Raw genomic sequence first — 72,089 nt, 5'->3', positions numbered from 1 at the left:
AATTTGACATATATTGTGCAGAATCATGTCCTAAACAACATATTTGAAGAGCAGCAACCAGCTTGATGAAATTCATTAGTTGTTTCCACTCCGAATCAAAAACGCTTCAACTCGGTGAGAGAAGCAATGTTTGAACGAATGGCTATAACTTTTAAACTTGTTGCTGGATTACACTGAATTTGACATATATTGTGCAGAATCATGTCCTAAAATACATATTTCAACAGCAGAAACCTGCTTGATGAAATTCATTAGTTATTTCCACTCCGAATAAAAAACGCTTCAACTTGGTGGGATAAGCACTTTTTGAACGAATGGCTATAACTTTTAAATTTGTAGCTGGATTCAACTGAATTTGATAAATATTGTGCAGAATCGTGTCCTAAACAACATATTTCAACAGCAGAAACCAGCTTGATGAAATTCATTAGTTATTTCCACTCCGAATCAAAAACGCTTCAACTCGGTGAGATAAGCACTTTTTGAACGAATGGCTATAACTTTCAAAATTGTTGCTGGATTACACTGAATTTGACATATATTGTGCAAAATCATGTCCTAAACAACATATTTCAACAGCAGCAACCAGCTTGATGACATTCATTAGTTATTTACACTCCGAATCAAAAACGCTACAACTCGGTGAGATAAGCACTTTATGAACAAATGGCTTTATCTTTTGAACTTGAGGCTGGATTACACTGAATTTGACATATATTGTGGAGAATCATGTCCTAAACAACATATTTCAACAGATGAAACTGGCTAGATGAAATTCATTAGTTATTTTCATTCCGAATCAAAAACGCTTCAACTCGGTGAGATAAGCACTTTATGACCAAATGGCTATATCTTTTGAACTTGAGGCTGGATTACACTGAATTTGACATATATTGTGGAGAATCATGTCCTAAACAACATATTTCTACAGCAGAAACCTGCTTGATGAAATTCATTAGTTATTTCCACTCCGAATCAAAAACGCTTCAACTCGGTGAGATAAGCACTTTATGAACAAATGGCTATATATTTTGAACTTGTGGCTGGATTACACTGAATTTGATAAATATTGTGCAGACTCATGTCCTAAAAAACACATTTCAACAGCAGAAACCAGCTTGATGAAATTCATTAGTTATTTTAAATCCGAATCAAAAAAGCTTCAACTCGGTGAGATAAGCAATGTTTGAACAAATGGTTATAACTTTAAAACTTGTGGCTGGATTACACTGAATTTGACATATATTGTGCAGAATCATGTCCTAAACAACATATTTCAACAGCAGAAACCTGCTTGATGAAATTCATTAGTTATTTTCACTCCGAATCAAAAACGCTTCAACTCGGTGAGATAAGCACTTTTTGAACGAATGGCTATAACTTTCAAACTTGTGACTGGATTACACTGAATTTGACATATATAGTGCAGAATCATGACCTAAACAACATATTTTAACAGCAGAAACCGGCTTGATGAAATTCATTAGTTATTTTCACTCCGAATCAAAAACGCTTCAACTCGGTGAGATAAGCAATGTTTCAACGAATGGCTATAACTTTTAAACATGTTGCTGGATTACACTGAATTTGACATATATTGTGTAGAATCATGTCCTAAACAACATATTTCAAATGCAGAAACCTGCTTGATGAGATTCATTAGTTATTTCCACTCGATTCATAAACGCTTCAACTCGGTGAGATAAGCAGTTTTTGAACGAATGGCTATATCTTTTGAACTTGTGGCTGGATAACACTGAATTTGACATATATTGTGCAGAATCATGTCCTAAACAACATATTTCAACAGCAGAAACCTGCTTGATGAAATTCATTAGTTATTTCCACTCCGAATCAAAAACGCTTCAACTCGGTGAAAGGAGCAATGTTTGAACAAATGGCTATATCTTTTGAACTTGAGGCTGGATTACACTGAATTTGACATATATTGTGGAGAATCATGTCCTAAACAACATATTTCTACAGCAGAAACCTGCTTGATGAAATTCATTAGTTATTTCCACTCCGAATCAAAAACGCTTCAACTCGGTGAGATAAGCACTTTATGAACAAATGGCTATTTATTTTGAACTTGTGGCTGGATTACACTGAATTTGATAAATATTGTGCAGAATCATTTCCTAAAAAACATATTTCTACAGCAGAAACCAGCTAGATGAAATTCATTAGTTATTTCCACTCCGAATCAAAAACGCTTCAACTCGGTGAGATAAGTAATGTTTGAAAAAATGGTTATAACTTTAAAACTTGTGGCTGGATTACACTGAATTTGACATATATTGTGCAGAATCATGTCCTAAACAACATATTTCAACAACAGAAACCTGCTTGATGAAATTCGTTAGTTATTTTCACTCCGAATCAAAAACGCTTCAACTCTGTGAGATAAGCACTTTTTGAACGCATTGCTATATCTTTTGAACTTGGGACTTGATTACACTGAATTTGACATATATTGTGCAGAATCATGTCCTAAACAACATATTTCAACAGCAGAAACCTGCTTGATAAAATTCATTAGTTATTTCCACTCCGAATCAAAAACGCTTCAACTCGGTGAAAGAAGCAATGTTTGAACGAATGGCTATAACTTTTAAACTTTTTGCCTGATTACACTGAATTTGACATATATTGTTCAGAATCATGTCCTAAACAAGATATTTTTACAGCAGAAATCAGTTTGAATAAATTCATTAGTTATTTCCACTCCGAATCAAAAACGCTTCAACTCGGTGAGTTAAGCACATTTTTAACGAATGGCTATAACTTTTAAACTTGTGGCTGGATTACACTGAATTTGATATATATTGTGCAGAATCATGTCCTAAACAACATATTTCAACAGCAGAAACCAGCTTGATGAAATTCATTAGTTATTTTCACTTCGAATCAAAAACGCTTCAACTCGGTGAGAGAAGCAATGTTAGAACCAATGGCTATAACTTTTAAACTTGTGGCTGGATTACACTGAATTTGACATATATTGATGAGAATCATGTCCTAAACAACATATTTCAACAGCAGAAACCGGCTTGATGAAATTCATTAGTTATTTACACTCCGAATCAAAAACGCTTCAACTCGGTGAGATAAGCACTTTATGAACAAATGGCTATATCTTTTGAACTTGAGGCTGGATTACACTGAATTTGACATATATTGTGGAGAATCATGTCCTTAACAACATATTTCAACAGATGAAACCGGCTTGATGAAATTCATTAGTTATTTTCATTCCGAATCAAAAACACTTCAACTCGGTGAGATAAGCACTTTATGAACAAATGGCTATATCTTTTGAACTTGAGGCTGGATTACACTGAATTTGACATATATAGTGCAGAATCATGACCTAAACAACATATTTCAACAGCAGAAACCTGCTTGATGAAATTCATTAATTATTTCTACTCTGAATCAAAAACGCTTCAACTCTGTGAGATAAGCACTTTTTGAACGAATGGCTATAACTTTCAAAATTGTTGCTGGATTACACTGAATTTGACATATATTGTGCAAAATCATGTCCTAAACAACATATTTCAACAAAAGAAACCAGCTTGATGACATTGATTAGTTATTTTCACTCTATATAAAAAACGCTTCAACTAGGTGAGATAAGCACTTTTTGAATGAATCGCTATATCTTTTAAACTTGTGGCTGGATAACACTGAATTTGACATATATTGTGCAGAATCATATCCTAAACAACATATTTAAAGAGCAGCATCCACCTTGATGAAATTCATTAGTTATTTCCACTCCGTATCAAAAAAATTTCAACTAGGTGAGATAAGCAATTTATGAACGCATGGCTATATCTTTTGAACTTGAGGCTGGATTACACTGAATTTGAATTATATTGCGCAGAATCATGTCCTAAACAACATATTTTAACAGCAGAAACCGGCTTGATGAAATTCATTAGTTATTTCCACTCCGAATCAAAATCGCTTCAACTCGGTGAGATAAGCAATGTTTGAACGAATGGCTATAACTTTTAAACATGTTGCTGGATTATACTGAATTTGACCTATATTGTGTAGAATCATGTCCTAAACAACATATTTCAAAAGCAGAAACCTGCTTGATGAGATTCATTAGTTATTTCCACTCGATTCATAAACGCTTCAACTCGGTGAGTTAAGCACTTTATGAACGCATTGCTATATCATTTGAACTTGAGGCTGGACCACACTGAATTTGACATATATTGTGGAGAATCATGTCCTAAACAACACATTTCAACAGCAGAAACCAGCTTGATGAAATTCAATAGTTATTTCCACTCTGAATCAAAAACGCTTCAACTCGGTGAGATAAGCAATGTTTGAACGAATGTTTATAACTTTTAAACTTGTGGCTGGATTACACTGAATTTGACATATATTGTGCAGAATCATGTCCTAAACAACATATTTCAACAGCAGAAACCTGCTTGATGAAATTCATTAGTTATTTCCACTCCGAATCAAAAACGCTTCAACTCGGTGAGATAAGCACTTTTTGAACGAATGGCTATAACTTTCAAAATTGTTGCTGGATTACACTGAATTTGACATATATTGTGCAAAATCATGTCCTAAACAACATATTTCAACAGCAGAAACCAGCTTGATGACATTCATTAGTTATTTACACTCCGAATCAAAAACGCTTCAACTCGGTGAGATAAGCACTTTATGAACAAATGGCTTTATCTTTTGAACTTGAGGCTGGATTACACTGAATTTGACATATATTGTGGAGAATCATGTCCTAAACAACATATTTCAACAGATGAAACTGGCTAGATGAAATTCATTAGTTATTTTCATTCCGAATCAAAAACGCTTCAACTCGGTAAGATAAGCACTTTATGACCAAATGGCTATATCTTTTGAACTTGAGGCTGGATTACACTGAATTTGACATATATTGTGGAGAATCATGTCCTAAACAACATATTTCAAAAGCAGAAACCTGCTTGATGAAATTCATTAGTTATTTCCACTCCGAATCAAAAACGCTTCAACTCGGTGAGATAAGCACTTTATGAACAAATGGCTATATATTTTGAACTTGTGGCTGGATTACACTGAATTTGATAAATATTGTGCAGACTCATGTCCTAAAAAACACATTTCAACAGCAGAAACCAGCTTGATGAAATTCATTAGTTATTTTAAATCCGAATCAAAAAAGCTTCAACTCGGTGAGATAAGCAATGTTTGAACAAATGGTTATAACTTTAAAACTTGTGGCTGGATTACACTGAATTTGACATATAATGTGCAGAATCATGTCCTAAACAACATATTTCAACAGCAGAAACCTGCTTGATGAAATTCATTAGTTATTTTCACTCCGAATCAAAAACGCTTCAACTCTGTGAGATAAGCACTTTTTGAACGAATGGCTATAACTTTCAAACTTGTGACTGGATTACACTGAATTTGACATATATAGTGCAGAATCATGACCTAAACAACATATTTTAACAGCAGAAACCTGCTTGATGAAATTCATTAGTTATTTTCACTCCGAATCAAAAACGCTTCAACTCGGTGAGATAAGCAATGTTTGAACGAATGGCTATAACTTTTAAACATGTTGCTGGATTACACTGAATTTGACATATTTGTGCAGAATCATGTCCTAAACAACATATTTCAACAGCAGAAACCAGTTTGATGAAATTCATTAGTTATTTCCACTCCGAATAAAAAACGCTTCAACTTGGTGGGATAAGCTCTTTTTGAACGAATGGCTATAACTTTTAAATTTGTAGCTGGATTCTACTGAATTTGACATATATTGTGCAGAATCATGTCCTGAACAACATATTTCAACAGCAGAAACCTGCTTGATGAAATTAATCAGTTATTTCCACTCCGAATCAAAAACTCTTCAACTCGGTGAGTTAAGCACTTTATGAACGCATTGCTATAACTTTTGAACTTGTGACTGGATTACACTGAATTTGACATATATTGTGCAGAATCATGTCCTAAACAACATATTTCAACAGCAGAAACCTGCTTGATGAAATTCATTAGTTATTTCCACTCCGAATCAAAAACGCTTCAACTCGGTGAAAGAAGCAATGTTTGAACGAATGGCTATAACTTTTAAACTTTTTGCCAGATTACACTGAATTTGACATATATTGTTCAGAATCATGTCCTAAACAAGATATTTCTACAGCAGAAACCAGTTTGATGAAATTCATTAGTTATTTCCACTCGAATCAAAAACGCTTCAACTCGGTGAGTTCAGCACATTTTTAACGAATGGCTATATCTTTTAAACTTGTGGCTGGATTACACTGAATTTGATATATATTGTGCAGAATCATGTCCTAAACAACATATTTCAACAGCAGAAACCAGCTTGATGAAATTCATTAGTTATTTTCACTCCGAATCAAAAACGCTTCAACTCGGTGAGAAAAGCAATCTTTGAACCAATGGCTATAACTTTTAAACTTGTGGCTGGATTACACTGAATTTGACATATATTGTGGAGAATCATGAACAAAACAACATATTTCAACAGCAGAAACCGGCTTGATGAAATTCATTAGTAATTTACACTCCGAATCAAAAACGCTTCAACTCGTTGAGATAAGCACTTTATGAACAAATGGCTATATCTTTTGAACTTGAGGCTGGATTACACTGAATTTGACATATATTGTGGAAAATCATGTCCTAAAAAACATATTTCTACAGCAGAAACCTGCTTGATGAAATGCATTAGTTATTTCCACTCCGAATCAAAAACGCTTCAACTCGGTGAGATAAGCACTTTACGAACAAATTGCTATATATTTTGAACTTGTGGCTGGATTACACTGAATTTGATAAATATTGTGCAGAATCATGTCCTAAAAAACATATTTCAACAGCAGAAACCTGCTTGATGAAATTAATCAGTTATTTCCACTCCGAATCAAAAACGATTCAACTCGGTGAGTTAAGCACTTTATGAACGCATTGCTATATCTTTTGAACTTGTGGCTGGATAACACTGAATTTGACATATATTGTGCAGAATCATGTCCTAAACAACATATTTCAACAGCAGAAACCTGCTTGATGAAATTCATTAGTTATTTCCACTCCAAATCAAAAACGCTTCAACTCGGTGAAAGGAGCAATGTTTGAACAAATGTCTATATCTTTTGAACTTGAGGCTGGATTACACTGAATTTGACATATATTGTGGAAAATCATGTCCTAAACAACATATTTCTACAGCAGAAACCTGCTTGATGAAATTCATTAGTTATTTCCACTCCGAATCAAAAACGCTTCAACTCGGTGAGATAAGCACTTTATGAACAAATGGCTATTTATTTTGAACTTGTGGCTGGATTACACTGAATTTGATAAATATTGTGCAGAATCATTTCCTAAAAAACATATTTCTACAGCAGAAACCAGCTAGATGAAATTCATTAGTTATTTCCACTCCGAATCAAAAACGCTTCAACTCGGTGAGATAAGCAATGTTTGAAAAAATGGTTATAACTTTAAAACTTGTGGCTGGATTACACTGAATTTGACATATATTGTGCAGAATCATGTCCTAAACAACATATTTCAACAGCAGAAACCTGCTTGATGAAATTCGTTAGTTATTTTCACTCCGAATCAAAAACGCTTCAACTCTGTGAGATAAGCACTTTTTGAACGCATTGCTATATCTTTTGAACTTGGGACTTGATTACACTGAATTTGACATATATTGTGCAGAATCATGTCCTAAACAACATATTTCAACAGCAGAAACCTGCTTGATAAAATTCATTAGTTATTTCCACTCTGAATCAAAAACGCTTCAACTCGGTGAAAGAAGCAATGTTTGAACGAATGGCTATAACTTTTAAACTTTTTGCCTGATTACACTGAATTTGACATATATTGTTCATAATCATGTCCTAAACAAGATATTTTTACAGCAGAAACCAGTTTGAATAAATTCATTAGTTATTTCCACTCCGAATCAAAAACGCTTCAACTCGGTGAGTTAAGCACATTTTTAACGAATGGCTATAACTTTTAAACATGTGGCTGGATTACACTGAATTTGATATATATTGTGCAGAATCATGTCCTAAACAACATATTTCAACAGCAGAAACCAGCTTGATGAAATTCATTAGTTATTTTCACTTCGAATCAAAAACGCTTAAACTCGGTGAGAGAAGCAATGTTTGAACGAATGGCTATAACTTTTAAACTTGTTGCTGGATTACACTGAATTTGACATATATTGTGCAGAATCATGTCCTAAACAACATATTTCAACAGCAGAAACCGGCTTGATGAAATTCATTAGTTATTTCCACTCGAATCAAAAACGCTTCAACTCGGTGAGTTAAGCACATTTTGAACGAATGGCTATATCTTTTGAACTTGTGGCTGGATTACACGGAATTTGATATATATTGTGCAGAATCATGTCCTAAATAACATATTTCAACAGCAGAAACCTGCTTGATGAAATTCATTAGTTATTTCCACTCCAAATCAAAAAAGCTTCAACTCGGTGAGAGAAGCAATGGTTGAACCAATGGCTATAACTTTTAAACTTGTGGCTGGATGACACTGAATTTGACATATATTGTGCAAAATCATGTCCTAAACAACATATTTCAACAGCAGAAACCTGCTTGATGAAATTCATTAGTTATTTCCACTCGAATCAAAAACGCTTCAACTCGGTGAGTTAAGCACATTTTGAACGAATGGCTATATCTTTTGAACTTGTGGCTGGATTACACTGAATTTGATATATATTGTGCAGAATCATGTCCTAAACAACATATTTCAACAGCAGAAACCAGCTTGATGAAATTCATTAGTTATTTCCACTCCGAATCAAAAACGCTTCAACTCGGTGAGATAAGCAGTTTTTGAACGAATGGCTATAACTTTTAAACTTGTGGCTGGATTACACTGAATTTGACATATATTGTGCAGAATCATGTCCTAAACAACATATTTGAAGAGCAGCAACCAGCTTGATGAAATTCATTAGTTGTTTCCACTCCGAATCAAAAACGCTTCAACTCGGTGAGAGAAGCAATGTTTGAACGAATGGCTATAACTTTTAAACTTGTTGCTGGATTACACTGAATTTGACATATATTGTGCAGAATCATGTCCTAAACAACATATTTGAAGAGCAGCAACCAGCTTGATGAAATTCATCAGTTATTTCCACTCCGAATCAAAAAATTTTCAACTAGGTCAGATAAGCATTTTATGAACGCATGGCTCTATCTTTTGAACTTGAGGCTGAATTACACTGAATTTGAAAAATATTGTGCAGAATCATGTCCTAAACAACATATTTCAACAGCAGAAACCTGCTTCATGAGATTCATTAGTTATTTCCACTCGATTCATAAACGCTTCAACTCGGTGAGTTAAGCATATTTTGAACGAATGGCTATATCTTTTGAACTCGTGGCTGGATTACACTGAATTTGATATATATTGTGCAGAATCATGTCCTAAACAACATTTCAAAATCAGAAACCAGCTTGATGAAATTCATTAGTTATTTCCACTCCGAATCAAAAACGCTTCAACTCTGTGAGATAAGCACTTTTTGAACGAATGGCTATAACTTTTAAGCTTGTTGCTGGACTACACTGAATTTGACATATATAGTTCAGAATCATAGACTAAACAACATATTTCAACAGCAGAAACCTGCTTGATGAAATTCATTAGTTATTTCCACTCCGAATCAAAAACGCTTCAACTCGGTGAAAGAAGCAATGTTTGAACGAATGGCTATAACTTTTGAACTTTTTGCCTGATTACACTGAATTTGACATATATTGTTCAGAATCATGTCCTAAACAAGATATTTCTACAGCAGAAACCTGCTTGATGAAATTCATTAGTTATTTCCACTCGAATCAAAAACGCTTCAACTCGGTGAGTTAAGCACATTTTTAACGAATGGCTTTAACTTTTAAACTTGTGGCTGGATTACACTGAATTTGATATATATTGTGCAGAATCATGTCCTAAACAACATATTTCAACAGCAGAAACCAGCTTGATGAAATTCATTAGTTATTTTCACTACGAATCAAAAACGCTTCAACTCGGTGAGAGAAGCAATGTTTGAACCAATGGCTATAACTTTTAAACTTGTGGCTGGATTACACTGAATTTGACATATATTGTGCAGAATCATGTCCTAAACAACATATTTGAAGAGGAGCAACCAGCTTGATGAAATTCATTAGTTGTTTCCACTCCGAATCAAAAACGCTTCAACTCGGTTAGAGAAGCAATGTTTGAACGAATGGCTATAACTTTTAAACTTGTTGCTGGATTACACTGAATTTGACATATATTGTGCAGAATCATGTCCTAAACAACATATTTCAACAGCAGAAACTTGCTTGATGAAATTCATTAGTTATTTCCACTCCGAATAAAAAACGCTTCAACTTGGTGGGATAAGCACTTTTTGAACGAATGGCTATAACTTTTAAATTTGTAGCTGGATTCAACTGAATTTGATAAATATTGTGCAGAATCGTGTCCTGAACAACATATTTAAACAGCAGAAACCTGCTTGATGAAATTATTCAGTTATTTCCACTCCGAATCAAAAACGCTTCAACTCGATGAGTTAAGCACTTTATGAACGCATTGCTATATCTTTTGAACTCGGGACTGGATTACACTGAATTTGACATATATTGTGCAGAATCATGTCCTAAACAACATATTTCTACAGCAGAAACCTGCTTGATGAAATTCATTAGTTATTTCCACTCCGAATAAAAAACGCTTCAACTTGGTGGGAAAAGCACTTTTTGAACGAATGGCTATAACTTTTGAACTTGTTGCTGGATTACACTGAATTTGACATATATAGTACAGAATCATAGACTAAACAACATATTTCAACAGCAGAAACCTGCTTGATGAAATTCATTAGTTATTTCCACTCCGAATCAAAAACGCTTAAACTCGGTGAGAGAAGCAATGTTTGAACGAATGGCTATAACTTTTAAACTTGTTGCTGGATTACACTGAATTTGACATATATTGTGCAGAATCATGTCCTAAACAACATATTTCAACAGCAGAAACCGGCTTGATGAAATTCATTAGTTATTTCCACTCGAATCAAAAACGCTTCAACTCGGTGAGTTAAGCACATTTTGAACGAATGGCTATATCTTTTGAACTTGTGGCTGGATTACACGGAATTTGATATATATTGTGCAGAATCATGTCCTAAATAACATATTTCAACAGCAGAAACCTGCTTGATGAAATTCATTAGTTATTTCCACTCCAAATCAAAAAAGCTTCAACTCGGTGAGAGAAGCAATGGTTGAACCAATGGCTATAACTTTTAAACTTGTGGCTGGATGACACTGAATTTGACATATATTGTGCAAAATCATGTCCTAAACAACATATTTCAACAGCAGAAACCTGCTTGATGAAATTCATTAGTTATTTCCACTCGAATCAAAAACGCTTCAACTCGGTGAGTTAAGCACATTTTGAACGAATGGCTATATCTTTTGAACTTGTGGCTGGATTACACTGAATTTGATATATATTGTGCAGAATCATGTCCTAAACAACATATTTCAACAGCAGAAACCAGCTTGATGAAATTCATTAGTTATTTCCACTCCGAATCAAAAACGCTTCAACTCGGTGAGATAAGCAGTTTTTGAACGAATGGCTATAACTTTTAAACTTGTGGCTGGATTACACTGAATTTGACATATATTGTGCAGAATCATGTCCTAAACAACATATTTGAAGAGCAGCAACCAGCTTGATGAAATTCATTAGTTGTTTCCACTCCGAATCAAAAACGCTTCAACTCGGTGAGAGAAGCAATGTTTGAACGAATGGCTATAACTTTTAAACTTGTTGCTGGATTACACTGAATTTGACATATATTGTGCAGAATCATGTCCTAAACAACATATTTGAAGAGCAGCAACCAGCTTGATGAAATTCATCAGTTATTTCCACTCCGAATCAAAAAATTTTCAACTAGGTCAGATAAGCATTTTATGAACGCATGGCTATATCTTTTGAACTTGAGGCTGAATTACACTGAATTTGAAATATATTGTGCAGAATCATGTCCTAAACAACATATTTCAAAAGCAGAAACCTGCTTGATGAAATTCATTAGTTATTTCCACTCCGAATCAAAAACGCTTCAACTCGGTGAAAGAAGCAATGTTTGAACGAATGGCTATAACTTTTAAAAATGTTGCTGGATTACACTGAATTTGACATATATTGTGTAGAATCATGTCCTAAACAACATATTTCAAAAGCAGAAACCTGCTTGATGAGATTCATTAGTTATTTCCACTCGATTCATAAACGCTTCAACTCGGTGAGTTAAGCATATTTTGAACGAATGGCTATATCTTTTGAACTTGTGGCTGGATTACACTGAATTTGATATATATTGTGCAGAATCATGTCCTAAACAACATTTCAAAATCAGAAACCAGCTTGATGAAATTCATTAGTTATTTCCACTCCGAATCAAAAACGCTTCAACTCTGTGAGATAAGCACTTTTTGAACGAATGGCTATAACTTTTAAGCTTGTTGCTGGACTACACTGAATTTGACATATATAGTTCAGAATCATAGACTAAACAACATATTTCAACAACAGAAACCTTTTTGGTGAAATTCATTAGTTATTTCCACTCCGAATCAAAAACGCTTCAACTCGGTGAAAGAAGCAATGTTTGAACGAATGGCTATAACTTTTGAACTTTTTGCCTGATTACACTGAATTTGACATATATTGTTCAGAATCATGTCCTAAACAAGATATTTCTACAGCAGAAACCTGCTTGATGAAATTCATTAGTTATTTCCACTCGAATCAAAAACGCTTCAACTCGGTGAGTTAAGCACATTTTTAACGAATGGCTATAACTTTTAAACTTGTGGCTGGATTACACTGAATTTGATATATATTGTGCAGAATCATGTCCTAAACAACATATTTCAACAGCAGAAACCAGCTTGATGAAATTCATTAGTTATTTTCACTACGAATCAAAAACGCTTCAACTCGGTGAGAGAAGCAATGTTTGAACCAATGGCTATAACTTTTAAACTTGTGGCTGGATTACACTGAATTTGACATATATTGTGCAGAATCATGTCATAAACAACATATTTCAACAGCAGAAACCTGCTTGATGAAATTCATTAGTTATTTCCACTCGAATCAAAAACGCTTCAACTCGGTGAGTTAAGCACATTTTGAACGAATGGCTATATCTTTTGAACTTGTGGCTGGATTACACTGAATTTGATATATATTGTGCAGAATCATGTCCTAAACAACATATTTCAACAGCAGAAACCAGCTTGATGAAATTCATTAGTTATTTCCACTCCGAATCAAAAACGCTTCAACTCGGTGAGATAAGCAGTTTTTGAACGAATGGCTATAACTTTTAAACTTGTGGCTGGATTACACTGAATTTGACATATATTGTGCAGAATCATGTCCTAAACAACATATTTGAAGAGCAGCAACCAGCTTGATGAAATTCATTAGTTGTTTCCACTCCGAATCAAAAACGCTTCAACTCGGTGAGAGAAGCAATGTTTGAACGAATGGCTATAACTTTTAAACTTGTGGCTGGATTACACTGAATTTGACATATATTGTGCAGAATCATGTCCTAAAATACATATTTCAACAGCAGAAACCTGCTTGATGAAATTCATTAGTTATTTCCACTCCGAATAAAAAACGCTTCAACTTGGTGGGATAAGCACTTTTTGAACGAATGGCTATAACGTTTAAATTTGTAGCTGGATTCAACTGAATTTGATAAATATTGTGCAGAATCGTGTCCTAAACAACATATTTCAACAGCAGAAACCAGCTTGATGAAATTCATTAGTTATTTCCACTCCGAATCAAAAACGCTTCAACTCTGTGAGATAAGCACTTTTTGAACGAATGGCTATAACTTTCAAAATTGTTGCTGGATTACACTGAATTTGACATATATTGTGCAAAATCATGTCCTAAACAACATATTTCAACAGCAGCAACCAGCTTGATGACATTCATTAGTTATTTACACTCCGAATCAAAAACGCTACAACTCGGTGAGATAAGCACTTTATGAACAAATGGCTTTATCTTTTGAACTTGAGGCTGGATTACACTGAATTTGACATATATTGTGGAGAATCATGTCCTAAACAACATATTTCAACAGATGAAACTGGCTAGATGAAATTCATTAGTTATTTTCATTCCGAATCAAAAACGCTTCAACTCGGTGAGATAAGCACTTTATGACCAAATGGCTATATCTTTTGAACTTGAGGCTGGATTACACTGAATTTGACATATATTGTGGAGAATCATGTCCTAAACAACATATTTCTACAGCAGAAACCTGCTTGATGAAATTCATTAGTTATTTCCACTCCGAATCAAAAACGCTTCAACTCGGTGAGATAAGCACTTTATGAACAAATGGCTATATATTTTGAACTTGTGGCTGGATTACACTGAATTTGATAAATATTGTGCAGACTCATGTCCTAAAAAACACATTTCAACAGCAGAAACCAGCTTGATGAAATTCATTAGTTATTTTAAATCCGAATCAAAAAAGCTTCAACTCGGTGAGATAAGCAATGTTTGAACAAATGGTTATAACTTTAAAACTTGTGGCTGGATTACACTGAATTTGACATATATTGTGCAGAATCATGTCCTAAACAACATATTTCAACAGCAGAAACCTGCTTGATGAAATTCATTAGTTATTTTCACTCCGAATCAAAAACGCTTCAACTCGGTGAGATAAGCACTTTTTGAACGAATGGCTATAACTTTCAAACTTGTGACTGGATTACACTGAATTTGACATATATAGTGCAGAATCATGACCTAAACAACATATTTTAACAGCAGAAACCGGCTTGATGAAATTCATTAGTTATTTTCACTCCGAATCAAAAACGCTTCAACTCGGTGAGATAAGCAATGTTTCAACGAATGGCTATAACTTTTAAACATGTTGCTGGATTACACTGAATTTGACATATATTGTGTAGAATCATGTCCTAAACAACATATTTCAAAAGCAGAAACCTGCTTGATGAGATTCATTAGTTATTTCCACTCGATTCATAAACGCTTCAACTCGGTGAGATAAGCAGTTTTTGAACGAATGGCTATATCTTTTGAACTTGTGGCTGGATAACACTGAATTTGACATATATTGTGCAGAATCATGTCCTAAACAACATATTTCAACAGCAGAAACCTGCTTGATGAAATTCATTAGTTATTTCCACTCCGAATCAAAAACGCTTCAACTCGGTGAAAGGAGCAATGTTTGAACAAATGGCTATATCTTTTGAACTTGAGGCTGGATTACACTGAATTTGACATATATTGTGGAGAATCATGTCCTAAACAACATATTTCTACAGCAGAAACCTGCTTGATGAAATTCATTAGTTATTTCCACTCCGAATCAAAAACGCTTCAACTCGGTGAGATAAGCACTTTATGAACAAATGGCTATTTATTTTGAACTTGTGGCTGGATTACACTGAATTTGATAAATATTGTGCAGAATCATTTCCTAAAAAACATATTTCTACAGCAGAAACCAGCTAGATGAAATTCATTAGTTATTTCCACTCCGAATCAAAAACGCTTCAACTCGGTGAGATAAGTAATGTTTGAAAAAATGGTTATAACTTTAAAACTTGTGGCTGGATTACACTGAATTTGACATATATTTTGCAGAATCATGTCCTAAACAACATATTTCAACAGCAGAAACCTGCTTGATGAAATTCGTTAGTTATTTTCACTCCGAATCAAAAACGCTTCAACTCTGTGAGATAAGCACTTTTTGAACGCATTGCTATATCTTTTGAACTTGGGACTTGATTACACTGAATTTGACATATATTGTGCAGAATCATGTCCTAAACTACATATTTCAACAGCAGAAACCTGCTTGATAAAATTCATTAGTTATTTCCACTCCGAATCAAAAACGCTTCAACTCGGTGAAAGAAGCAATGTTTGAACGAATGGCTATAACTTTTAAACTTTTTGCCTGATTACACTGAATTTGACATATATTGTTCAGAATCATGTCCTAAACAAGATATTTTTACAGCAGAAATCAGTTTGAATAAATTCATTAGTTATTTCCACTCCGAATCAAAAACGCTTCAACTCGGTGAGTTAAGCACATTTTTAACGAATGGCTATAACTTTTAAACTTGTGGCTGGATTACACTGAATTTGATATATATTGTGCAGAATCATGTCCTAAACAACATATTTCAACAGCAGAAACCAGCTTGATGAAATTCATTAGTTATTTTCACTTCGAATCAAAAACGCTTCAACTCGGTGAGAGAAGCAATGTTAGAACCAATGGCTATAACTTTTAAACTTGTGGCTGGATTACACTGAATTTGACATATATTGATGAGAATCATGTCCTAAACAACATATTTCAACAGCAGAAACCGGCTTGATGAAATTCATTAGTTATTTACACTCCGAATCAAAAACGCTTCAACTCGGTGAGATAAGCACTTTATGAACAAATGGCTATATCTTTTGAACTTGAGGCTGGATTACACTGAATTTGACATATATTGTGGAGAATCATGTCCTTAACAACATATTTCAACAGATGAAACCGGCTTGATGAAATTCATTAGTTATTTTCATTCCGAATCAAAAACACTTCAACTCGGTGAGATAAGCACTTTATGAACAAATGGCTATATCTTTTGAACTTGAGGCTGGATTACACTGAATTTGACATATATAGTGCAGAATCATGACCTAAACAACATATTTCAACAGCAGAAACCTGCTTGATGAAATTCATTAATTATTTCTACTCTGAATCAAAAACGCTTCAACTCTGTGAGATAAGCACTTTTTGAACGAATGGCTATAACTTTCAAAATTGTTGCTGGATTACACTGAATTTGACATATATTGTGCAAAATCATGTCCTAAACAACATATTTCAACAAAAGAAACCAGCTTGATGACATTGATTAGTTATTTTCACTCCGTATCAAAAAAATTTCAACTAGGTGAGATAAGCAATTTATGAACGCATGGCTATATCTTTTGAACTTGAGGCTGGATTACACTGAATTTGAATTATATTGCGCAGAATCATGTCCTAAACAACATATTTTAACAGCAGAAACCGGCTTGATGAAATTCATTAGTTATTTCCACTCCGAATCAAAATCCCTTCAACTCGGTGAGATAAGCAATGTTTGAACGAATGGCTATAACTTTTAAACATGTTGCTGGATTATACTGAATTTGACCTATATTGTGTAGAATCATGTCCTAAACAACATATTTCAAAAGCAGAAACCTGCTTGATGAGATTCATTAGTTATTTCCACTCGATTCATAAACGCTTCAACTCGGTGAGTTAAGCACTTTATGAACGCATTGCTATATCATTTGAACTTGAGGCTGGACCACACTGAATTTGACATATATTGTGGAGAATCATGTCCTAAACAACACATTTCAACAGCAGAAACCAGCTTGATGAAATTCAATAGTTATTTCCACTCTGAATCAAAAACGCTTCAACTCGGTGAGATAAGCAATGTTTGAACGAATGTTTATAACTTTTAAACTTGTGGCTGGATTACACTGAATTTGACATATATTGTGCAGAATCATGTCCTAAACAACATATTTCAACAGCAGAAACCTGCTTGATGAAATTCATTAGTTATTTCCACTCCGAATCAAAAACGCTTCAACTCGGTGAGATAAGCACTTTTTGAACGAATGGCTATAACTTTCAAAATTGTTGCTGGATTACACTGAATTTGACATATATTGTGCAAAATCATGTCCTAAACAACATATTTCAACAGCAGAAACCAGCTTGATGACATTCATTAGTTATTTACACTCCGAATCAAAAACGCTTCAACTCGGTGAGATAAGCACTTTATGAACAAATGGCTTTATCTTTTGAACTTGAGGCTGGATTACACTGAATTTGACATATATTGTGGAGAATCATGTCCTAAACAACATATTTCAACAGATGAAACTGGCTAGATGAAATTCATTAGTTATTTTCATTCCGAATCAAAAACGCTTCAACTCGGTAAGATAAGCACTTTATGACCAAATGGCTATATCTTTTGAACTTGAGGCTGGATTACACTGAATTTGACATATATTGTGGAGAATCATGTCCTAAACAACATATTTCAAAAGCAGAAACCTGCTTGATGAAATTCATTAGTTATTTCCACTCCGAATCAAAAACGCTTCAACTCGGTGAGATAAGCACTTTATGAACAAATGGCTATATATTTTGAACTTGTGGCTGGATTACACTGAATTTGATAAATATTGTGCAGACTCATGTCCTAAAAAAACACATTTCAACAGCAGAAACCAGCTTGATGAAATTCATTAGTTATTTTAAATCCGAATCAAAAAAGCTTCAACTCGGTGAGATAAGCAATGTTTGAACAAATGGTTATAACTTTAAAACTTGTGGCTGGATTACACTGAATTTGACATATAATGTGCAGAATCATGTCCTAAACAACATATTTCAACAGCAGAAACCTGCTTGATGAAATTCATTAGTTATTTTCACTCCGAATCAAAAACGCTTCAACTCTGTGAGATAAGCACTTTTTGAACGAATGGCTATAACTTTCAAACTTGTGACTGGATTACACTGAATTTGACATATATAGTGCAGAATCATGACCTAAACAACATATTTTAACAGCAGAAACCTGCTTGATGAAATTCATTAGTTATTTTCACTCCGAATCAAAAACGCTTCAACTCGGTGAGATAAGCAATGTTTGAACGAATGGCTATAACTTTTAAACATGTTGCTGGATTACACTGAATTTGACATATTTGTGCAGAATCATGTCCTAAACAACATATTTCAACAGCAGAAACCAGTTTGATGAAATTCATTAGTTATTTCCACTCCGAATAAAAAACGCTTCAACTTGGTGGGATAAGCTCTTTTTGAACGAATGGCTATAACTTTTAAATTTGTAGCTGGATTCTACTGAATTTGACATATATTGTGCAGAATCATGTCCTGAACAACATATTTCAACAGCAGAAACCTGCTTGATGAAATTAATCAGTTATTTCCACTCCGAATCAAAAACTCTTCAACTCGGTGAGTTAAGCACTTTATGAACGCATTGCTATAACTTTTGAACTTGTGACTGGATTACACTGAATTTGACATATATTGTGCAGAATCATGTCCTAAACAACATATTTCAACAGCAGAAACCTGCTTGATGAAATTCATTAGTTATTTCCACTCCGAATCAAAAACGCTTCAACTCGGTGAAAGAAGCAATGTTTGAACGAATGGCTATAACTTTTAAACTTTTTGCCAGATTACACTGAATTTGACATATATTGTTCAGAATCATGTCCTAAACAAGATATTTCTACAGCAGAAACCAGTTTGATGAAATTCATTAGTTATTTCCACTCGAATCAAAAACGCTTCAACTCGGTGAGTTCAGCACATTTTTAACGAATGGCTATATCTTTTAAACTTGTGACTGGATTACACTGAATTTGATATATATTGTGCAGAATCATGTCCTAAACAACATATTTCAACAGCAGAAACCAGCTTGATGAAATTCATTAGTTATTTTCACTCCGAATCAAAAACGCTTCAACTCGGTGAGAAAAGCAATGTTTGAACCAATGGCTATAACTTTTAAACTTGTGGCTGGATTACACTGAATTTGACATATATTGTGGAGAATCATGAACAAAACAACATATTTCAACAGCAGAAACCGGCTTGATGAAATTCATTAGTAATTTACACTCCGAATCAAAAACGCTTCAACTCGTTGAGATAAGCACTTTATGAACAAATGGCTATATCTTTTGAACTTGAGGCTGGATTACACTGAATTTGACATATATTGTGGAAAATCATGTCCTAAAAAACATATTTCTACAGCAGAAACCTGCTTGATGAAATGCATTAGTTATTTCCACTCCGAATCAAAAACGCTTCAACTCGGTGAGATAAGCACTTTACGAACAAATTGCTATATATTTTGAACTTGTGGCTGGATTACACTGAATTTGATAAATATTGTGCAGAATCATGTCCTAAAAAACATATTTCAACAGCAGAAACCTGCTTGATGAAATTAATCAGTTATTTCCACTCCGAATCAAAAACGATTCAACTCGGTGAGTTAAGCACTTTATGAACGCATTGCTATATCTTTTGAACTTGTGGCTGGATAACACTGAATTTGACATATATTGTGCAGAATCATGTCCTAAACAACATATTTCAACAGCAGAAACCTGCTTGATGAAATTCATTAGTTATTTCCACTCCAAATCAAAAACGCTTCAACTCGGTGAAAGGAGCAATGTTTGAACAAATGTCTATATCTTTTGAACTTGAGGCTGGATTACACTGAATTTGACATATATTGTGGAAAATCATGTCCTAAACAACATATTTCTACAGCAGAAACCTGCTTGATGAAATTCATTAGTTATTTCCACTCCGAATCAAAAACGCTTCAACTCGGTGAGATAAGCACTTTATGAACAAATGGCTATTTATTTTGAACTTGTGGCTGGATTACACTGAATTTGATAAATATTGTGCAGAATCATTTCCTAAAAAACATATTTCTACAGCAGAAACCAGCTAGATGAAATTCATTAGTTATTTCCACTCCGAATCAAAAACGCTTCAACTCGGTGAGATAAGCAATGTTTGAAAAAATGGTTATAACTTTAAAACTTGTGGCTGGATTACACTGAATTTGACATATATTGTGCAGAATCATGTCCTAAACAACATATTTCAACAGCAGAAACCTGCTTGATGAAATTCGTTAGTTATTTTCACTCCGAATCAAAAACGCTTCAACTCTGTGAGATAAGCACTTTTTGAACGCATTGCTATATCTTTTGAACTTGGGACTTGATTACACTGAATTTGACATATATTGTGCAGAATCATGTCCTAAACAACATATTTCAACAGCAGAAACCTGCTTGATAAAATTCATTAGTTATTTCCACTCTGAATCAAAAACGCTTCAACTCGGTGAAAGAAGCAATGTTTGAACGAATGGCTATAACTTTTAAACTTTTTGCCTGATTACACTGAATTTGACATATATTGTTCATAATCATGTCCTAAACAAGATATTTTTACAGCAGAAACCAGTTTGAATAAATTCATTAGTTATTTCCACTCCGAATCAAAAACGCTTCAACTCGGTGAGTTAAGCACATTTTTAACGAATGGCTATAACTTTTAAACATGTGGCTGGATTACACTGAATTTGATATATATTGTGCAGAATCATGTCCTAAACAACATATTTCAACAGCAGAAACCAGCTTGATGAAATTCATTAGTTATTTTCACTTCGAATCAAAAACGCTTCAACTCGGTGAGAGAAGCAATGTTAGAACGAATGGCTATAACTTTTAAACTTGTGGCTGGATTACACTGAATTTGACATATATTGTGCAGAATCATGTCCTAAACAACATATTTGAAGAGCAGCAACCAGCTTGATGAAATTCATTAGTTATTTCCACTCCAAATCAAAAACGCTTCAACTCGGTGAAAGGAGCAATGTTTGAACAAATGGCTATATCTTTTGAACTCTAGGCTGGATTACACTGAATTTGACATATATTGTGGAGAATCATGTCCTAAACAACATATTTCTACAGCAGAAACCTGCTTGATGAAATTCATTAGTTATTTCCACTCCGAATCAAAAACGCTTCAACTCGGTGAGATAAGCACTTTATGAACAAATGGCTATTTATTTTGAACTTGTGGCTGGATTACACTGAATTTGATAAATATTGTGCAGAATCATTTCCTAAAAAACATATTTCTACAGCAGAAACCAGCTAGATGAAATTCATTAGTTATTTCCACTCCGAATCAAAAACGCTTCAACTCGGTGAGATAAGCAATGTTTGAAAAAATGGTTATAACTTTAAAACTTGTGGCTGGATTACACTGAATTTGACATATATTGTGCAGAATCATGTCCTAAACAACATATTTCAACAGCAGAAACCTGCTTGATGAAATTCGTTAGTTATTTTCACTCCGAATCAAAAACGCTTCAACTCTGTGAGATAAGCACTTTTTGAACGCATTGCTATATCTTTTGAACTTGGGACTTGATTACACTGAATTTGACATATATTGTGCAGAATCATGTCCTAAACAACATATTTCAACAACAGAAACCTGCTTGATAAAATTCATTAGTTATTTCCACTCTGAATCAAAAACGCTTCAACTCGGTGAAAGAAGCAATGTTTGAACGAATGGCTATAACTTTTAAACTTTTTGCCTGATTACACTGAATTTGACATATATTGTTCATAATCATGTCCTAAACAAGATATTTTTACAGCAGAAACCAGTTTGAATAAATTCATTAGTTATTTCCACTCCGAATCAAAAACGCTTCAACTCGGTGAGTTAAGCACATTTTTAACGAATGGCTATAACTTTTAAACTTGTGGCTGGATTACACTGAATTTGATATATATTGTGCAGAATCATGTCCTAAACAACATATTTCAACAGCAGAAACCAGCTTGATGAAATTCATTAGTTATTTTCACTTCGAATCAAAAACGCTTCAACTCGGTGAGAGAAGCAATGTTAGAACCAATGGCTATAACTTTTAAACTTGTGGCTGGATTACACTGAATTTGACATATATTGTGCAGAATCATGTCCTAAACAACATATTTGAAGAGCAGCAACCAGCTTGATGAAATTCATTAGTTATTTCCACTCCAAATCAAAAACGCTTCAACTCGGTGAAAGGAGCAATGTTTGAACAAATGGCTATATCTTTTGAACTCTAGGCTGGATTACACTGAATTTGACATATATTGTGGAGAATCATGTCCTAAACAACATATTTCTACAGCAGAAACCTGCTTGATGAAATTCATTAGTTATTTCCACTCCGAATCAAAAACGCTTCAACTCGGTGAGATAAGCACTTTATGAACAAATGGCTATTTATTTTGAACTTGTGGCTGGATTACACTGAATTTGATAAATATTGTGCAGAATCATTTCCTAAAAAACATATTTCTACAGCAGAAACCAGCTAGATGAAATTCATTAGTTATTTCCACTCCGAATCAAAAACGCTTCAACTCGGTGAGATAAGCAATGTTTGAAAAAATGGTTATAACTTTAAAACTTGTGGCTGGATTACACTGAATTTGACATATATTGTGCAGAATCATGTCCTAAACAACATATTTCAACAGCAGAAACCTGCTTGATGAAATTCGTTAGTTATTTTCACTCCGAATCAAAAACGCTTCAACTCTGTGAGATAAGCACTTTTTGAACGCATTGCTATATCTTTTGAACTTGGGACTTGATTACACTGAATTTGACATATATTGTGCAGAATCATGTCCTAAACAACATATTTCAACAGCAGAAACCTGCTTGATAAAATTCATTAGTTATTTCCACTCCGAATCAAAAACGCTTCAACTCGGTGAAAGAAGCAATGTTTGAACGAATGGCTATAACTTTTAAACTTTTTGCCTGATTACACTGAATTTGACATATATTGTTCATAATCATGTCCTAAACAAGATATTTTTACAGCAGAAACCAGTTTGAATAAATTCATTAGTTATTTCCACTCCGAATCAAAAACGCTTCAACTCGGTGAGTTAAGCACATTTTTAACGAATGGCTATAACTTTTAAACTTGTGGCTGGATTACACTGAATTTGATATATATTGTGCAGAATCATGTCCTAAACAACATATTTCAACAGCAGAAACCAGCTTGATGAAATTCATTAGTTATTTTCACTTCGAATCAAAAACGCTTCAACTCGGTGAGAGAAGCAATGTTAGAACCAATGGCTATAACTTTTAAACTTGTGGCTGGATTACACTGAATTTGACATATATTGATGAGAATCATGTCCTAAACAACATATTTCAACAGCAGAAACCGGCTTGATGAAATTCATTAGTTATTTACACTCCGAATCAAAAACGCTTCAACTCGGTGAGATAAGCACTTTATGAACAAATGGCTATATATTTTGAACTTTTGGCTGGATTACACTGAATTTGATAAATATTGTGCAGAATCATGTCCTAAAAAACACATTTCAACAGCAGAAACCAGCTTGATGAAATTCATTAGTTATTTTCACTCCGAATCAAAAACGCTTCAACTCGGTGAGGTAAGCAATGTTTGAACAAATGGCTATAACTTTCAAACTTGTGGCTGGATTACACTGAATTTGACATATATAGTGCAGAATCATGACCTAAACAACATATTTCAACAGCAGAAACCTGCTTGATGAAATTCATTAATTATTTCTACTCTGAATCAAAAACGCTTCAACTCTGTGAGATAAGCACTTTTAGAACGAATGGCTATAACTTTCAAAATTGTTGCTGGATTACACTGAATTTGACATATATTGTGCAAAATCATGTCCTAAACAACATATTTCAACAAAAGAAACCAGCTTGATGACATTGATTAGTTATTTTCACTCTATATAAAAAATGCTTCAACTAGGTGAGATAAGCACTTTTTGAATGAATGGCTATATCTTTTAAACTTGTGGCTGGATAACACTGAATTTGACATATATTGTGTAGAATCATATCCTAAACAACATATTTAAAGAGCAGCAACCACCTTGATGAAATTCATTAGTTATTTCCACTCCGTATCAAAAAATTTTCAACTAGGTGAGATAAGCAATTTATGAACGCATGGCTATATCTTTTGAACTTGAGCCTGGATTACACTGAATTTGAATTATATTGCGCAGAATCATGTCCTAAACAACATATTTTAACAGCAGAAACCGGCTTGATGAAATTCATTAGTTATTTCCACTCCGAATCAAAATCGCTTCAACTCGGTGAGATAAGCAATGTTTGAACGAATGGCTATAACTTTTAAACATGTTGCTGGATTACACTGAATTTGACATATATTGTGTAGAATCATGTCCTAAACAACATATTTCAAAAGCAGAAACCTGCTTGATGAGATTCATTAGTTATTTCCACTCGATTCATAAACGCTTCAACTCGGTGAATTAGGCACATTTTGAACGAATGGCTATATCTTTTGAACTTGTGGCTCGATTACACTGAATTTGATATATATTGTGAAGAATCATGTCCTAAACAACATATTTCAACAGCAGAAACCAGCTTGATGAAATTCATTAGTTATTTCCACTCCGAATCAAAAACGCTTCAACTCTGTGAGATAAGCACTTTTTGAACGAATGGCTATAACTTTTAAACTTGTTGCTGGATTACACTGAATTTGACATATCTGTGCAGAATCATGACCTAAACAACATATTTCAACAGAAGAAACCTGCTTGAGGAAATTCATTAGTTATTTCCACTCCGAATCAAAAACGCTTCAACTCGGTGAGATGAGCAGTTTTTGAACGAATGGCTATATCGTTTGAACTTGTGACCGGATTACACTGAATTTGACATATTTGTGCAGAATCATGTCCTAAACAACATATTTCAACAGCAGAAACCTGCTTGATGAAATTCATTAGTTATTTCCACTCCGAATAAAAAACGCTTCAACTTGGTGGGAAAAGCACTTTTTGAACGAATGGCTATAACTTTTAAATTTGTCGCTGCATTCTACTGAATTTGACATATATTGTGCAGAATCATGTCCTGAACAACATATTTCAACAGCAGAAACCTGCTTGATGAAATTAATCAGTTATTTCCACTTCGAATCAAAAACGCTTCAACTCGGTGAATTAAGCACTTTATGAACGCATTGCTATATCTTTTGAACTTGAGGCTGAATTAAACTGAATTTGATATATACTGTGCAGAATCATGTCCTAAACAACATATTTCAACAGCAGAAACCAGCTTGATGAAATTCATTAGTTATTTCCACTCCGAATCAAAAACGCTTCAACTCGGTGAGAGAATCAATGTTAGAACCAATGGCTATAACTTTTAAACTTGTGGCTGGATTACACTGAATTTGACATATATTGAGGAGAATCATGTCCTAAACAACATATTTCAACAGCAGAAACCGGCTTGATGAAATTCATTAGTTATTTACACTCCGAATCAAAAACGCTTCAACTCGGTGAGATAAGCACTTTATGAACAAATGGCTATATCTTTTGAACTTGAGGCTGGATTACACTGAATTTGACATATATTGTGGAGAATCATGTCCTAAACAATATATTTCAACAGATGAAACTGGCTAGATGAAATTCATTAGTTATTTTCATTCCGAATCAAAAACGCTTCAACTCGGTGAGATAAGCACTTTATGACCAAATGGCTATATCTTTTGAACTTGAGGCTGGATTACACTGAATTTGACATATATTGTGGAAAATCATGTCCTAAACAACATATTTCAAAAGCAGAAACCTGCTTGATGAAATTCATTAGTTATTTCCACTCCGAATCAAAAACGCTTCAACTCGGTGAGATAAGCACTTTATGAACAAATGGCTATTTATTTTGAACTTGTGGCTGGATTACACTGAATTTGATAAATATTGTGCAGACTCATGTCCTAAAAAACACATTTCAACAGCAGAAACCAGCTTGATGAAATTCATTAGTTATTTTCACTCCGAATCAAAAACGCTTCAACTCGGTGAGATAAGCAATGTTTGAACGAATGGCTATAACTTTTAAACATGTTGCTGGATTACACTGAATTTGACATATATTGTGTAGATTCATGTCCTAAACATCATATTTCAAAAGCAGAAACCTGCTTGATGAGATTCATTAGTTATTTCCACTCGATTCATAAACGCTTCAACTCGGTGAGATAAGCAGTTTTTGAACGAATGGCTATATCTTTTGAACTTGTGACCGGATTACACTAAATTTGACATATTTGTGCAGAATCATGTCCTAAACAACATATTTCAACAGCAGAAACCAGTTTGATGAAATTCATTAGTTATTTCCACTCCGAATCAAAAACGCTTCAACTTGGTGGGATAAGCACTTTTTGAACGAATAGCTATAACTTTTAAATTTGTAGCTGGATTCTACTGAATTTGACATATATTGTGCAGAATCATGTCCTGAACAACATATTTCAACAGCAGAAACCTGCTTGATGAAATTAATCAGTTATTTCCACTCCGAATCAAAATCTCTTCAACTCGGTGAGTTAAGCACTTTATGAACGCATTGCTATAACTTTTGAACTTGTGACTGGATTACACTGAATTTGACATATATTGTGCAGAATCATGTCCTAAACAACATATTTCAACAGCAGAAACCTGCTTGATGAAATTCATTAGTTATTTCCACTCCGAATCAAAAACGCTTCAACTCGGTGAAAGAAGCAATGTTTGAACGAATGGCTATAACTTTTAAACTTTTTGCCAGATTACACTGAATTTGACATATATTGTTCAGAATCATGTCCGAAACAAGATATTTCTACAGCAGAAACCAGTTTGATGAAATTCATTAGTTATTTCCACTCGAATCAAAAACGCTTCAACTCGGTGAGTTCAGCACATTTTTAACGAATGGCTATAACTTTTAAACTTGTGGCTGGATTACACTGAATTTGATAAATATTGTGCAGAATCATGTCCTAAACAACATATTTCAACAGCAGAAACCAGCTTGATGAAATTCATTAGTTATTTTCACTCCGAATCAAAAACGCTTCAACTCGGTGAGAGAAGCAATGTTTGAACCAATGGCTATAACTTTTAAACTTGTGGCTGGATTACACTGAATTTGACATATATTGTGGAGAATCATGAACAAAACAACATATTTCAACAGCAGAAACCGGCTTGATGAAATTCATTAGTTATTTACACTCCGAATCAAAAACGCTTCAACTCGTTGAGATAAGCACTTTATGAACAAATGGCTATATCTTTTGAACTTGAGGCTGGATTACACTGAATTTGACATATATTGTGGATAATCATGTCCTAACAAACATATTTCTACAGCAGAAACCTGCTTGATGAAATTCATTAGTTATTTCCACTCCGAATCAAAAACGCTTCAACTCGGTGAGATAAGCACTTTATGAACAAATTGCTATTTATTTTGAACTTGTGGCTGGATTACACTGAATTTGACATATATTGTGCAGAATCATGTCCTAAAAAACATATTTCAACAGCAGAAACCTGCTTGATGAAATTAATCAGTTATTTCCACTCCGAATCAAAAACGATTCAACTCGGTGAGTTAAGCACTTTATGAACGCATTGCTATATCTTTTGAACTTGTGGCTGGATAACACTGAATTTGACATATATTGTGCAGAATCGTGTCCTGAACATCATATTTCAACAGCAGAAACCTGCTTGATGAAATTAATCAGTTATTTCCACTCCGAATCAAAAACTCTTCAACTCGGTGAGTTAAGCACTTTATGAACGCATTGCTATAACTTTTGAACTTGTGACTGGATTACACTGAATTTGACATATATTGTGCAGAATCATGTCCTAAACAACATATTTCAACAGCAGAAACCTGCTTGATGAAATTCATTAGTTATTTCCACTCCGAATCAAAAACGCTTCAACTCGGTGAAAGAAGCAATGTTTGAACGAATGGCTATAACTTTTAAACTTTTTGCCAGATTACACTGAATTTGACATATATTGTTCAGAATCATGTCCTAAACAAGATATTTCTACAGCAGAAACCAGTTTGATGAAATTCATTAGTTATTTCCACTCGAATCAAAAACGCTTCAACTCGGTGAGTTCAGCACATTTTTAACGAATGGCTATAACTTTTAAACTTGTTGCTGGATTACACTGAATTTGATATATATTGTGCAGAATCATGTCCTAAACAACATATTTCAACAGCAGAAACCAGCTTGATGAAATTCATTAGTTATTTCCACTCCGAATCAAAAACGCTTCAACTCGGTGAGAGAAGCAATGTTTGAACCAATGGCTATAACTTTTAAACTTGTGGCTGGATTACACTGAATTTGACATATATTGTGGAGAATCATGAACAAAACAACATATTTCAACAGCAGAAACCGGCTTGATGAAATTCATTAGTTATTTACACTCCGAATCAAAAACGCTTCAACTCGGTGAGATAAGCACTTTATGAACAAATGGCTATATATTTTGAACTTTTGGCTGGATTACACTGAATTTGATAAATATTGTGCAGAATCATGTCCTAAAAAACACATTTCAACAGCAGAAACCAGCTTGATGAAATTCATTAGTTATTTTCACTCCGAATCAAAAACGCTTCAACTCGGTGAGGTAAGCAATGTTTGAACAAATGGCTATAACTTTCAAACTTGTGGCTGGATTACACTGAATTTGACATATATAGTGCAGAATCATGACCTAAACAACATATTTCAACAGCAGAAACCTGCTTGATGAAATTCATTAATTATTTCTACTCTGAATCAAAAACGCTTCAACTCTGTGAGATAAGCACTTTTAGAACGAATGGCTATAACTTTCAAAATTGTTGCTGGATTACACTGAATTTGACATATATTGTGCAAAATCATGTCCTAAACAACATATTTCAACAAAAGAAACCAGCTTGATGACATTGATTAGTTATTTTCACTCTATATAAAAAATGCTTCAACTAGGTGAGATAAGCACTTTTTGAATGAATGGCTATATCTTTTAAACTTGTGGCTGGATAACACTGAATTTGACATATATTGTGTAGAATCATATCCTAAACAACATATTTAAAGAGCAGCAACCACCTTGATGAAATTCATTAGTTATTTCCACTCCGTATCAAAAAATTTTCAACTAGGTGAGATAAGCAATTTATGAACGCATGGCTATATCTTTTGAACTTGAGCCTGGATTACACTGAATTTGAATTATATTGCGCAGAATCATGTCCTAAACAACATATTTTAACAGCAGAAACCGGCTTGATGAAATTCATTAGTTATTTCCACTCCGAATCAAAATCGCTTCAACTCGGTGAGATAAGCAATGTTTGAACGAATGGCTATAACTTTTAAACATGTTGCTGGATTACACTGAATTTGACATATATTGTGTAGAATCATGTCCTAAACAACATATTTCAAAAGCAGAAACCTGCTTGATGAGATTCATTAGTTATTTCCACTCGATTCATAAACGCTTCAACTCGGTGAATTAGGCACATTTTGAACGAATGGCTATATCTTTTGAACTTGTGGCTCGATTACACTGAATTTGATATATATTGTGAAGAATCATGTCCTAAACAACATATTTCAACAGCAGAAACCAGCTTGATGAAATTCATTAGTTATTTCCACTCCGAATCAAAAACGCTTCAACTCTGTGAGATAAGCACTTTTTGAACGAATGGCTATAACTTTTAAACTTGTTGCTGGATTACACTGAATTTGACATATCTGTGCAGAATCATGACCTAAACAACATATTTCAACAGAAGAAACCTGCTTGAGGAAATTCATTAGTTATTTCCACTCCGAATCAAAAACGCTTCAACTCGGTGAGATGAGCAGTTTTTGAACGAATGGCTATATCGTTTGAACTTGTGACCGGATTACACTGAATTTGACATATTTGTGCAGAATCATGTCCTAAACAACATATTTCAACAGCAGAAACCTGCTTGATGAAATTCATTAGTTATTTCCACTCCGAATAAAAAACGCTTCAACTTGGTGGGAAAAGCACTTTTTGAACGAATGGCTATAACTTTTAAATTTGTCGCTGCATTCTACTGAATTTGACATATATTGTGCAGAATCATGTCCTGAACAACATATTTCAACAGCAGAAACCTGCTTGATGAAATTAATCAGTTATTTCCACTTCGAATCAAAAACACTTCAACTCGGTGAATTAAGCACTTTATGAACGCATTGCTATATCTTTTGAACTTGAGGCTGAATTAAACTGAATTTGATATATACTGTGCAGAATCATGTCCTAAACAACATATTTCAACAGCAGAAACCAGCTTGATGAAATTCATTAGTTATTTCCACTCCGAATCAAAAACGCTTCAACTCGGTGAGAGAATCAATGTTAGAACCAATGGCTATAACTTTTAAACTTGTGGCTGGATTACACTGAATTTGACATATATTGAGGAGAATCATGTCCTAAACAACATATTTCAACAGCAGAAACCGGCTTGATGAAATTCATTAGTTATTTACACTCCGAATCAAAAACGCTTCAACTCGGTGAGATAAGCACTTTATGAACAAATGGCTATATCTTTTGAACTTGAGGCTGGATTACACTGAATTTGACATATATTGTGGAAAATCATGTCCTAAACAACATATTTCAAAAGCAGAAACCTGCTTGATGAAATTCATTAGTTATTTCCACTCCGAATCAAAAACGCTTCAACTCGGTGAGATAAGCACTTTATGAACAAATGGCTATTTATTTTGAACTTGTGGCTGGATTACACTGAATTTGATAAATATTGTGCAGACTCATGTCCTAAAAAACACATTTCAACAGCAGAAACCAGCTTGATGAAATTCATTAGTTATTTTCACTCCGAATCAAAAACGCTTCAACTCGGTGAGATAAGCAATGTTTGAACGAATGGCTATAACTTTTAAACATGTTGCTGGATTACACTGAATTTGACATATATTGTGTAGATTCATGTCCTAAACATCATATTTCAAAAGCAGAAACCTGCTTGATGAGATTCATTAGTTATTTCCACTCGATTCATAAACGCTTCAACTCGGTGAGATAAGCAGTTTTTGAACGAATGGCTATATCTTTTGAACTTGTGACCGGATTACACTAAATTTGACATATTTGTGCAGAATCATGTCCTAAACAACATATTTCAACAGCAGAAACCAGTTTGATGAAATTCATTAGTTATTTCCACTCCGAATCAAAAACGCTTCAACTTGGTGGGATAAGCACTTTTTGAACGAATAGCTATAACTTTTAAATTTGTAGCTGGATTCTACTGAATTTGACATATATTGTGCAGAATCATGTCCTGAACAACATATTTCAACAGCAGAAACCTGCTTGATGAAATTAATCAGTTATTTCCACTCCGAATCAAAATCTCTTCAACTCGGTGAGTTAAGCACTTTATGAACGCATTGCTATAACTTTTGAACTTGTGACTGGATTACACTGAATTTGACATATATTGTGCAGAATCATGTCCTAAACAACATATTTCAACAGCAGAAACCTGCTTGATGAAATTCATTAGTTATTTCCACTCCGAATCAAAAACGCTTCAACTCGGTGAAAGAAGCAATGTTTGAACGAATGGCTATAACTTTTAAACTTTTTGCCAGATTACACTGAATTTGACATATATTGTTCAGAATCATGTCCGAAACAAGATATTTCTACAGCAGAAACCAGTTTGATGAAATTCATTAGTTATTTCCACTCGAATCAAAAACGCTTCAACTCGGTGAGTTCAGCACATTTTTAACGAATGGCTATAACTTTTAAACTTGTGGCTGGATTACACTGAATTTGATAAATATTGTGCAGAATCATGTCCTAAACAACATATTTCAACAGCAGAAACCAGCTTGATGAAATTCATTAGTTATTTTCACTCCGAATCAAAAACGCTTCAACTCGGTGAGAGAAGCAATGTTTGAACCAATGGCTATAACTTTTAAACTTGTGGCTGGATTACACTGAATTTGACATATATTGTGGAGAATCATGAACAAAACAACATATTTCAACAGCAGAAACCGGCTTGATGAAATTCATTAGTTATTTACACTCCGAATCAAAAACGCTTCAACTCGTTGAGATAAGCACTTTATGAACAAATGGCTATATCTTTTGAACTTGAGGCTGGATTACACTGAATTTGACATATATTGTGGATAATCATGTCCTAACAAACATATTTCTACAGCAGAAACCTGCTTGATGAAATTCATTAGTTATTTCCACTCCGAATCAAAAACGCTTCAACTCGGTGAGATAAGCACTTTATGAACAAATTGCTATTTATTTTGAACTTGTGGCTGGATTACACTGAATTTGACATATATTGTGCAGAATCATGTCCTAAAAAACATATTTCAACAGCAGAAACCTGCTTGATGAAATTAATCAGTTATTTCCACTCCGAATCAAAAACGATTCAACTCGGTGAGTTAAGCACTTTATGAACGCATTGCTATATCTTTTGAACTTGTGGCTGGATAACACTGAATTTGACATATATTGTGCAGAATCGTGTCCTGAACATCATATTTCAACAGCAGAAACCTGCTTGATGAAATTAATCAGTTATTTCCACTCCGAATCAAAAACTCTTCAACTCGGTGAGTTAAGCACTTTATGAACGCATTGCTATAACTTTTGAACTTGTGACTGGATTACACTGAATTTGACATATATTGTGCAGAATCATGTCCTAAACAACATATTTCAACAGCAGAAACCTGCTTGATGAAATTCATTAGTTATTTCCACTCCGAATCAAAAACGCTTCAACTCGGTGAAAGAAGCAATGTTTGAACGAATGGCTATAACTTTTAAACTTTTTGCCAGATTACACTGAATTTGACATATATTGTTCAGAATCATGTCCTAAACAAGATATTTCTACAGCAGAAACCAGTTTGATGAAATTCATTAGTTATTTCCACTCGAATCAAAAACGCTTCAACTCGGTGAGTTCAGCACATTTTTAACGAATGGCTATAACTTTTAAACTTGTTGCTGGATTACACTGAATTTGATATATATTGTGCAGAATCATGTCCTAAACAACATATTTCAACAGCAGAAACCAGCTTGATGAAATTCATTAGTTATTTCCACTCCGAATCAAAAACGCTTCAACTCGGTGAGAGAAGCAATGTTTGAACCAATGGCTATAACTTTTAAACTTGTGGCTGGATTACACTGAATTTGACATATATTGTGGAGAATCATGAACAAAACAACATATTTCAACAGCAGAAACCGGCTTGATGAAATTCATTAGTTATTTACACTCCGAATCAAAAACGCTTCAACTCGGTGAGATAAGCACTTTATGAACAAATGGCTATATATTTTGAACTTTTGGCTGGATTACACTGAATTTGATAAATATTGTGCAGAATCATGTCCTAAAAAACACATTTCAACAGCAGAAACCAGCTTGATGAAATTCATTAGTTATTTTCACTCCGAATCAAAAACGCTTCAACTCGGTGAGGTAAGCAATGTTTGAACAAATGGCTATAACTTTCAAACTTGTGGCTGGATTACACTGAATTTGACATATATAGTGCAGAATCATGACCTAAACAACATATTTCAACAGCAGAAACCTGCTTGATGAAATTCATTAATTATTTCTACTCTGAATCAAAAACGCTTCAACTCTGTGAGATAAGCACTTTTAGAACGAATGGCTATAACTTTCAAAATTGTTGCTGGATTACACTGAATTTGACATATATTGTGCAAAATCATGTCCTAAACAACATATTTCAACAAAAGAAACCAGCTTGATGACATTGATTAGTTATTTTCACTCTATATAAAAAATGCTTCAACTAGGTGAGATAAGCACTTTTTGAATGAATGGCTATATCTTTTAAACTTGTGGCTGGATAACACTGAATTTGACATATATTGTGTAGAATCATATCCTAAACAACATATTTAAAGAGCAGCAACCACCTTGATGAAATTCATTAGTTATTTCCACTCCGTATCAAAAAATTTTCAACTAGGTGAGATAAGCAATTTATGAACGCATGGCTATATCTTTTGAACTTGAGCCTGGATTACACTGAATTTGAATTATATTGCGCAGAATCATGTCCTAAACAACATATTTTAACAGCAGAAACCGGCTTGATGAAATTCATTAGTTATTTCCACTCCGAATCAAAATCGCTTCAACTCGGTGAGATAAGCAATGTTTGAACGAATGGCTATAACTTTTAAACATGTTGCTGGATTACACTGAATTTGACATATATTGTGTAGAATCATGTCCTAAACAACATATTTCAAAAGCAGAAACCTGCTTGATGAGATTCATTAGTTATTTCCACTCGATTCATAAACGCTTCAACTCGGTGAATTAGGCACATTTTGAACGAATGGCTATATCTTTTGAACTTGTGGCTCGATTACACTGAATTTGATATATATTGTGAAGAATCATGTCCTAAACAACATATTTCAACAGCAGAAACCAGCTTGATGAAATTCATTAGTTATTTCCACTCCGAATCAAAAACGCTTCAACTCTGTGAGATAAGCACTTTTTGAACGAATGGCTATAACTTTTAAACTTGTTGCTGGATTACACTGAATTTGACATATCTGTGCAGAATCATGACCTAAACAACATATTTCAACAGAAGAAACCTGCTTGAGGAAATTCATTAGTTATTTCCACTCCGAATCAAAAACGCTTCAACTCGGTGAGATGAGCAGTTTTTGAACGAATGGCTATATCGTTTGAACTTGTGACCGGATTACACTGAATTTGACATATTTGTGCAGAATCATGTCCTAAACAACATATTTCAACAGCAGAAACCTGCTTGATGAAATTCATTAGTTATTTCCACTCCGAATAAAAAACGCTTCAACTTGGTGGGAAAAGCACTTTTTGAACGAATGGCTATAACTTTTAAATTTGTCGCTGCATTCTACTGAATTTGACATATATTGTGCAGAATCATGTCCTGAACAACATATTTCAACAGCAGAAACCTGCTTGATGAAATTAATCAGTTATTTCCACTTCGAATCAAAAACACTTCAACTCGGTGAATTAAGCACTTTATGAACGCATTGCTATATCTTTTGAACTTGAGGCTGAATTAAACTGAATTTGATATATACTGTGCAGAATCATGTCCTAAACAACATATTTCAACAGCAGAAACCAGCTTGATGAAATTCATTAGTTATTTCCACTCCGAATCAAAAACGCTTCAACTCGGTGAGAGAATCAATGTTAGAACCAATGGCTATAACTTTTAAACTTGTGGCTGGATTACACTGAATTTGACATATATTGAGGAGAATCATGTCCTAAACAACATATTTCAACAGCAGAAACCGGCTTGATGAAATTCATTAGTTATTTACACTCCGAATCAAAAACGCTTCAACTCGGTGAGATAAGCACTTTATGAACAAATGGCTATATCTTTTGAACTTGAGGCTGGATTACACTGAATTTGACATATATTGTGGAGAATCATGTCCTAAACAATATATTTCAACAGATGAAACTGGCTAGATGAAATTCATTAGTTATTTTCATTCCGAATCAAAAACGCTTCAACTCGGTGAGATAAGCACTTTATGACCAAATGGCTATATCTTTTGAACTTGAGGCTGGATTACACTGAATTTGACATATATTGTGGAAAATCATGTCCTAAACAACATATTTCAAAAGCAGAAACCTGCTTGATGAAATTCATTAGTTATTTCCACTCCGAATCAAAAACGCTTCAACTCGGTGAGATAAGCACTTTATGAACAAATGGCTATTTATTTTGAACTTGTGGCTGGATTACACTGAATTTGATAAATATTGTGCAGACTCATGTCCTAAAAAACACATTTCAACAGCAGAAACCAGCTTGATGAAATTCATTAGTTATTTTCACTCCGAATCAAAAACGCTTCAACTCGGTGAGATAAGCAATGTTTGAACGAATGGCTATAACTTTTAAACATGTTGCTGGATTACACTGAATTTGACATATATTGTGTAGATTCATGTCCTAAACATCATATTTCAAAAGCAGAAACCTGCTTGATGAGATTCATTAGTTATTTCCACTCGATTCATAAACGCTTCAACTCGGTGAGATAAGCAGTTTTTGAACGAATGGCTATATCTTTTGAACTTGTGACCGGATTACACTAAATTTGACATATTTGTGCAGAATCATGTCCTAAACAACATATTTCAACAGCAGAAACCAGTTTGATGAAATTCATTAGTTATTTCCACTCCGAATCAAAAACGCTTCAACTTGGTGGGATAAGCACTTTTTGAACGAATAGCTATAACTTTTAAATTTGTAGCTGGATTCTACTGAATTTGACATATATTGTGCAGAATCATGTCCTGAACAACATATTTCAACAGCAGAAACCTGCTTGATGAAATTAATCAGTTATTTCCACTCCGAATCAAAATCTCTTCAACTCGGTGAGTTAAGCACTTTATGAACGCATTGCTATAACTTTTGAACTTGTGACTGGATTACACTGAATTTGACATATATTGTGCAGAATCATGTCCTAAACAACATATTTCAACAGCAGAAACCTGCTTGATGAAATTCATTAGTTATTTCCACTCCGAATCAAAAACGCTTCAACTCGGTGAAAGAAGCAATGTTTGAACGAATGGCTATAACTTTTAAACTTTTTGCCAGATTACACTGAATTTGACATATATTGTTCAGAATCATGTCCGAAACAAGATATTTCTACAGCAGAAACCAGTTTGATGAAATTCATTAGTTATTTCCACTCGAATCAAAAACGCTTCAACTCGGTGAGTTCAGCACATTTTTAACGAATGGCTATAACTTTTAAACTTGTGGCTGGATTACACTGAATTTGATAAATATTGTGCAGAATCATGTCCTAAACAACATATTTCAACAGCAGAAACCAGCTTGATGAAATTCATTAGTTATTTTCACTCCGAATCAAAAACGCTTCAACTCGGTGAGAGAAGCAATGTTTGAACCAATGGCTATAACTTTTAAACTTGTGGCTGGATTACACTGAATTTGACATATATTGTGGAGAATCATGAACAAAACAACATATTTCAACAGCAGAAACCGGCTTGATGAAATTCATTAGTTATTTACACTCCGAATCAAAAACGCTTCAACTCGTTGAGATAAGCACTTTATGAACAAATGGCTATATCTTTTGAACTTGAGGCTGGATTACACTGAATTTGACATATATTGTGGATAATCATGTCCTAACAAACATATTTCTACAGCAGAAACCTGCTTGATGAAATTCATTAGTTATTTCCACTCCGAATCAAAAACGCTTCAACTCGGTGAGATAAGCACTTTATGAACAAATTGCTATTTATTTTGAACTTGTGGCTGGATTACACTGAATTTGACATATATTGTGCAGAATCATGTCCTAAACAACATATTTCAACAGCAGAAACCTGCTTGATGAAATTCATTAGTTATTTCCACTCCGAATCAAAAACTCTTCAACTCGGTGAGTTAAGCACTTTATGAACGCATTGCTATAACTTTTGAACTTGTGACTGGATTACACTGAATTTGACATATATTGTGCAGAATCATGTCCTAAACAACATATTTCAACAGCAGAAACCTGCTTGATGAAATTCATTAGTTATTTCCACTCCGAATCAAAAACGCTTCAACTCGGTGAAAGAAGCAATGTTTGAACGAATGGCTATAACTTTTAAACTTTTTGCCAGATTACACTGAATTTGACATATATTGTTCAGAATCATGTCCTAAACAAGATATTTCTACAGCAGAAACCAGTTTGATGAAATTCATTAGTTATTTCCACTCGAATCAAAAACGCTTCAACTCGGTGAGTTCAGCACATTTTTAACGAATGGCTATAACTTTTAAACTTGTTGCTGGATTACACTGAATTTGATATATATTGTGCAGAATCATGTCCTAAACAACATATTTCAACAGCAGAAACCAGCTTGATGAAATTCATTAGTTATTTCCACTCCGAATCAAAAACGCTTCAACTCGGTGAGAGAAGCAATGTTTGAACCAATGGCTATAACTTTTAAACTTGTGGCTGGATTACACTGAATTTGACATATATTGTGGAGAATCATGAACAAAACAACATATTTCAACAGCAGAAACCGGCTTGATGAAATTCATTAGTTATTTACACTCCGAATCAAAAACGCTTCAACTCGTTGAGATCAGCACTTTATGAACAAATGGCTATATCTTTTGAACTTGAGGCTGGATTACACTGAATTTGACATATATTGTGGATAATCATGTCCTAACAAACATATTTCTACAGCAGAAACCTGCTTGATGAAATTCATTAGTTATTTCCACTCCGAATCAAAAACGCTTCAACTCGGTGAGATAAGCACTTTACGAACAAATTGCTATATATTTTGAACTTGTGGCTGGATTACACTGAATTTGACATATATTGTGCAGAATCATGTCCTAAAAAACATATTTCAACAGCAGAAACCTGCTTGATGAAATTCATTAGTTATTTCCACTCCGAATCAAAAACGCTTCAACTCGGTGAAAGAAGCAATATTTGAACAAATGGCTATATCTTTTGAACTTGAGACTGGATTACACTGAATTTGACATATATTGTGGAGAATCATGTCCTAAACAACATATTTCTACAGCAGAAACCTGCTTGATGAAATTCATTAGTTATTTCCACTCCGAATCAAAAACGCTTCAACTAGGTGAGATAAGCACTTTATGAAAAATGGCTATTTATTTTGAACTTGTGGCTGGATTACACTGAATTTGATAAATATTGTGCAGAATCATTTCCTAAAAAACATATTTCTACAGCAGAAACCAGCTAGATGAAATTCATTAGTTATTTCCACTCCGAATCAAAAACGCTTCAACTCGGTGAGATAAGCAATGTTTGAAAAAATGGTTATAACTTTAAAACTTGTGGCTGGATTACACTGAGATTGACATATATTGTGCAGAATCATGTCCTAAACAACATATTTCAACAGCAGAAACCTGCTTGATGAAATTCGTTAGTTATTTTCACTCCGAATCAAAAACGCTTCAACTCTGTGAGATAAGCACTTTTTGAACGCATTGCTATATCTTTTGAACTTTGGACTTGATTACACTGAATTTGACATATATTGTGCAGAATCATGTCCTAAACAACATATTTCAACAGCAGAAACCTGCTTGATAAAATTCATTAGTTATTTCCACTCCGAATCAAAAACGCTTCAACTCGGTGAAAGAAGCAATGTTTAAACGAATGGCTATAACTTTTAAACTTTTTGCCTGATTACACTCAATTTGACATATATTGTTCATAATCATGTCCTAAACAAGATATTTTTACAGCAGAAACCAGTTTGAATAAATTCATTATTTATTTCCACTCCGAATCAAAAACGCTTCAACTCGGTGAGTTAAGGTCATTTTTAACGAATGGCTATAACTTTTAAACTTGTGGCTGGATTACACTGAATTTGATATATATTGTACAGAATCATGTCCTAAACAACATATTTCAACAGCAGAAACCAGCTTGATGAAATTCATTAGTTATTTTCACTCCGAATCAAAAACGCTTCAACTCGGTGAGAGAAGCAATGTTAGAACCAATGGCTATAACTTTTAAACTTGTGGCTGGATTACACTGAATTTGACATATATTGAGGAGAATCATGTCCTAAACAACATATTTCAACAGCAGAAACCGGCTGGATGAAATTCATTAGTTTTTTACACTCCGAATCAAAAACGCTTCAACTCGGTGAGATAAGCACTTTATGAACAAATGGCTATATCTTTTGAACTTGAGGCTGGATTACACTGAATTTGACATATATTGTGGAGAATCATGTCCTTAACAACATATTCCAACAGAAGAAACCGGCTTGATGAAATTCATTAGTTATTTTCATTCCGAATCAAAAACGCTTCAACTCGGTGAGATAAGCAATGTTTGAACAAATGGCTATAACTTTCAAACTTGTGGCTGGATTACACTGAATTTGACATATATAGTGCAGAATCATGACCTAAACAACATATTTCAACAGCAGAAACCTGCTTGATGAAATTCATTAATTATTTCTACTCCGAATCAAAAACGCTTCAACTTGGTGAGATAAGCACTTTTTGAACGAATGGCTATAACTTTTAAACTTGTTGCTTGATTACACTGAATTTGACATATTTGTGCAGAATCATGACCTCAACAACATATTTCAACAGCAGAAACCTGCTTGAGGAAATTCATTAGTTATTTCCACTCCGAATCAAAAACGCTTCAACTCGGTGAGATAAGCAATGTTTGAACGAATGGCTATAACTTTTAAACATGTTGCTGGATTACACTGAATTTGACATATATTGTGTAGAATCATGTCCTAAACATCATATTTCAAAAGCAGAAACCTGCTTGATGAGATTCATTAGTTATTTCCACTCGATTCATAAACGCTTCAACTCGGTGATTTAAGCACATTTTTAACGAATGGCTATAACTTTTAAACTTGTGGCTGGATTACACTGAATTTGACATATATTGTGGAGAATCATGAACAAAACAACATATTTCAACAGCAGAAACCGGCTTGATGAAATTCATTAGTTATTTACATTTACAAATTTACATATTTACATTTACATATTTACAAATTCATTAGGTATTTCATTAGGATTAACTAAGACACTTTATCGTTTCACTGAAACACTTTATAGTTTATAGTTTATTTTTATTTCCAATTCTGCCTTTCTTTTATTATTTATTACTGTTTTATATTCTGTAACTCTGGCACTGCAATTTCCTTCGGGATTAATAAAGTTGTTCTTATTCTTATTCTTATTCTTATTCTTATTTCCACTCCGAATCAAAAACGCTTCAACTCGGTGAAAGAAGCAATGTTTGAACAAATGGCTATATCTTTTGAACTTGAGGATGGATTACACTGAATTTGACATATATTGTGGAGAATCATGTCCTAAACAACATATTTCTACAGCAGAAACCTGCTTGATGAAATTCATTAGTTATTTCCACTCCGAATCAAAAACGCTTCAACTCGGTGAGATAAGCACTTTATGAACAAATGGCTATATATTTGGAACTTGTGGCTGGATTACACTGAATTTGATAAATATTGTGCAGAATCATGTCCTAAAAAACACATTTCAACAGCAGAAACCAGCTAGATGAAATTCATTAGTTATTTCCACTCCGAATCAAAAACGCTTCAACTCGGTGAGATAAGCAGTGTTTGAACAAATGGTTATAACTTTTAATCTTGTTGCTGGATTACACTGAATTTGACATATATCGTGCAGAATCATGTCCTAAACAACATATTTAAACAGCAGAAACCTCCTTGATGAAATTCATTAGTTATTTCCACTCCGAATAAAAAACGATTCAACTCGGTGAGTTAAGCACTATATGAACGCATTGCTATATCTTTTGAACTTGTGGCTGGATAACACTGAATTTGACATATATTGTGCAGAACATTGTCCTGAACAACATATTTCAACAGCAGAAACCTGCTTGATAGAAATTAATCAGTTATTTCCACTCCGAATCAAAAACGCTTCAACTCGGTGAGTTAAGCACTTTATGAACGCATTGCTATATCTTTTGAACTTGGGACTGGATTACACTGAATTTGACATATATTGTGCATAATCATGTCCTAAACAACATATTTCAACAGCAGAAACCTGTTTGATGAAATTCATTAGTTATTTCCACTCCGAATCAAAAACGCTTCAACTCGGTCAGTTAAGCACATTTTTAACGAATGGCTATAACTTTTAAACTTCTTGCCAGATTACACTGAATTTGACATATATTGTTCAGAATCATGTCCTAAACAAGATATTTCTACAGCAGAAACCAGTTTGATGAAATTCATTAGTTATTTCCGCTCGAATCAAAAACGCTTCAACTCGGTGATTTAAGCACATTTTTAAAGAATGGCTATAACTTTTAAACTTGTGGCTGGATTACACTGAATTTGACACATATTGTGGAAAAATCATGAACAAAACAACATATTTCAACAGCAGAAACCGGCTTGTTGAAATTCATTAGTTAATTACACTCCGAATCAAAAACGCTTCAACTCGGTGAGATAAGCACTTTATGAACAAATGGCTATATCTTTTGAACTTGAGGCTGGATTACACTGAATTTGACATATATTGTGGAGAATCATGTCCTAAAAAACATATTTCAACAGCAGAAACCTGCTTGATGAAATTAATCAGTTATTTCCACTCCGAATCAAAAACGCTTCAACTCGGTGAGATAAGCAATGTTTGAACGAATGGCTATAACTTTTAAAAATGTAGCTGGATTATACTGAATTTGACATATATTGTGTAGAATCATGTCCTAAACAACATATTTCAACAGCAGAAACCGGCTTGATGAAATTCATTAGTTATTTTCATTCCGAATCAAAAACGCTTCAACTCGGTGAGATAAGCAATGTTTGAACAAATGGCTATAACTTTTAAACTTTTTGCTGGATTACACTGAATTTGACATACATTGTGGAGAATCATGTCCTAAACAACATATTTCAATAGCAGAAACCTGCTTGATGAAATTAATCAGTTATTTCCACTCCGAATCTAAAACGCTTCAACTCGGTGAGTTAAGCACTTTATGAACGCATTGCTATATCATTTGAACTTGAGGCTTGACTACACTGAATTTGACATATATTGTGGAGAATCATGTCCTAAACAACATATTTCAACAGCAGAAACCAGCTTGATGAAATTCATTAGTTATTTCCACTCCGAATCAAAAACGCTTCAACTCGGTGAGATAAGCAATGTTTGAACGAATGTTTATAACTTTTAAACTTGTGGCTGGATTACACTGAATTTGACATATATTGTGGAGAATCATGTCCTAAACAACATATTTCTACAGCAGAAACCTGCTTGATGAAATTCATTAGTTATTTCCACTCCGAATCAAAAACGCTTCAACTCGGTGAGATAAGCACTTTACGAACAAATTGCTATATATTTTGAACTTGTGGCTGGATTACACTGAATTTGATAAATATTGTGCAGAATCATGTCCTAAAAAACATATTTCAACAGCAGAAACCTGCTTGATGAAATTAATCAGTTATTTCCACTCCGAATCAAAAACGATTCAACTCGGTGTGTTAAGCACTTTATGAACGCGTTGCTATATCTTTTGAACTTGTGGCTGGATAACACTGAATTTGAAATATATTGTGCAGAATCATGTCCTAAACAACATATTTCAACAGCAGAAACCTGCTTGATGAAATTCATTAGTTATTTCCACTCCGAATCAAAAACGCTTCAACTCGGTGAAAGAAGCAATGTTTGAACAAATGGCTATATCTTTTGAACTTGAGGATGGATTACACTGAATTTGACATATATTGTGGAGAATCATGTCCTAAACAACATATTTCTACAGCAGAAACCTGCTTGATGTAATTCATTAGTTATTTCCACTCCGAATCAAAAACGCTTCAACTCGGTTTAAAGAAGCAATGTTTGAACAAATGGCTATATCTTTTGAACTTGGGGATGGATTACACTGAATTTGACATATATAGTGCAGAATCATGACCTAAAAAAAACATTTCAACAGCAGAAACCAGCTAGATGAAATTCATTAGTTATTTCCACTCCGAATCAAAAACGCTTCAACTCGGTGAGATAAGCAGTGTTTGAACAAATGGTTATAACTTTTAATCTTGTTGCTGGATTACACTGAATTTGACATATATCGTGCAGAATCATGTCCTAAACAACATATTTAAACAACAGAAACCTGCTTGATGAAATTCATTAGTTATTTCCACTCCGAATAAAAAACGATTCAACTCGGTGAGTTAAGCACTATATGAACGCATTGCTATATCTTTTGAACTTGTGGCTGGATAACACTGAATTTGACATATATTGTGCAGAATCATGTCCTAAACAACATATTTCAACAGCAGAAACCTGCTTGATGAAATTCATTAGTTATTTCCACTCCGAATCAAAAACGATTCAACTCGGTGAAAGAAGCAATGTTTGAACAAATGGCTATAACTTTCAAACTTGTGGCTGGATTACACTGAATTTGACATATATAGTGCAGAATCATGTCCTAAACAAGATATTTCTACAGCAGAAACCAGTTTGATGAAATTCATTAGTTATTTCCGCTCGAATCAAAATTGCTTCAACTCGGTGATTTAAGCACATTTTTAACGAATGGCTATAACTTTTAAACTTGTGGCTGGATTACACTGAATTTGACACATATTGTGGAGAATCATGAACAAAACAACATATTTCAACAGCAGAAACCGGCTTGTTGAAATTCATTAGTTATTTACACTCCGAATCAAAAACGCTTCAACTCGGTGAGATAAGCACTTTATGAACAAATGGCTATATCTTTTGAACTTGAGGCTGGATTACACTGAATTTGACATATATTGTGGAGAATCATGTCCTAAACAACATATTTCTACAGCAGAAACCTGCTTGATGAAATTCATTAGTTATTTCCACTCCGAATCAAAAACGCTTCAACTCGGTGAGATAAGCACTTTACGAACAAATTGCTATATATTTTGAACTTGTGGCTGGATTACACTGAATTTGACATATATTGTGCAGAATCATGTCCTAAAAAACATATTTCAACAGCAGAAACCTGCTTGATGAAATTAATCAGTTATTTCCACTCCGAATCAAAAACGATTCAACTCGGTGAGTTAAGCACTTTATGAACGCATTGCTATATCTTTTGAACTTGTGGCTGGATAACACTGAATTTGAAATATATTGTGCAGAATCATGTCCTAAACAACATATTTCAACAGCAGAAACCTGCTTGATGAAATTCATTAGTTATTTCCACTCCGAATCAAAAACGCTTCAACTCGGTGAAAGAAGCAATGTTTGAACAAATGGCTATATCTTTTGAACTTGAGGATGGATTACACTGAATTTGACATATATTGTGGAGAATCATGTCCTAAATAACATATTTCTAGAGCAGAAACCTGCTTGATGAAATTCATTAGTTATTTCCACTCCGAATCAAAAACGCTTCAACTCGGTGAAAGAAGCAATGTTTGAACAAATGGCTAAATCTTTTGAACTTGAGGATGGATTACACTGAATTTGACATATATAGTGCAGAATCATGACCTAAACAACATGTTTCAACAGCAGAAACCTGCTTGATGAAATTCATTAGTTATTTCCGCTTAAAATCAAAAACGCTTCAACTCGGTGAGAGAAGCCATGTTTAAACGAATGGCTATAACTTTTAAACTTGTTGCTGGATTACACTGAATTTGACATATATTGTGCAGAATCATGTCCTATACAACATATTTCAACAGCAGAAACCAGCTTGATGAAATTCATTAGTTATTTCCACTCCGAATCAAAAACGCTTCAACTCAGTGAGATAAGCACTTTACGAACAAATGGCTATATATTTTGAACTTGTGGCTGGATTACACTGAATTTGATAAATATTTTGCAGAATCATGTCCTAAAAAACATATTTCAACAGCAGAAACCTGCTTGATGAAATTAATCAGTTATTTCCACTCCGAATCAAAAACGATTCAACTCGGTGAGTTAAGCACTTTATGAACGCATTGCTATATCGTTTGAACTTGTGGCTGGATAACACTGAATTTGACATATATTGTGCAGAATCATGTCCTAAACAACATATTTCAACAGCAGAAACCTGCTTGATGAAATTCATTAGTTATTTCCACTCCGAATCAAAAACGCTTCAACTCAGTGAAAGAAGCATTGTTTGAACAAATGGCTATATCTTTTGAACTTGAGGATGGATTACACTGAATTTGACATATATTGTGGAGAATCATGTCCTAAACAACATATTTCTACAGCAGAAACCTGCTTGATGAAATTCATGAGTTATTTCCACTCCGAATCAAAAACGCTTCAACTCGGTGAAAGAAGCAATGTTTGAACAAATGGCTATAACTTTCAAACTTGTGGCTGGATTACACTGAATTTGACATATATAGTGCAGAATCATGACCTAAACAACATATTTCAACAGCAGAAACCTGCTTGATGAAATTCATTAATTATTTCTACTCCGAATCAAAAACGCTTCAACTCGGTGAGTTAAGCACTTTATGAACGCATTGCAATATCTTTTGAACTTGGGACTGGATTACACTGAATTTGACATATATTGTGCATAATCATGTCCTAAACAACATATTTCAACAGCAGAAACCTGCTTGATGAAATTCATTAGTTATTTCCACTCCGAATCAAAAACGCTTCAACTCGGTGAGTTAAGCACTTTATGAACGCATTGCTATATCTTTTGAACTTGGGACTGGATTACACTGAATTTGACATATATTGTGCATAATCATGTCCTAAACAACATATTTCAACAGCAGAAACCAGTTTGATGAAATTCATTAGTTATTTCCGCTCGAATCAAAAACGCTTCAACTCGGTGATTTAAGCACATTTTTAACGAATGGCTATAACTTTTAAACCTGTGGCTGGATTACACTGAATTTGACATATATTGTGGAGAATCATGAACAAAACAACATATTTCAACAGCAGAAACCGGCTTGATGAAATTCATTAGTTATTTACACTCCGAATCAAAAACGCTTCAACTCGGTGAGATAAGCACTTTATGAACAAATGGCTATATCTTTTGAACTTGAGGCTGGATTACACTGAATTTGACATATATTGTGTAGAATCATGTCCTAAACAACATATTTCTACAGCAGAAACCTGCTTGATGAAATTCATTAGTTATTTCCACTCCGAATCAAAAACGCTTCAACTCGGTGAGATAAGCACTTTACGAACAAATTGCTATATATTTTGAACTTGTGGCTGGATTACACTGAATTTGATAAATATTGTGCAGAATCATGTCCTAAAAAACATATTTCAAAAGCAGAAACCTGCTTGATGAAATTAATCAGTTATTTCCACTCCGAATCAAAAACGATTCAACTCGGTGTGTTAAGCACTTTATGAACGCATTGCTATATCTTTTGAACTTGTGGCTGGATAACACTGAATTTGACATATATTGTGCAGAATCATGTCCTAAACAACATATTTCAACAGCAGAAACCTGCTTGATGAAATTCATTAGTTATTTCCACTCCGAATCAAAAACGTTTCAACTCGGTGAAAGAAGCAATGTTTGAACAAATGGCTATATCTTTTGAACTTGAGGATGGATTACACTGAATTTGACATATATTGTGGAGAATCATGTCCTAAACAACATATTTCTACAGCAGAAACCTGCTTGATGAAATTCATTAGTTATTTCCACTCCGAATCAAAAACGCTTCAACTCGGTGAAAGAAGCAATGTTTGAACAAATGGCTATATCTTTTGAACTTGGGGATGGATTACACTGAATTTGACATATATAGTGCAGAATCATGACCTAAAAAACACATTTCAACAGCAGAAACCAGCTAGATGAAATTCATTAGTTATTTCCACTCCGAATCAAAAACGCTTCAACTCGGTGAGATAAGCAGTGTTTGAACAAATGGTTATAACTTTTAATCTTGTTGCTGGATTACACTGAATTTGACATATATCGTGCAGAATCATGTCCTAAACAACATATTTAAACAACAGAAACCTGCTTGATGAAATTCATTAGTTATTTCCACTCCGAATAAAAAACGATTCAACTCGGTGAGTTAAGCACTATATGAACGCATTGCTATATCTTTTGAACTTGTGGCTGGATAACACTGAATTTCACATATATTGTGCAGAATCATGTCCTAAACAACATATTTCAACAGCAGAAACCTGCTTGATGAAATTCATTAGTTATTTCCACTCCGAATCAAAAACGATTCAACTCGGTGAAAGAAGCAATGTTTGAACAAATGGCTATAACTTTCAAACTTGTGGCTGGATTACACTGAATTTGACATATATAGTGCAGAATCATGACCTAAACAACATATTTCAACAGCAGAAACCTGCTTGATGAAATTCATTAATTATTTCTACTCCGAATCAAAAACGCTTCAACTCGGTGAGATAAGCACTTTTTGAACGAATGGCTATAACTTTTAAACTTGTTGCTTGATTACACTGAATTTGACATTTTTGTGCAGAATCATGACCTAAACAACATATTTCAACAGCAGAAACCTGCTTAAGGAAATTCATTAGTTATTTCCACTCCGAATCAAAAACGCTTCAATTCGGTGAGATAAGCAGTTTTTGAACGAATGGCTATATCGTTTGAACTTGTGACCGGATGACACTAAATTTGACATATTATTGCAAAATCATGTCCTAAACAACATATTTCAACAGCAGGAACCAGTTTGATGAAATTCATTAGTTATTTCCACTCCGAATAAAAAACGCTTCAACTTGGTGGGATAAGCACTTTTTGAACGAATGGCTATAACTTTTAAATTTGTTGCTGGATTCTACTGAATTTGACATATATTGTGCAGAATCATGTCCTGAACAACATATTTCAACAGCAGAAACCTGCTTGATGAAATTAATCAGTTATTTCCACTCCGAATCAAAAACGCTTCAACTCGGTGAGTTAAGCACTTTATGAACGCATTGCTATATCTTTTGAACTTGGGACTGGATTACACTGAATTTGACATATATTGTGCATAATCATGTCCTAAACAACATATTTCAACAGCAGAAATCTGCTTGATGAAATTCATTAGTTATTTCCACTCCGAATCAAAAACGCTTCAACTCGGTGAGTTAAGCACATTTTTAACGAATGGCTATAACTTTTAAACTTCTTACCAGATTACACTGAATTTGACATATATTGTTCAGAATCATGTCCTAGACAAGATATTTCTACAGCAGAAACCGGCTTGATGAAATTCATTAGTTATTTACACTCCAAATCAAAAACGCTTCAACTCGGTGAGATAAGCACTTTATGAACAAATGGCTATATATTTTGAACTTGTGGCTGGATTACACTGAATTTGACATATATTGTGCAGAATCATGTCCTAAAAAACATATTTCAACAGCAGAAACCAGCTAGATGAAATTCATTAGTTATTTCCACTCCGAATCAAAAACGCTTCAACTCGGTGAGATAAGCAGTGTTTGAACAAATGGTTATAACTTTTAATCTTGTTGCTGGATTACACTGAATTTGACATATATCGTGCAGAATCATGTCCTAAACAACATATTTAAACAACAGAAACCTGCTTGATGAAATTCATTAGTTATTTCCACTCCGAATCAAAAACGCTTCAACTCGGTGAGATAAGCACTTTATGAACAAATGGCTATATATTTTGAACTTGTGGCTGGATTACACTGAATTTGATAAATATTGTGCAGAATCATTTCCTAAAAAACTTATTTCTACAGCAGAAACCAGCTAGATGAAATTCATTAGTTATTTCCACTCCGAATCAAAAACGCTTCAACTCGGTGAGATAAGCAATGTTTGAAAAAATGGTTATAACTTTAAAACTTGTGGCTGGATTACACTGAATTTGACATGTATTGTGCAAAATCATGTCCTAAACAACATATTTCAACAGCAGAAACCTGCTTGATGAAATTCATTAGTTATTTTCACTCCGAATCAAAAACGCTTCAACTCTGTGAGATAAGCACTTTTTGAACGAATGGCTATAACTTTCAAACTTGTGGCTGGATTACACTGAATTTGACATATATAGTGCAGAATCATGACCTTAACAACATATTTCATCAGCAGAACCCTGCTTGATCAAATTCATTAATTATTTCTACTCCGAATCAAAAACGCTTCAACTCGGTGAGATAAGCAGTTTTTGAACGAATGGCTATAACTTTCAAACTTGTGGCTGGATTACACTGAATTTGACATATATTGTGGAGAATCATGTCCTAAACAACATATTTCAACAGCAGAAATCGGCTTGATGAAATTCATTAGTTATTTTCACTCCGAATCAAAAACGCTTCAACTCGGTGAGATAAGCACTTTATGAACAAATGGCTATATATTTTGAACTTGTGGCTGGATTACACTGAATTTGACATATATTGTGCAAAATCATGTCCTAAAAAACACATTTCAACAGCAGAAACCAGCTAGATGAAATTCATTAGTTATTTCCACTCCGAATCAAAAACGCTTCAACTCGGTGAGATAAGCAGTGTTTGAACAAATGGTTATAACTTTTAATCTTGTTGCTGGATTACACTGAATTTGACATATATCGTGCAGAATCATGTCCTAAACAACATATTTAAACAACAGAAACCTGCTTGATGAAATTCATTAGTTATTTTCACTCCGAATCAAAAACTCTTCAACTCGGTGAGATAAGCACTTTATGAACAAATGGCTATATCTTTTGAACTTGAGGCTGGATTACACTGACTTTGACATATATTGTGGAGAATCATGTCCTAAACAACATATTTCTACAGCAAAAACCTGCTTGATGAAATTCATTAGTTATTTCCACTCCGAATCAAAAACGCTTCAACTCGGTGAGATAAGCACTTTATGAACAAATGGCTATATATTTTGAACTTGTGGCTGGATTACACTGAATTTGACATATATTGTGCAGAATCATGTCCTAAAAAACACATTTCAACAGCAGAAACCAGCTAGATGAAATTCATTAGTTATTTCCACTCCGAATCAAAAACGCTTCAACTCGGTGAGATAAGCAGTGTTTGAACAAATGGTTATAACTTTTAATCTTGTTGCTGGATTACACTGAATTTGACATATATCGTGCAGAATCATGTCCTAAACAACATATTTAAACAACAGAAACCTGCTTGATGAAATTCATTAGTTATTTTCACTCCGAATCAAAAACGCTTCAACTCTGTGAGATAAGCACTTTTTGAACGAATGGCTATAACTTTCAAACTTGTGGCTGGATTACACTGAATTTGACATATATAGTGCAGAATCATGACCTTAACAACATATTTCATCAGCAGAACCCTGCTTGATCAAATTCATTAATTATTTCTACTCCGAATCAAAAACGCTTCAACTCGGTGAGATAAGCACTTTATGAACAAATGGCTATATATTTTGAACTTGTGGCTGGATTACACTGAATTTGACATATATTGTGGAGAATCATGTCCTAAACAACATATTTCAACAGCAGAAATCGGCTTGATAAAATTCATTAGTTATTTTCACTCCGAATCAAAAACGCTTCAACTCCGTGAGATAAGCACTTTATGAACAAATGGCTATATATTTTGAACTTGTGGCTGGATTACACTGAATTTGACATATATTGTGCAAAATCATGTCCTAAAAAACACATTTCAACAGCAGAAACCAGCTAGATGAAATTCATTAGTTATATCCACTCCGAATCAAAAACGCTTCAACTCGGTGAGATAAGCAGTGTTTGAACAAATGGTTATAACTTTTAATCTTGTTGCTGGATTACACTGAATTTGACATATATCGTGCAGAATCATGTCCTAAACAACATATTTAAACAACAGAAACCTGCTTGATGAAATTCATTAGTTATTTTCACTCCGAATCAAAAACGCTTCAACTCGGTGAGATAAGCACTTTATGAACAAATGGCTATATCTTTTGAACTTGAGGCTGGATTACACTGACTTTGACATATATTGTGGAGAATCATGTCCTAAACAACATATTTCTACAGCAAAAACCTGCTTGATGAAATTCATTAGTTATTTCCACTCCGAATCAAAAACGCTTCAACTCGGTGAGATAAGCACTTTATGAACAAATGGCTATATATTTTGAACTTGTGGCTGGATTACACTGAATTTGACATATATTGTGCAGAATCATGTCCTAAAAAACACATTTCAACAGCAGAAACCAGCTAGATGAAATTCATTAGTTATTTCCACTCCGAATCAAAAACGCTTCAACTCGGTGAGATAAGCAGTGTTTGAACAAATGGTTATAACTTTTAATCTTGTTGCTGGATTACACTGAATTTGACATATATCGTGCAGAATGATGTCCTAAACAACTTATTTAAACAACAGAAACCTGCTTGATGAAATTCATTAGTTATTTTCACTCCGAATCAAAAACGCTTCAACTCGGTGAGATAAGCACTTTATGAACAAATGGCTATATCTTTTGAACTTGAGGCTGGATTACACTGACTTTGACATATATTGTGGAGAATCATGTCCTAAACAACATATTTCTACAGCAGAAACCTGCTTGATGAAATTCATTAGTTATTTCCACTCCGAATCAAAAACGCTTCAACTCGGTGAGATAAGCACTTTATGAACAAATGGCTATATATTTTGAACTTGTGGCTGGATTACACTGAATTTGATAAATATTGTGCAGAATCATTTCCTAAAAAACTTATTTCTACAGCAGAAACCAGCTAGATGAAATTCATTAGTTATTTCCACTCCGAATCAAAAACGCTTCAACTCGGTGAGATAAGCAATGTTTGGAAAAATGGTTATAACTTTAAAACTTGTGGCTGGATTACACTGAATTTGACATATATTGTGCATAATCATGTCCTAAACAACATATTTCAACAGCAGAAACCTGCTTGATGAAATTCATTAGTTATTTTCACTCCGAATCAAAAACGCTTCATTTCTGTGAGATAAGCACTTTTTGAACGAATGGCTATAACTTTCAAACTTGTGGCTGGATTACACTGAATTTGACATATATAGTGCAGAATCATGACCTTAAAAACATATTTCATCAGCAGAAACCTGCTTGATCAAATTCATTAATTATTTCTACTCCGAATCAAAAACGCTTCAACTCGGTGAGATAAGCAGTTTTTGAACGAATGGCTATAACTTTCAAACTTGTGGCTGGATTACACTGAATTTGACATATATTGTGGAGAATCATGTCCTAAACAACATATTTCAACAGCAGAAATCGGCTTGATGAAATTCATTAGTTATTTTCACTCCGAATCAAAAACGCTTCAACTCGGTGAGATAAGCACTTTATGAACAAATGGCTATATATTTTGAACTTGTGGCTGGATTACACTGAATTTGACATATATTGTGCAGAATCATGTCCTAAAAAACACATTTCAACAGCAGAAACCAGCTAGATGAAATTCATTAGTTATTTCCACTCCGAATCAAAAACGCTTCAACTCGGTGAGATAAGCAGTGTTTGAACAAATGGTTATAACTTTTAATCTTGTTGCTGGATTACACTGAATATGACATATATCGTGCAGAATCATGTCCTAAACAACATATTTAAACAACAGAAACCTGCTTGATGAAATTCATTAGTTATTTTCACTCCGAATCAAAAACGCTTCAACTCGGTGAGATAAGCACTTTATGAACAAATGGCTATATCTTTTGAACTTGAGGCTGGATTACACTGACTTTGACATATATTGTGGAGAATCATGTCCTAAACAACATATTTCTACAGCAGAAACCTGCTTGATGAAATTCATTAGTTATTTCCACTCCGAATCAAAAACGCTTCAACTCGGTGAGATAAGCACTTTATGAACAAATGGCTATATATTTTGAACTTGTGGCTGGATTACACTGAATTTGATAAATATTGTGCAGAATCATTTCCTAAAAAACTTATTTCTACAGCAGAAACCAGCTAGATGAAATTCATTAGTTATTTCCACTCCGAATCAAAAACGCTTCAACTCGGTGAGATAAGCAATGTTTGGAAAAATGGTTATAACTTTAAAACTTGTGGCTGGATTACACTGAATTTGACATATATTGTGCATAATCATGTCCTAAACAACATATTTCAACAGCAGAAACCTGCTTGATGAAATTCATTAGTTATTTTCACTCCGAATCAAAAACGCTTCATTTCTGTGAGATAAGCACTTTTTGAACGAATGGCTATAACTTTCAAACTTGTGGCTGGATTACACTGAATTTGACATATATAGTGCAGAATCATGACCTTAAAAACATATTTCATCAGCAGAAACCTGCTTGATCAAATTCATTAATTATTTCTACTCCGAATCAAAAACGCTTCAACTCGGTGAGATAAGCAGTTTTTGAACGAATGGCTATAACTTTCAAACTTGTGGCTGGATTACACTGAATTTGACATATATTGTGGAGAATCATGTCCTAAACAACATATTTCAACAGCAGAAATCGGCTTGATGAAATTCATTAGTTATTTTCACTCCGAATCAAAAACGCTTCAACTCGGTGAGATAAGCACTTTATGAACAAATGGCTATATATTTTGAACTTGTGGCTGGATTACACTGAATTTGACATATATTGTGCAGAATCATGTCCTAAAAAACACATTTCAACAGCAGAAACCAGCTAGATGAAATTCATTAGTTATTTCCACTCCGAATCAAAAACGCTTCAACTCGGTGAGATAAGCAGTGTTTGAACAAATGGTTATAACTTTTAATCTTGTTGCTGGATTACACTGAATATGACATATATCGTGCAGAATCATGTCCTAAACAACATATTTAAACAACAGAAACCTGCTTGATGAAATTCATTAGTTATTTTCACTCCGAATCAAAAACGCTTCAACTCGGTGAGATAAGCACTTTATGAACAAATGGCTATATCTTTTGAACTTGAGGCTGGATTACACTGACTTTGACATATATTGTGGAGAATCATGTCCTAAACAACATATTTCTACAGCAGAAACCTGCTTGATGAAATTCATTAGTTATTTCCACTCCGAATCAAAAACGCTTCAACTCGGTGAGATAAGCACTTTATGAACAAATGGCTATATATTTTGAACTTGTGGCTGGATTACACTGAATTTGATAAATATTGTGCAGAATCATTTCCTAAAAAACTTATTTCTACAGCAGAAACCAGCTTGATGAAATTCATTAGTTATTTCCACTCCGAATCAAAAACGCTTCAACTCGGTGAGATAAGCAATGTTTGAAAAAATGGTTATAACTTTAAAACTTGTGGCTGGATTACACTGAATTTGACATATATTGTGCAAAATCATGTCCTAAACAACACATTTCAACAGCAGAAACCTGCTTGATGAAATTCATTAGTTATTTTCACTCCGAATCAAAAACGCTTCAACTCTGTGAGATAAGCACTTTTTGAACGAATGGCTATAACTTTCAAACTTGTGGCTGGATTACACTGAATTTGACATATATAGTGCAGAATCATGACCTTAACAACATATTTCATCAGCAGAAACCTGCTTGATGAAATTCATTAATTATTTCTACTCCGAATCAAAAACGCTTCAACTCGGTGAGATAAGCAGTTTTTGAACGAATGGCTATAACTTTCAAACTTGTGGCTGGATTACACTGAATTTGACATATATTGTGGAGAATCATGTCCTAAACAACATATTTCAACAGCAGAAATCGGCTTGATGAAATTCATTAGTTATTTTCACTCCGAATCAAAAACGATTCAACTCGGTGAGTTAAGCACTATATGAACGCATTGCTATATCTTTTGAACTTGTGGCTGGATAACACTGAATTTGACATATATTGTGCAGAATCATGTCCTAAACAACATATTTCAACAGCAGAAACCTGCTTGATGAAATTCATTAGTTATTTCCACTCCGAATCAAAAACGATTCAACTCGGTGAAAGAAGCAATGTTTGAACAAATGGCTATAACTTTCAAACTTGTGGCTGGATTACACTGAATTTGACATATATAGTGCAGAATCATGACCTAAACAACATATTTCAACAGCAGAAACCTGCTTGATGAAATTCATTAATTATTTCTACTCCGAATCAAAAACGCTTCAACTCGGTGAGATAAGCACTTTTTGAACGAATGGCTATAACTTTTAAACTTGTTGCTTGATTACACTGAATTTGACATTTTTGTGCAGAATCATGACCTAAACAACATATTTCAACAGCAGAAACCTGCTTAAGGAAATTCATTAGTTATTTCCACTCCGAATCAAAAACGCTTCAACTCGGTGAGATAGCAATGTTTGAACGAATGGCTATAACTTTTAAACATGTTACTGGATTACACTGAATTTGGCATATATTGTGTAGAATCATGTCCTAAACATCATATTTCAAAAGCAGAAACCTGCTTGATGAGATTCATTAGTTATTTCCACTCGATTCATAAACGCTTCAACTCGGTGAGTTAAGCACATTTTGAACGAATGGCTATATCTTTTGAACTTGAGGCTGGATTACACTGAATTTGATATATATTGTGCAGAATCATGTCCTAAACAACATATTTCAACAGCAAAATCCAGCTTGATGAAATTCATTAGTTATTTCCACTCCGAATCAAAAACGCTTCAACTCGGTGAGATAAGCAGTTTTTGAACGAATGGCTATATCGTTTGAACTTGTGACCGGATGACACTAAATTTGACATATTTGTGCAGAATCATGTCCTAAACAACATATTTCAACAGCAGAAACCAGTTTGATGAAATTCATTAGTTATTTCCACTCCGAATAAAAAACGCTTCAACTTGGTGGGATAAGCACTTTTTGAACGAATGGCTATAACTTTTAAATTTGTAGCTGGATTCTACTGAATTTGACATATATTGTGCAGAATCATGTCCTGAACAACATATTTCAACAGCAGAAACCTGCTTGATGAAATTAATCAGTTATTTCCACTCCGAATCAAAAACGCTTCAACTCGGTGAGTTAAGCACTTTATGAACGCATTGCTATATCTTTTGAACTTGGGACTGGATTACACTGAATTTGACATATATTGTGCATAATCATGTCCTAAACAACATAATTCAACAGCAGAAATCTCCTTGATGAAATTCATTAGTTATTTCCACTCCGAATCAAAAACGCTTCAACTCGGTGAGTTAAGCACATTTTTAACAAATGGCTATAACTTTTAAACTTCTTGCCAGATTACACTGAATTTGACATATATTGTTCAGAATCATGTCCTAGACAAGATATTTCTACAGCAGAAACCGGCTTGATGAAATTCATTAGTTATTAACACTCCAAATCAAAAACGCTTCAACTCGGTGAGATAAGCACTTTATGAACAAATGGCTATATCTTTGGAACTTGAGGCTGGATTACACTGAATTTGACATATATTGTGGAGAATCATGTCCTAAACAACATATTTCTACAGCAGAAACCTGCTTCATGAAATTCATTAGTTATTTCCACTCCGAATCAAAAACGCTTCAACTCGGTGAGATAAGCACTTTACGAACAAATTGCTATATATTTTGAACTTGTGGCTGGATTACACTGAATTTGATAAATATTGTGCAGAATCATGTCCTAAAAAACATATTTCAACAGCAGAAACCTGCTTGATGAAATTAATCAGTTATTTCCTCTCCGAATCAAAAACGATTCAACTCGGTGAGTTAAGCACTTTATGAACGCATTGCTATATCTTTTGAACTTGTGGCTGGATAACACTGAATTTGACATATATATTGCCGAATCATGTCCTAAACAACATATTTCAACAGCAGAAACCTGCTTGATGAAATTCATTAGTTATTTCCACTCCGAATCAAAAACGCTTCAACTCGGTGAGATAAGCAGTGTTTGAACAAATGGTTATAACTTTTAATCTTGTTGCTGGATTACACTGAATTTGACATATATCGTGCAGAATCATGTCCTAAACAACATATTTAAACAACAGAAACCTGCTTGATGAAATTCATTAGTTATTTTCACTCTATATCCAAAACGCTTCAACTCGGTGAGATAAGCAATGTTTGAACAAATGGTTATAACTTTTAATCTTGTGGCTGGATTACACTGAATTTGAAATATATTGTGCAGAATCATGTCCTAAACAACATATTTGAAGAGCAGCAACCATCTCGATGAAATTCATTAGTTATTTCCACTCCGAATCAAAAACGTTTCAACTAGGTGAGATAAGCACTTTATGAACGCATTGCTATATCTTTTGAACTTGAGGCTGGATGACACTGAATTTGACATATATTGTGAGGAATCATGTCCTAAACAACATATTTCAACAGCAGAAACCTGCTTGATGAAATTCATTAGTTATTTCCACTCCGAATCAAAAACGCTTCAACTCGGAGAAAGAATCAATGTTTAAACGAATGGCTATAACTTTTAAACTTTTTGCCTGATTACACTGAATTTGACATATATATTGTTCAGAATCATGTCCTAAACAAGATATTTCTACAGCAGAAACCTACTTGATGAAATTCATTAGTTATTTCCACTCGAATCAAAAACGCTTCAACTCGGTGAGTTAAGCACATTTTTAACGAATGGATATAACTTTTAAACTTGTGGCTGGATTACACTGAATTTGATATATATTGTGCAGAATCATGTCCTAAACAACATATTTCAACAGCAGAAACCAGCTTGATGAAATTCATTAGTTATTTCCACTCCGAATCAAAAACGCTTCAACTCTGTGAGAAGGACTTTTTGAACGAATGGCTATAACTTTTAAACTTTTTGCTGTATTACACTGAAATGACATATATAGTGCAGAATCATGACCTAAACAACATATTTCAACAGCAGAAACCTGCTTGATGAAATTCATTAGTTATTTTCGCCCCGAATCAAAAACGCTTCAACTCGGTGAGATAAGCAGTTTTTGAACGAATGGCTATATCTTTTGAACTTGTGACCGGAGTACACTGAATTTGACATATTTGTGCAGAATCATGTCCTAAACAACATATTTCAACAGCAGAAACCAACTTGATGAAATTCATTTGTTATTTCCACTCCGAATCAAAAACGCTTCAACTTGGTGGGATAAGCACTTTTTGAACGAATGGCTATAATTTTTAAATTTGTTGCTGGATTCTACTGAATTTGACATATATTGTGCAGAATCATGTCCTGAACAACATATTTCAACAGCAGAAACCTGCTTGATGAAATTAATCAGTTATTTCCACTCCGAATCAAAAACGCTTCAACTCGGTGAGTTAAGCTCTTTATGAACGCATTGCTAGATCTTTTGAACTTGGGACTGGATTACACTGAATTTGACATATATAGTGCAGAATCATGTCCTAAACAACATATTTCAACAGCAGAAACCTGCTTGATGATATTCATTTGTTATTTCCACTCCGAATCAAAAACGCTTCAACTCGGAGAAAGAAGCAATGTTTAAACGAATGGCTATAACTTTTAAACTTTTTGCCTGATTACACTGAATTTGACATATATATTGTTCAGAATCATGTCCTAAACAAGATATTTCTAAAGCAGAAACCTACTTGATGAAATTCATTAGTTATTTCCACTCCGAATCAAAAACGCTTCAACTCGGTGAGTTAAGCACATTTTTAACGAATGGATATAACTTTTAAACTTGTGGCTGGATTACACTGAATTTGATATATATTGTGCAGAATCATGTCCTAAACAACATATTTCAACAGCAGAAACCAGCTTGATGAAATTCATTAGTTATTTCCACTCCGAATCAAAAACGATTCAACTCGGTGAGTTAAGCACTATATGAACGCATTGCTATATCTTTTGAACTTGTGGCTGGATAACACTGAATTTGACATATATTGTGCAGAATCATGTCCTAAACAACATATTTCAACAGCAGAAACCTGCTTGATGAAATTCATTAGTTATTTCCACTCCGAATCAAAAACGATTCAACTCGGTGAGATAAGCACTTTTTGAACGAATGGCTATAACTTTCAAACTTGTGGCTGGATTACACTGAATTTGACATATATAGTGCAGAATCATGTCCTAAACAACATATTTCAACAGCAGAAACCTGCTTGATGAAATTAATCAGATATATCCACTCCGAATCAAAAACGCTTCAACTCGGTGAGTTAAGCACTTTATGAACGCATTGCTATATCTTTGGAACTTGAGGCTGGATTACACTGAATTTGACATATATTGTGCAGAATCATGTCCTAAACAACATATTTCAATAGCAGAAACCTGCTTGATAAAATTCATTAGTTATTTCCACTCCGAATCAAAAACGCTTCAACTCGGTGATAGAAGCAATGTTTGAACGAATGGCTATAACTTTTAAACTTTTTGCCTGATTACACTGAATTTGACATATATTGTTCATAATCATGTCCTAAACAAGATATTTCTACAGCAGAAACCAGTTTGAATAAATTCATTAGTTATTTCCACTCGAATCAAAAACGCTTCAACTCGGTGAGTTAAGCACATTTTTAACGAATGGCTATAACTTTTAAACTTTTTGCTGGATTCTACTGAATTTGACATATATTGTGCAGAATCATGTCCTGAACAACATATTTCAACATCAGAAACCTGCTTGATGAAATTAATCAGTTATTTCCACTCCGAATCTAAAACGCTTCAACTCGGTGAGTTAAGCACTTTATGAACGCATTGCTATATCTTTTGAACTTGGGACTGGATTACACTGAATTTGACATATATAGTGCAGAATCATGTCCTAAACAACATATTTCAACAGCAGAAACCTGCTTGATGAAATTCATTAGTTATTTCCACTCTGTATCAAAAACGCTTCAACTCGGAGAAAGAATCAATGTTTAAACGAATGGCTATAACTTTTAAACTTTTTGCCTGATTACACTGAATTTGACATATATATTGTTCAGAATCATGTCCTAAACAAGATATTTCTACAGCAGAAACCTACTTGATGAAATTCATTAGTTATTTCCACTCCGAATCAAAAACACTTCAACTCGGTGAGTTAAGCACATTTTTAACGAATGGATATAACTTTTAAACTTGTGGCTGGATTACACTGAATTTGATATATATTGTGCAGAATCATGTCCTAAACAACATATTTCAACAGCAGAAACCAGCTTGATGAAATTCATTAGTTATTTCCACTCCGAATCAAAAACGCTTCAACTCTGTGAGAAGGACTTTTTGAACGAATGGCTATAACTTTTAAACTTTTTGCTGTATTACACTGAATTTGACATATATTGCGCAGAATCATGACCTAAACAACATATTTCAACAGCAGAAACCTGCTTGATGAAATTCATTAGTTATTTCCACTCCGAATCAAAAACGCATCAACTCGGTGAGATAAGCACTTTATGAACAAATGGCTATATATTTTGAACTTGTGGCTGGATTACACTGAATTTGATAAATATTGTGCAAAATCATTTCCTAAAAAACATATTTCTACAGCAGAAACCAGCTAGATGAAATTCATTAGTTATTTCCACTCCGAATCAAAAACGCTTCAACTCGGTGAGATAAGCAATGTTTGAAAAAATGGTTATAACTTTAAAACTTGTGGCTGGATTACACTGAATTTGACATATATTGTGCAGAATCATGTCCTAAACAACATATTTCAACAGCAGAAACTTGCTTAATGAAATTCATTAGTTATTTTCACTCCGAATCAAAAACGCTTCAACTCTGTGAGATAAGCACTTTTTGAACGAATGGCTATAACTTTCAAACTTCTGGCTGGATTACACTGAATTTGACATATATAGTGCAGAATCATGACCTAAACAACACATTTCAACAGCAGAAACCTGCTTGATGAAATTAATCAGATATATCCACTCCGAATCAAAAACGCTTCAACTCGGTGAGTTAAGCACTTTATGAACGCATTGCTATATCTTTTGAACTTGGGACTGGATTACACTGAATTTAACATATATTGTGCAGAATCATGTCCTAAACAACATATTTCAACAGCAGAAATCTGCTTGATAAAATTCATTAGTTATTTCCACTCCGAATCAAAAACGCTGCAACTCGGTGAAAGAAGCAATGTTTGAACGAATGGCTATAACTTTTAAACTTTTTGCCTGATTACACTGAATTTCACATATATTGTTCATACACATGTCCTAAACAAGATGTTTCTACAGCAGAAACCAGTTTGAATAAATTCATTAGTTATTTCCGCCTCGAATCAAAAACGCTTCAACTCGGTGAGTTAAGCACATTTTTAACGAATGGCTATAACTTTTAAACTTGTGGCTGGATTACACTGAATTTGATATATATTGTGGAGAATCATGTCCTAAACAACATATTTCAACAGCAGAAACCAGCTTGATGAAATTCATTAGTTATTTTCACTCCGAATCAAAAACGCTTCAACTCGGTGAGAGAAGCAATGTTAGAACCAATGGCTATAACTTTTAAACTTGTGGTTGGATTACACTGAATTTGACATATATTGAGGAGAATCATGTCCTAAACAACATATTTCAACAGCAGAAACCGGCTTGATGAAATTCATTAGTTATTTACACTCCGAATCAAAAACGCTTCAACTCGGTGAGATAAGCACTTTATGAACAAATGGCTATATCTTTTGAACTTGTGGCTGGATTACACTGAATTTGACATATATTGTGGAGAATCATGTCCTAAACAACATATTTCAACATATAAAACCGGCTTGATGAAATTCATTAGTTATTTAGACTCCGAATCAAAAACGCTTCACCTCGGTGAGATAAGCACTTTATGAACAAATGGCTATATCTTTTGAACTTGAGGCTGGATTACACTGAATTTGAAATATATTGTGGAGAATCATGTCCTAAACAACATATTTCTACAGCAGAATCCTGCTTGATGAAATTCATTAGTTATTTCCACTCCGAATCAAAAACGCTTCAACTCGGTGAGATAAGCACTTCATGAACAAATGGCTATATATTTTGAACTTGTGGCTGGATTACACTGAATTTGATAAATATTGTGCAGAATCATGTCCTAAAAAACACATTTCAACAGCAGAAACCAGTCTGATGAAATTCATTAGTTATTTTCACTCCGAATCAAAAACGCTTCAACTCGGTGAGATAAGCAATGTTTGAACAAATGGTTATAACTTTAAAACTTGTGGCTGGATTACACTGAATTTGACATATATAGTGCAGAATCATGACCTAAACAACATATTTCAACAGCAGAAACCAGTTTGATGAAATTCATTAGTTATTTCCACTCGATTCATAAACGCTTCAACTTGGTGAGTTAAGCATATTTTGAACGAATGGCTATATCTTTTGAACTTGTGGCTGGATTACACTGAATTTGATATATATTGTGCACACTCATGTCCTAAACAACATATTTCAACAGCAGAATCCAGCTTGATGAAATTCATTAGTTATTTCCACTCCGAATCAAAAACGCTTCAACTCTGTGAGATAAGCACTTTTTGAACGAATGGCTATAACTTTTAAACTTGTTGCTTGATTACACTGAATTTGACATATTTGTGCAGAATCATGACCTAAACAACATATTTCAACAGCAGAAACCAGTTTGATGAAATTCATTAGTTATTTCCACTCCGAATAAAAAACGCTTCAACTTGGTGGGATAAGCACTTTTTGAACGAATGGCTATAACTTTTAAATTTGTCGCTGGATTCTACTGAATTTGATATATATTGTGCAGAATCATGTCCTGAACAACATATTTCAACAGCAGAAACCTGCTTGATGAAATTAATCAGTTATTTCCACTCCGAATCAAAAACGCTTCAACTCGGTGAAAGAAGCAATGTTTGAACGAATGGCTATAACTTTTAAACTTCTTGCCAGATTACACTGAATTTGACATATATTGTGTAGAATCATGTCCTAAACATCATATTTCAAAAGCAGAAACCTGCTTGATGAGATTCATTAGTTATTTCCACTCGATTCATAAACGCTTCAACTCGGTGAGTTAAGCACATTTTGAACGAATGGCTATATCTTTTGAACTTGTGGCTGGATTACACTGAATTCAATATATATTGTGCAGAATCATGTCCTAAACAACATATTTCAACAGCAGAAACCAGCTTGATGAAATTCATCAGTTATTTCCACTCCGAATCAAAAACGCTTCAACTCGGTGAAAGAAGCAATGTTTGAACGAATGGCTATAACTTTTAAACTTCTTGCCAAATTACACTGAATTTGACATATATTGTTCAGAATCATGTCCTAAACAAGATATTTCTACAGCAGAAACCAGTTTGATGAAATTCATTAGTTATTTCCACTCGAATCAAAAACGCTTCAACTCGGTGAGTTAAGCACATTTTTAACGAATGGATATAACTTTTAAACTTGTGGCTGGATTACACTGAATTTGATATATATTGTGCAGAATCATGTCCTAAACAAAATATTTCAACAGCAGAAACCAGCTTGATGAAACTCATGAGTTATTTCCACTCCTAATCAAAAACGCTTCAACTCGGTGAGAGAAGCAATGTTTGAACGAATGGCTATAACTTTTAAACTTGTGGCTGGATTACACTGAATTTGACATATATTGTGGAGAATCATGAACAAAACAACATATTTCAACAGCAGAAACCGGCTTGATGAAATTCATTAGTTATTTACACTCCGAATCAAAAACGCTTCAACTCGGTGAGATAAGCACTTTATGAACAAATGGCTATATCTTTTCAACTTGAGGCTGGATTACACTGAATTTGACATATATTGTGGAGAATCATGTCCTAAACAACATATTTCTACAGCAGAAACCTGCTTGATGAAATTCATTAGTTATTTCCACTCCGAATCAAAAACGCTTCAACTCGGTGAGATAAGCACTTTATGAACAAATTGCTATATATTTTGAACTTGTGGCTGGATTACACTGAATTTGATAAATATTGTGCAAAATCATGTCCTAAAAAACATATTTCAGCAGCAGAAACCTGCTTGATGAAATTAATCAGTTATTTCCACTCCGAATCAAAAACGATTCAACTCGGTGAGTTAAGCACTTTATGAACGCATTGCTATATCTTTTGAACTTGTGGCTGGATAACACTGAATTTGACATATATTGTGCAGAATCATGTCCTAAACAACATATTTCAACAGCAGAAACCTTCTTGATGAAATTCATTAGTTATTTCCACTCCGAATCAAAAACGCTTCAACTCGGTGAAAGAAGCAATGTTTGGACAAATGGCTATATCTTTTGAACTTGAGGCTGGATTACACTGAATTTGACATATATTGTGCAGAATCATGTCCTAAACAACATATTTCTACAGCAGAAACCAGCTTGATGAAATTCATTAGTTATTTACACTCCGAATCAAAAACGCTTCAACTCGGTGAGATAAGCAGTTTATGAACAAATGGCTATATATTTTGAACTTGTGGCTGGATTACACTGAATTTGATAAATATTGTGCAGAATCATGTCCTAAAAAACACATTTCAACAGCAGAAACCAGCTTGATGAAATTCATTAGTTATTTACACTCCGAATCAAAAACGCTTCAACTCGGTGAAATAAGCATTGTTTGAACAAATGGTTATAACCTTATAATCTTGTTGCTGGATTACACTGAATTTGACATATATCGTGCAGAATCATGACCTAAACAACATATTTAAACAACAGAAACCTGCTTGATGAAATTCATTAGTTATTTTCACTCCGAATCAAAAACGCTTCAACTCGGTGAGATAAGCACTTTATGAACAAATGGCTATAACTTTTGAACATGTTGCTGGATTACACTGAATTTGACATATATTGTGTAGAATCATGTCCTAAACAACATATTTCAAAAGCAGAATCCTGCTTGATGAGATTCATTAGTTATTTCCACTCGATTCATAAACGCTTCAACTCGGTGAGTTAAGCACATTTTTAACGAATGGCTATATCTTTTGAACTTGTGTTAGGATTACACTGAATTTGATATATATTGTGCAGAATCATGTCCTAAACAACATATTTCAACAGCAGAAACCAGCTTGATGAAATTCATTAGTTATTTCCACTCCGAATCAAAAACGCTTCAACTCGGTGAGATAAGCACTTTTTGAACGAATGGCTATAACTTTTAAACTTGTGGCTGGATTACACTGAATTTGACATATATACTGCAGAATCATGACCTAAACAACATATTTCAACAGCAGAAACCTGCTTGAGGAAATTCATTACTTATTTCCACTCCGGATCAAAAACGCTTCAACTCGGTGAGATAAGCAGTTTTTGAACGAATGGCTATATCGTTTGAACTTGTGACCGGATTACACTGAATTTTAAATATTTGTGCAGAATCATGTCCTAAACAACATATTTCAACAGCAGAAACCAGTTTGATGAAATTCATTAGTTATTTCCACTCCGAATAAAAAACGCTTCAACTTGGTGGGATAAGCACTTTTTGAACGAATGGCTATAACTTTTAAATTTGTCGCTGGATTCTACTGAATTTGACATATATTGTGCAGAATCATGTCCTGAACAAAATATTTCAACAGCAAAAACCTGCTTGATGAAATTAATCAGTTATTTCCACTCCGAATCAAAGACGCTTCAACTCGGTGAGATAAGCACTTTTTGAACGAATGGCTAGAACTTTTAAACTTGTTGCTGGATTACACTGAATTTGACATATATACTGCAGGATCATGACCTAAACAACATATTTCAACAGCAGAAACCTGCTTGAGGAAATTCATTAGTTATTTCCACTCCGGATCAAAAACGCTTCAACTCGGTGAGATAAGCACTTTTTGAACGAATGGCTATATCGTTTGAACTTGTGACCGGATTACACTGAATTTGACATATTTGTGCAGAATCATGTCCTAAACAACATATTTCAACAGCAGAAACCAGCTTGATGAAATTAATTAGTTATTTCCACTCCGAATCAAAAACGCTTCAACTCGGTGAGATAAGCAGTTTATGAACAAATGGCTATATATTTTGAACTTGTGGCTGGATTACACTGAATTTGATAAATATTGTGCAGAATCATGTCCTAAAAAACACATTTCAACAGCAGAAACCAGCTTGATGAAATTCATTAGTTATTTACACTCCGAATCAAAAACGCTTCAACTCGGTGAAATAAGCATTGTTTGAACAAATGGTTATAACTTTTAATCTTGTTGCTGGATTACACTGAATTTGACATATATCGTGCAGAATCATGACCTAAACAACATATTTAAACAACAGAAACCTGCTTGATGAAATTCATTAGTTATTTTCACTCCGAATCAAAAACGCTTCAACTCGGTGAGATAAGCACTTTATGAACAAATGGCAATAACTTTTGAACATGTTGCTGGATTACACTGAATTTGACATATATTGTGTAGAATCATGTCCTAAACAACATATTTCAAAAGCAGAATCCTGCTTGATGAGATTCATTAGTTATTTCCACTCGATTCATAAACGCTTCAACTCGGTGAGTTAAGCACATTTTTAACGAATGGCTATATCTTTTGAACTTGTGGCAGGATTACACTGAATTTGATATATATTGTGCAGAATCATGTCCTGAACAAAATATTTCAACAGCAAAAACCTGCTTGATGAAGTTAATCAGTTATTTCCACTCCGAATCAAAGACGCTTCAACTTGGTGGGATAAGCACTTTTTGAACGAATGGCTATAACTTTTAAATTTGTCGCTGGATTCTACTGAATTTGACATATATTGTGCAGAATCATGTCCTGAACAAAATATTTCAACAGCAAAAACCTGCTTGATGAAATTAATCAGTTATTTCCACTCCGAATCAAAGACGCTTCAACTCGGTGAGATAAGCACTTTTTGAACGAATGGCTAGAACTTTTAAACTTGTTGCTGGATTACACTGAATTTGACATATATACTGCAGGATCATGACCTAAACAACATATTTCAACAGCAGAAACCTGCTTGAGGAAATTCATTAGTTATTTCCACTCCGGATCAAAAACGCTTCAACTCGGTGAGATAAGCACTTTTTGAACGAATGGCTATATCGTTTGAACTTGTGACCGGATTACACTGAATTTGACATATTTGTGCAGAATCATGTCCTAAACAACATATTTCAACAGCAGAAACCAGCTTGATGAAATTAATTAGTTATTTCCACTCCGAATCAAAAACGCTTCAACTCGGTGAGATAAGCAGTTTATGAACAAATGGCTATATATTTTGAACTTGTGGCTGGATTACACTGAATTTGATAAATATTGTGCAGAATCATGTCCTAAAAAACACATTTCAACAGCAGAAACCAGCTTGATGAAATTCATTAGTTATTTACACTCCGAATCAAAAACGCTTCAACTCGGTGAAATAAGCATTGTTTGAACAAATGGTTATAACTTTTAATCTTGTTGCTGGATTACACTGAATTTGACATATATCGTGCAGAATCATGACCTAAACAACATATTTAAACAACAGAAACCTGCTTGATGAAATTCATTAGTTATTTTCACTCCGAATCAAAAACGCTTCAACTCGGTGAGATAAGCACTTTATGAACAAATGGCAATAACTTTTGAACATGTTGCTGGATTACACTGAATTTGACATATATTGTGTAGAATCATGTCCTAAACAACATATTTCAAAAGCAGAATCCTGCTTGATGAGATTCATTAGTTATTTCCACTCGATTCATAAACGCTTCAACTCGGTGAGTTAAGCACATTTTTAACGAATGGCTATATCTTTTGAACTTGTGGCAGGATTACACTGAATTTGATATATATTGTGCAGAATCATGTCCTAAACAACATATTACAACAGCAGAAACCAGCTTGATGAAATTCATTAGTTATTTCCACTCCGAATCAAAAACGCTTCAACTCGGTGAGATAAGCACTTTTTGAACGAATGGCTATAACTTTTAAACTTGTGGCTGGATTACACTGAATTTGACATATATACTGCAGAATCATGACCTAAACAACATATTTCAACAGCAGAAACCTGCTTGAGGAAATTCATTACTTATTTCCACTCCGGATCAAAAACGCTTCAACTCGGTGAGATAAGCAGTTTTTGAACGAATGGCTATATCGTTTGAACTTGTGACCGGATTACACTGAATTTTAAATATTTGTGCAGAATCATGTCCTAAACAACATATTTCAACAGCAGAAACCAGTTTGATGAAATTCATTAGTTATTTCCACTCCGAATAAAAAACGCTTCAACTTGGTGGGATAAGCACTTTTTGAACGAATGGCTATAACTTTTAAATTTGTCGCTGGATTCTACTGAATTTGACATATATTGTGCAGAATCATGTCCTGAACAAAATATTTCAACAGCAAAAACCTGCTTGATGAAATTAATCAGTTATTTCCACTCCGAATCAAAGACGCTTCAACTCGGTGAGATAAGCACTTTTTGAACGAATGGCTAGAACTTTTAAACTTGTTGCTGGATTACACTGAATTTGACATATATACTGCAGGATCATGACCTAAACAACATATTTCAACAGCAGAAACCTGCTTGAGGAAATTCATTAGTTATTTCCACTCCGGATCAAAAACGCTTCAACTCGGTGAGATAAGCACTTTTTGAACGAATGGCTATATCGTTTGAACTTGTGACCGGATTACACTGAATTTGACATATTTGTGCAGAATCATGTCCTAAACAACATATTTCAACAGCAGAAACCAGCTTGATGAAATTAATTAGTTATTTCCACTCCGAATCAAAAACGCTTCAACTCGGTGAGATAAGCAGTTTATGAACAAATGGCTATATATTTTGAACTTGTGGCTGGATTACACTGAATTTGATAAATATTGTGCAGAATCATGTCCTAAAAAACACATTTCAACAGCAGAAACCAGCTTGATGAAATTCATTAGTTATTTACACTCCGAATCAAAAACGCTTCAACTCGGTGAAATAAGCATTGTTTGAACAAATGGTTATAACTTTTAATCTTGTTGCTGGATTACACTGAATTTGACATATATCGTGCAGAATCATGACCTAAACAACATATTTAAACAACAGAAACCTGCTTGATGAAATTCATTAGTTATTTTCACTCCGAATCAAAAACGCTTCAACTCGGTGAGATAAGCACTTTATGAACAAATGGCAATAACTTTTGAACATGTTGCTGGATTACACTGAATTTGACATATATTGTGTAGAATCATGTCCTAAACAACATATTTCAAAAGCAGAATCCTGCTTGATGAGATTCATTAGTTATTTCCACTCGATTCATAAACGCTTCAACTCGGTGAGTTAAGCACATTTTTAACGAATGGCTATATCTTTTGAACTTGTGGCAGGATTACACTGAATTTGATATATATTGTGCAGAATCATGTCCTAAACAACATATTACAACAGCAGAAACCAGCTTGATGAAATTCATTAGTTATTTCCACTCCGAATCAAAAACGCTTCAACTCGGTGAGATAAGCACTTTTTGAACGAATGGCTATAACTTTTAAACTTGTGGCTGGATTACACTGAATTTGACATATATACTGCAGAATCATGACCTAAACAACATATTTCAACAGCAGAAACCTGCTTGAGGAAATTCATTACTTATTTCCACTCCGGATCAAAAACGCTTCAACTCGGTGAGATAAGCAGTTTTTGAACGAATGGCTATATCGTTTGAACTTGTGACCGGATTACACTGAATTTGACATATTTGTGCAGAATCATGTCCTAAACAACATATTTCAACAGCAGAAACCAGTTTGATGAAATTCATTAGTTATTTCCACTCCGAATAAAAAACGCTTCAACTTGGTGGGATAAGCACTTTTTGAACGAATGGCTATAACTTTTAAATTTGTCGCTGGATTCTACTGAATTTGACATATATTGTGCAGAATCATGTCCTGAACAAAATATTTCAACAGCAAAAACCTGCTTGATGAAATTCATTAGTTATTTCCACTCCGAATCAAAAACGCTTCAACTCAGTGAGATAAGCACTTTATGAACAAATGGCTATATATTTTGAACTTGAGCCTGGATTACACTGAATTTGATATATATTGTGCAGAATCATGTCCTAAAAAACACATTTCAACAGCAGAAACCAGCTAGATGAAATTCATTTGTTATTTCCACTCCGAATCAAAAACGCTTCAACTCGGTGAGATAAGCAATGTTTGAACAAATGGTTATAACTTTTAATCTTGTTGCTGGATTACACTGAATTTGACATATATCGTGCAGAATCATGTCCTAAACAACATATTTCAACAGCAGAAACCAGTTTGATGAAATTCATTAGTTATTTCCACTCCGAATAAAAAAC

This window comes from Fistularia commersonii, chromosome 9 (genome assembly GCF_037954325.1).
Source record: "Fistularia commersonii isolate RoL2024-O1a breed Wild chromosome 9, RoL_Fcom_v1.0, whole genome shotgun sequence".
Lineage (NCBI taxonomy): Eukaryota > Metazoa > Chordata > Actinopteri > Syngnathiformes > Fistulariidae > Fistularia > Fistularia commersonii.
Note: the sequence above shows the minus strand (reverse complement) of the source record.